This window comes from Dermacentor andersoni, chromosome 8 (assembly GCF_023375885.2).
Source record: "Dermacentor andersoni chromosome 8, qqDerAnde1_hic_scaffold, whole genome shotgun sequence".
NCBI lineage: Eukaryota > Metazoa > Arthropoda > Arachnida > Ixodida > Ixodidae > Dermacentor > Dermacentor andersoni.
The window spans coordinates 74365173-74437261 of NC_092821.1; the positions used below are offsets into that span (position 1 = coordinate 74365173).

At 47.0% G+C, this 72089-nt stretch overlaps 1 protein-coding gene across 1 annotated transcript; it reads left to right on the forward strand.

Moving 5' to 3' along the window:
• Positions 1-23271: 23271 nt before the first annotated feature.
• LOC129386781 (probable pseudouridine-5'-phosphatase) lies at positions 23272-40082 on the forward strand. The gene is made up of 6 exons (XM_072284088.1): positions 23272-23277; positions 26388-26461; positions 30408-30601; positions 37934-38152; positions 39248-39402; positions 39888-40082. The coding sequence occupies exons 1-6, from the start codon at positions 23272-23274 to the stop codon at positions 40080-40082; spliced, it is 843 nt and encodes a 280-aa protein (XP_072140189.1).
• The last annotated feature ends 32007 nt before the right edge of the window (positions 40083-72089 follow it).

Sequence of the window (72089 nt, forward strand, 5' to 3'; positions counted from 1 at the left end):
TTACAAGGTTCACAAATGATGCCAAAACGTTCACAGTATTTTATACGAATGCATGTTGTGATAAGTGGAAACACTTATGTAACGAGGACACCGTAAGGTATTTTTTTATCTTTAACAAGCGACTAATGACATGAAGAGGTGCAGGCCGACGTAAGTATTACGCGAAAGGCAGTGGGGAGTTTCAATGTTAGTCTACTGGATTGCGCAAGCGTCTGTAGCCAAAAAGTTGAAGTTTCGCCTCACCGGCGAAGTAGCGATTGCGATGCCAAAAATCGAAGACGGTATACGAAGTCAGGATGGTAGTTTTATAAGCCGTATAAACTTGGAAACATTCTCTTCCTAACTAAATTAACAAGCATGCTGCCAGTTCGCACAGCGAATCATGAACATATCCCAATGGGTGACCGCAAACATTCGCTGTGAAAACGCTCGCGTGAGCAAGCGCTGCAGGAGCAGCGATTGGAGTGACCTTCTTGCTGTCTATCGCTTTAACATGGACTGAGCATGGCGAACACAGAACGCACAAAGGTTGTGAGCTGCCTGCAGCTCGTTTTCAAGATACTGCACGCGTGACCGGCCGCCTCTGCTCGATGTAGGGAGTAGCTGGCGGCGTAGAAGCCCCCTTCTCTACTTCAACTGCTACCTACCCACTGTCCACACGGGAGACTGAGCCTCGATCTTCTGTTCTCTTTGCGCCTGGTCGTGAAATACGCAGTTACTGCCGCAACCGAACGCAGCCCCCCTCTCTCCCTCCCATCCCCAAACGCCCTTTGACACGACGGAAGATGGCGCGTTTGCTCTCCACCTTCCCTCGCGCGTTCCAGAGTGTGCCGCTAGTACAGGACTATATAATACAGGACCATACTACAGGAAGTTGCTTGGATGCTAGAAGAGTTGTTTTATTTAAATACGTGCATTTTCTTGCAGCAGTTTCAGTGCTTCTTTTTTCATGCTAGTCTAGGATGGCTGGACATATTCATTAGCTGCGAGCACTTCGCTAAGTTCCTCATTCGATAACCTATCTACAAAATCTGTGCCCTTACACTAATTCTGGGACGTATGTGCGTTCTGTTTCCGATATTGTACATTTATGCTATCTTCCATAATTTTCATAATAAGTGAAACTTTAATAAATGAGAAATAAAAAAACTGAGAGACCAAACTACTGTTGGTCACAACTGCATGAAGTTCATGCAAGCTGACGCGTTATGCTTCTTTCACACTTCAAAAGCTGTAGGGGCGAACACTAACGATCTGCTTTTCTATTTCCTGTTGCACTTTGTCTTTACGTTTTAATGTCACAGCTTGGTATACAAGTTCTCATTCTTTCTTAACCTACAGTGAATCAATCCTGCGCAATTTTTTGTATTGTAAGTGAATGATTCTCCTTTGCAAAATATGTTCTCTGTCAAAGACTGTATAAACGTGTCTGCATGATTATACAGTATGCTTTCAGGTTGCGTGCACAGATGAAGTGAATTTTCCCCTAAGGGATATTTCAGGTGGCAATGATTTCAATGCCTGTGTATACGGGCGCCGCCGATACAACGAAGGTAGACGCACTGAACTGATGTACACGATATTCGAATCCGAATTCAGTCTGTCGATCGAGATACTTAGATATGCGAGCGTGCAATCCGTGTCATCGGCTTCCAAGCACTGCCTGGCACACTTTAATATGCCTGACGCTCCCCAATAGCGTCGTGCCTCTTGATAAAGCGCATCCGGTTTATAGAGACGGCACTTTTATTTTATGTTGACCTAATTAAAGCAATCTGTGCATCAATACGGCTCGTCTTTCGCACGGATAATTGCTTGGATTCCAGATAGCAGAAAGGGTTAACTGCAGTGGTGCTGATCATACGAATGTAGCACAAGATACAATGGGCAAACCGCGTTTATTCTAGGTTCACTTAGCTTGAGAGCCATCGACTTGCAAGGCTAGGAATAGAACCTTTGTCAGCTTCAGTGCGCTAGAAAAATCGCGCCTGGTTAGACATCATCAAACAGCTGAATCGTTATTTTGACGACAGTCGCCATGGTAGCGCGGTGGCCTGTCGCATTCCGGCAGAATCGTAAGAATGCTTGTGTTATCTTTTGGGTGAAGGTTAAATAACTCCAAGTGGTCAGATAATTCATGAACTCTCCGTTACTGCGTCGCTCGTAATCCACGGCAGATCCATTGCTACTTCGCTTCCGTAGCTCATGGAGACTTCGAATTATCCGAGTTATCTGTGATTCCGCCAAGCGTCTCTCACGGATGCCGTTTCGTGTAGAATTGCAGCTTTTAAAACGCACAGACGTTTAGGATTGGCCGCCGGTGGTGGAACGCCTAGCAACCCTCAAGGAGTGGTAAATTGACTGGGTGCCTTCATTTACTACTTTTGAACGCGTAAGCATTCATATGCTTACCCAACGACACAACCATCCGTAAAGTAAGAGGAAAAGGTTCCGCCGATCCCCGAAATAGCGCAATACCGGCGCTTTCCGTGGCAGAGATGAAGCAGGCTTTAAGAACTCAGCAAATGGAAGCGAAAAGTGCATACATTCTTCAGAATCCCGTATACGATGCAGATAGAGCCCGCAGCACCAAGCGTATTTACCTTTGTGTTGCCTGTCGCTTCCGCGCGAACGAAGCGGCGAGAACAAAGCCCTCAGAAATCTCTCAGCACACGCAGCACCCAGCCCTTTTCGCGGATCGCTTTCAAGATATGGGCCGGTGCGTCTCTACTCAACGCGAAGCCACGAGAACACAGCGCGCGAATGGATGGATGGATGGAAAAACTTTATTTTCGTCAGAACGCATGTGCGGACGATTCCGTGCTAAATGGCCATCAGCTCATGGCTGACGGCGACCTGGGTGGCCCACTCCACGGCCCTGGTCTGGACGACCGGGACTGAGCTGGCCAACACGGCCTCCCACTGCTCGAGAGAAGGACCACGCATAATATCTGCCGGTGGCGGCGCTATGCTACAGCTCCATAATATGTGGTCATAGGTGGCCAGTTCCTGGCACCAATTGCATTCCGCCTGAACATCCGGGTAGATTTTGTTTAACACGTATGGGTTATAGAAGGATCTCGTCTGCAATCTTCGCCAGACGCTTTCCTGCGCCTTCACCAATTGCTTGTCCGGTGGAGGGTAAATTCTCCGCGCAAGTTTGTAATGCTTAGTAATGTCGTGAAAGGACACCTGCCCATTTCTCGTGGACCTCCCTGGAACGTCCGGCTCACCTGCTCGGCTGACGAAACCTCGAGCATTCATGTGAGTGGGCCGGTACCCAGACAATTTCCACCTCCGTAGTCCCTCGCCCCGTGGCCCGATTTAGTAATCGTGCCGCTGTGGCAGAGATTCTGCCCCTCGCCAAATTTCGGATGGCTGTTTTAGAGACGCTAAAAATCAGGTCAGCTTCAGTATTACCTATAGCTAGCGCTATCGCCGCCTCCTCTGCAGTTTCTGAGGAGCGGGTTTTGACTGATCCAGAGGTGACTAAGCGTCCCCGCCCGTCCACCACCGCAACTGCAAATGCGTCCTTGTTCTTAAACTCAGCGACATCTACGTAGACTGCCCCGTTGTACTTCCCGTACTTAGCATGTAAAGCTCTGGCTCTTGCCTTCCTACGGTTCTCGTGATGTATCGGATGCATATTTTTGGGTAAAGGTTTTATGTACAAGCCCTTGTGCATTTCTCGCTTCACCTGAATTTTCATGTCCCCAGCTGGAGGATCAACTCCAATGCCGATCCCTTCCAATATATCCCTCCCTACTTTCGTTTTGGAAAGTCTACTGAGTTGCATCGCCAAGTGTTCCAAGGTTCCAAGTTCTTCCAAGGTGTTGTGCACCCCTAATCCCAGCAGCCTTTCGGTAGAAGTATTGTTAGGCAACCCAAGGGCCGCCTTATACGCCTGTCTAATCATAGCCTCCACCTTGCCTTTCTCCGTCGCGTCCATCTTCATATAAGGCGTCGCATACACTATTCTACTGAGCACAAACGCCTGTACCAGCTTACACAAGTCCTTTTCCAATGACGCCTTGTTTACGATTGCCGATTCTCCTAAGTCTCACGGTAGCATTGACAGTATTTTTGAGCCTTTCCAAGGCCTCCCTATTCTTCCTGTTAGCCTGCAGATACAGCCCCAGGATCCTGATCGTTTGGACCTCAGCGACCGGTGCAACCCCCACTTTCACCTTCAGCGGTGATGGCGGCACATAGTGCCTCGCATGTATCCCTCTTTGTTTATGCCTAAGCACAAAAACCTCGGACTTGGAGTGAGAGCACGAGAGTCCTGCCTCCCCCGCTAGCTCCTCCACAATATCCACTGCCTGTTGTAAAGCTTCCTCCAATTGTGCGTCGCTTCCCCTTGTTACCCATAGAGTAATGTCATCCGCATAAAATGTATGTTTAAGTCCCGATATCATTGCCAGCCTGGGCGGTATCTTGATCAAGGCGAGATTAAACAAGAACGGCGATAAAACCGACCCTTGTGATGTCCCCCTGCCCCCCAACGGGAAAGGATCGGATTTAAATTCTCCGACTACAATCTCCGCAGTCCTATCCTCCAGAAATGATCTGATGTATCGGAAGGTTCTACTCCCCGGTCCTATGTCCGATAGGTTCCTTAATATTGCCTCATGGGTGACATTGTCAAAGGCCTTTGTGAGGTCGAGCCCCAAGATAGCCTTGGTGCCGGTGCCGTACCCAGGATCAACCACGTCCTTTTTGAGCTGTATCATGACGTCCTGCGTTGATACATTAGCCCTAAAGCCAATCATCGTTTTAGGTATCAACTCCTTGTCCTCCACATAACCCTGAAGCCTGTTGAGGACCACATGCTCCATCAATTTGGCCAAGCAGGACGTCAGCGAGATGGGTCGAAGATTCTCAATACAGATCTTCTTCCCTGGTTTAGGAATAAATGTAATCCTAGCATGCTTCCACTCTGCCGGGATCTCCCCGGCCGCCCAATATTTGTTCATCAAGTCCGTGAGCGCACTGACTTGAAATCCAGGTTCCTCAGCATTTTATTAGTAACCCCGTCCGGACCCGCTGCCGACGTAGTACGAAGCTGCCCCATTGCAAACTCCACCTCCGCCACCGTAAAGTCCGCATCTAATTCGAGGTTTTCCTCTCCCGAGTAATCCGGCAAGAAACCGCCCGCCTCGCCGTTTATGTAACGACTTCGGAGTTCTTGAATGAACTCCCCAGTCCTGCCTTGATACTGATGAACTAACCTAGCCATTCGACCCTTCTGCGCCGATTTGGTTACCGCCGGATCTAAAAGGTGCCTCAACAACTGCCATGTTTTTTTGCATCCGAATTGCCCATTCATCCTGTCACAAATCTGCCCCCATTGTTTGAACTGCTAGTCCAACGTGTAGGTTTCGATTTCTCGTTCTAGCTTGGCCACCTTCCTACGGAGGACCCCATTATGCTTTTGTTTCTTCCACCTCCGAAGGAGACTCGCATGCGCTTCCCACATGTGTAACAGTCTAGAGTCCGCCGTAAAACCTTCCTCCACCGTCGGAACCTCTTCTGTGGTACCCTTCACGTCCTGCTTGAGCGCCTCAACCCAGGCTCCCAAGCCCTCGATTTCCCCGCTCACTGTGTCTTTCCTGACTTGCCGAAATCTGTCCCAATCCGTCACTCTAGTTCCTATTACCCTGTCTTTGTGCTTAGCAGCACTAAATACCGTGGAAAGGATATAATGATCACTGCCCAGTGGCTGTCCCGTGTTTACCCACTTTGCATCCCTAATACCTTTAACAAATGTGAGGTCCGGAGAGGTGTCTGTGCTAACGCTGTTGCCTATCCTCGTATGATCTAGCTGGTTGTTCAAGGTTGACCATTGTAGGTCCTGAGCTACCCGCCAAAGCCTATTTCCCTTTGGAGTGGCTCGGATGTAGCCCCACTCTGGATGAGGCGCGTTGAAATCTCCAACCACGATAAGTTGAGCCCTAGCCGCTAGCCGTGCGTCTTTATCAAGAGGTCTGGCAAGCCCAGCCTCTTGATATCATTTATCATTATCATTATCATTATTTATTTGATATCTTGATATCTTTATAACTTTATCTTTAGGAGAAGAATATACATTAAGTACAAAGAGACTCTTATCGTCCTTTCTTTTGGGCAGAACCTCAAGCCGGACGTAGTCCTCTCTGCTGCTATCTATGGTATGCTGAATCGCCGTGGCGTTGCGATGGACTAGCACGGCCGTGAAGACGCTCGATACACCCCCCCGATCAATCTCTGGCGGTGTAAATGCCTTAAATCCCGGTAATTTCACCCAGCCACTAGCCTCTTGCAAAGCTATAATGTCAGGCTTACTGTCCAGATTTTGTATGTGCAATTGCAGGTTCCCCCGCTTGCGACGGAAGCCCCTGCAGTTCCACTGCCAAACCTCAATTTGCTGGCGAGGGGCCATGATTAAGCACTAGGTTCACTAACATCGGCGCTTGGCCGACTACGGGAGGCAATCTAGCCTGTAGCGTAGCATTGAGCTGTTGAAACATGCCCATAACCTGTGTTTGGAAAGCCCGCATGTCATTGGTGAAGGCGTCAAGATGCTCCTCAATCTTGTCTAGTCTGGCTTCGATCCTGTCGACCCGAGCTTCCAACCTATCTTGTCTTTCCTCCAGTTTTCCTATTCTGTCCGCAAGGGCAGACATTTTCCCCCTAAAGGCGCCAATACACTTCGACGTGACCCGGCGCGCGCGCGCGCCGTGGTTGCGCTATGTCACGCCAGGCCGGCTACGCCGCGTCAGGCGTAAATCCGTCCCCCTACAGTACAACGCCGCGCCGCTGCCGCAGCTGGAGTAGCGCATGCGCACAACACTGCGCCGCTCCGTGGCGCCTCTCGTGGAACATCGAAACAAATCTTTCGCGCGCTTTCTCTGTCGGTAGCGATTGCGACCGCGGACCGGACTGTAGCTCGGCGATGGCACGGATGCAGACACATTCCGCAAGACGAAATTAAGCAGGAGACACACGGTACGATTCGGCGTACGATCCGACGTGCGGCGCCACATGCTCCGGCATGCGGCATACGACGATTCGGGGTACACGGTGCGTGCATCCGAAAGATTGAGCAGCGCGTAAGCTCCGCCCAGATACAGCCCCCCAGCTTCACTTCATATCCACATCGAGAAACACAATACAAACAACTCTGCACAACACTGCTTCGCTTTACGCGAATATTGTCAATAAAATTATGCCCCTGCGAGTGACGGAACACTTCACAACGGCGCGTTGTCTACTGACGGCTCCGCCAACAACCAGTGATAGGGTCGGTAGGCCTAGCTAGGCGAACGCTGCGGCCGACGGCGCTGGTGATCCAACGCGAGCTCGTCAAAGAGCGCTTATTTTTGCCAAAACAATTAACACTTTACATTTAGGTCGCCCGTAATTAAATACAATTGGTTTACTCGACGCAGTCGTTGCGAAGGGCAAACGTGCAAGCGAAGCGAACAGCCTCGCTCAGACGGTCGGTGTGTGCTGTCTGCCCGCGAAATGCCCTCGCATCACGGCTCCCGATCTCGCCAGTAGCTTGGTGCTACTGTATTAGGCGCTGCTTTGCATAACAGGCACACGTTCGAGATGATTTTACTGAACTGGTAACTATTTCGTGTCCGAAACAAACTGCAGCAGGCAAGGAAAAAAAAAAAAAGACTGCGAGAAACCGGCCAGCCAGCGCCGCCTCCGTGGAGGGAACGTCAGAGAACGTCACATGCCAGCCGCGCTGTCATTGGCTGCGGCCAGACGACGGTGCGGTTGTCGGACGCGTCGGACGATGAAAATCTGCCCGGTTTGTCGCACGCCGGACGTCCGATCCGGCGCTTCGGCACGGCAAAACACCTCGATTCCGGCTGCCGTTCCGGTGCGTCGGACGCCGGATCGGACACCGAATCGGACCATGTGTCGCGTGGTCTGCGTCGAAGGAGGAACAGGTCTCTCTACATAACACAGACACGTAGCCGCTGCCACTCCTTTTCGTCGCTTCAACAGCTTTCAGTTCACGAGCATAGCGGTCCCTCAGCCGCTTCCATAGTTTCAGGCACTCTTCGACTGAAACAGGGAAAACAAGACAAACAAACAGGCGCTGAATGAATAGCATATCCAGAGACGTATACACACACGTGCGTAGCATTGACGCTCCTGTTGAGAGGCCAGAGTAGTACATGCGTATCTGCTCCCGCGCGTTGTTTTCCCGCTCCGCATCCCAGTAGTCCATTCTTTTGGTGTCGTAGACACACGGGTGTTGCTGGACGACGTCCAGAAACCTTTCGATTCTGGAGCCGCACAGGTCGGGCACGCTTTCTTGCGAAGAGGCCATATCGTTCTGGCTCAGCCTGCCGAGTAGTGAGTCTCTACCTCGACGAGAGAGGGCGCTAGGCGCTAACTTGGTCGGCGCGATATGCAGTCGGTTGCATTCGGCGCCGGACGACGTCCGAGCGCGCCGAATGCCGCCGGTCGCGTCGGCGACAGATGCCGCCGGACTGTAGAGGGTCGTGTTTTCGCCAACGTAACGTCGCCATGACGAGGGCGCGCGCGCGCGCGCGTTACGTCGGAGTGTATTGGCGCGTTAAGACTAGTGACTTTAACGACTGGCTGCGGCGTGTTCGCCGTTGAAGTTTCTGCCACTCTTTTGGCATTAGCTCCCTCATCCGCCGATGGCGGCCTCTTAAGCTTCCCCCGATTCTCCACCTCCATAGCTGTGCTCTCGCTCTCGCGAGAAGCAGTCGCCTGTGCAGCTTTCAGTGGGGCCTGGACCACCGGCGTCTGTACCCTTCGTCCTTTGTCGCTTTTAAGCGCGCGTTCCATCTCTGCCATCCTGACTTCCATCTTTTTATTCGTCTCAGCCTGCTGCTGCATCTGCCTTTGTAGCTCCTTCTCTCGAGCAGTCTCACTCTGGGAGGCCACGTAGGGCCAGCTCACCTTTTTTCTCGTGGCACTGGGACTTCTTCCATGACTGGAACCCTGTTCTCCTTTGCCACGCTCGGGTCCGGGCAGTGGTGGGAAGGAAGTGGACCGGTCCCTCCTCTTGTTATCGTCTCTCGCACCGCTGGATGACCGCTTCCTGGGCCTCCAGCGCCGCTCCTCCTTGTCAGTTTGGCCGTTGTCCTCACTGCCCTGCTGCAGGCCCGTCGGCTGCTTACGGGCTAGACGAAACTTGCAGTTCCGGCTCCCCGTGCTGTGCGCACCATAGCACACGATGCAGTCCGGAGTGCAGGTCAGCGGCTCTCCTCCCGGTGGCGCAGCAAGATCCTTTCCGCAACGGCGACACAGATTAGTCTTCGGACGATAACAGACGTCCGCCCGATGTCCCACTCGTCTGCAGTTATAGCACGTCTCGACTAACTCTCTGTACGGAATCACCGCGTACAAACAGTTCCAGTAAATAACCTGCCAGGGAACATGCTTCCCCCCGAACGTTATCTGAATCGCCTTCGACTTTCCCAAAGATCTGGCATCCAAAATTTCTATGCCGTCATTCCTCTTCAAGAATCCCGCCCGAACTTCTGCCAGTGGGCATCCGTTGTACGCGTTGTAAATGACTCCGCGCACAGAGTTCTCCGGCGCCGCCACGTACGCCGAAATCTCAAGGTCATGACCGCTCAGCGTGAGCGTCTTTACATTCGCATATGCCCCACAGCGATGCATACACGGCGTGCTCACCGTCGTCGTGTTATTTGTCTCGTTGACCCGCACCAGGTCTTCCTCCGTCCCAGTCGCATTCGTCAGCTCCGCTGCCGCTCTCAAGGCATATCAGAGTTCCCTCGACGTCACCACCACCAGCATCCGCAGTAACAGACAATGAACGCAAGCCTACAAAACCCTCGTCAGTGTGAGCATCTTGTGCGAAGGTTTAGGTTTTCACAACCCGAGTGTTATCTTCCTTCCCTACATTGATAAGTTAGGTGATGCTGTGCGCATCATACGTCACCCACTTTGTAATTCAATGTGACCGCGCTGCGCTAACACTCCTTTTATGCACCGAAACCAAAAATTTTGCCACACAGAAAAATAAAACATACGCAACGGCGAAACAAGATAGCATTTCACTGAAGAAAGGCTTATCGAGCGAGTGCCTCCACCGCAGCCGTGGCCTAGTGCATTGGGCGTCCGTAACGGCTGCGGCAGGTGGGTGGTTCGAAACCCACTGCCGGACACCCACCGGTAACTAATAGGGTACAGGCGCTCCCCCTACCCGTATCCGGGTAGTGTGCGGGATGTATCGGCGCCTGGGAGAGGCTAACCAATGCTGCGGACCACCGTGTGAAGCACACAATTTCGAGCGGTAGCCCGAAAAGGGTGGCATGTCTCGACGAGTCGGGGTGCGCATGGCTGCTAGGGTGGCATCTGCCCTGTGCGGCGCGCGACTTGTTCTATTCCAGAGTAAGACCCGCAGCCCGGTTACGCATGCAACCAAATAACGCCAAGTGATACAAAGCCCGGTGATCAAGTTCAACCGAGTGAACACAAAGCCCGGTGGCATATATACCCCCGGTGGCATATATGGCCCGGTGGCACATAAGGCCCGGTGGCACTTGGCGGTTGGTGTTAGCCCCTTTTTTTTTCAAATTATTTAACAGTAACTTATACGTGATGCTGACAATTCTACATTACATAACTCGAAAGAAAACAATATCCTTGCCGATACGACGCATATTTCGAATCTATGTGAAGCAAGGTTACCGTGAAAATGGAAATTAAGTGTTCTATCATCTGTCCGTCTCTTAAAGTTGTTTTGCAACGTGACGGTTATGGCATTGCCTGGCAAATAAGCAAGTGTCGTTCGCTGTATGACTGGTGTCGGATATGTGTGAGCTATCTGGAACGATAATATGGCGGCCACGTATATAGTTGCGAAGTTTAGAAAAGGTTCGCTTATATGGCTTCGGTTTAAGTCAAAACTAAGCCACAATGTAGCACCGAGAAATCTTCATGTATGCGACAACATACCTAGATTTTGATCATAGGAGCATCTCGAGAGCTGCGAGCACGTACAGGAGCCGCAAACCTTCCACAGTCTCAATTATCAAAGAGCCGTTCCTGTACAACGTAACCCTTAGAGACGTGTTATTGCATGCACACTGTGACGCGAGCGCGTACACTCCACATATCTCGAGTGTTCAGTGTTATAACGAGAAACAATGGGTGAAGTCAGCGTGCACTGCTGTAAATAAATTGGTGACACTCAGCCGTAGTACGACTTATTTTTGCAACTTCGTTTTTCTTATCCGAATCAGAAACGTAAACTTTTGTCACATTAGCTTCTGTAATAAACTGCGTCTGTCAATGTGCACAGTAAAGGTAGGAAAAAGCACACTGATCCAAGCACCCTTCTTCATTGATGTCAGCTGTTGACCAGCAGAACATACGCGCATCTGCAATTAGACGGATAATGGCAGCCCTGAAAAGAGAGAGGAAAAGGCTTCCGTGTAAAGTAGATCGCCTGAGTTAAAGGTGAATTCGTGCTCCACTTGCGAGCTCCGCGGGTCGCGCTCGGGTGCAAAATTTGGCTCAGGCGTTCATATCAGCGCATGGTTTCATACCATTACCCGCAGAATGTGCGTTTCTATGAGCTTTAGGGGTGGTTCAACAGCACTTTAACCACCCCCTTTACCACATATTTCATGTCATTAAATTTTTTATATGTTATTGCACGCATTACAAGGTTCACAAGTGATGCCAAAACGTTCACAGTATGTTATAGGAATGCATGTTGTGATAAGTGGAAACACTTATGTAACGAGGAAACCGCAAGTTATTTTTTTTATCTTTCACAAGCGACTAATGACATGAAGAGGTGCAGGCCGACATAAGTATGACGCGAAAGGCAGTGGGGAGTTTCGATATTAGTCCACTGCATTACGCAAGCGTCTGTAGCCAAAAAGTTGCAGTGTCGCCTGACAGGCGAAGTATCGATTGCGATGCCAAAAATAGAAGACGCTATACGAAGTCAGGATGGTAGTTTTATAAGCCGTATCAACTTGGAAACATTCTCTCGCCCAACTAAATTAACAAGCACGCTGTCAGTTCGCACAGTCAATCATGAACATATCCCAATGGGTGACCGCAAAGATTCGCTGCCAAAAAGCTCTCGTGAGCAAGCGCTACAGGAGCAGCGATTGAAGTGACCTTCTTGCTGTCTATCGCTTTAACATGGACTGAGCATAGAGAACACAGAACGTGCAAAGGTTGTGCGCTGCCTGCAGCTCGTTTTCAAGATACGGCATGCGTGACCGGCCGCTTCTGCTCAATGTGGGGAGTTGCTGGCGGCGTAGAAGCCCCCTCCTCTACTTCCACTGCTACGTACCCACTGTCCACACGGGAGACTGAGCCTCGATCTTCAGTTCTCTTTGCGCCTGGTCGTGAAGTACGCAGTTATTGCCGCAACCGAACGCAGCCCCCCTCTCTCCCTCCCATCCCCAAACGCCCTTTGACACGACGGAAGATGGCACGTTTGCTCTCCACCTTCCCTCGTGCGTTCCACAGAGTGCCGATAGTACAGGAATATATAATACAGGACCATAGTACAGGATGTCGCTTGGACGCTAGAACAGTCCTTTTATTTAGATACGTGCATTTTCTTGCAGCAGTTTCAGTGTTTCGTTTTTCATGCTAGTCGAGGATAGCTGGACATATTCATTAGCGGCGAGCACTTCGCTAAGCTCCTCATTCGATAACCTATCTACAAAATCTGTGCCCTTACACTAATTCTGGGACGTATGTGCGTTCTGTTTCCGATATTGTACTTTTATGCTATCTTACATAATTTTGATAATAAGTGAAACTTTAATAAATGAGAAATCAAAAAACTGAGAGACCAAACTACTGTTGGTCACAACTGCATGAAGTTGATGCAAGCTGACGCGTTATGCTTCTTTCACACTTCAAAAGCTGTAGGCGCGAACACTAACGATCTGCTTTTCTATTTCCTGTTGCACATTGTCTTTTACGTTTTAATGTCAGAGCTTGGTATACAAGTACTCACTCTTTGTTTACCTACAGTGAAACAATCCTGCTCAATTTTTTGTATTGTAAGTGTATGATTCTCCTTTGAAAAATATGTTCTCTGTCAAAGACTGTATAAACGTGTCTGCATGAACATACAATATCCTTTCAGGTTGCGTGCACAGAGGAAGTGAATTTTCCCCTAAGGCATATTTCAGGTGGCAATGATTTCAATGCCTGTGTATATGGGCGCAACCGATACAACGAAGGTAGACGCACTGAACTAACGTACACGATACTCGAATCCGAATTCAGTCTGTCCATTGAGATACTTAGGTATGTGAGCGTGCAATCCGTGTCATCTGGTTCTAAGCACTGCCTGGCACACTTTATTATGCCTGACACCCCACAATAGCGTCGTGCCTCTTGATACAGCGCATCCGGTTTATAGAGACGGCACTGTTATTTTATGTTGACATAATTAAAGATATGTGCATCAATACGGCTCGTCTTTCGCACGGAGAATTCCTTGGATTCCAGATAGCAGAAAGGTTTAATTGCAGTGGTGCTGATCATACGAATGTAGCACAAGTTACAATGGGCAAACTGCGTTTATACTAGGTTCACTTAGCTTGAGAGCCATCGACTGGCAAGGCTAGGAATAGAAGCTTTGTCAGCTTCAGTGCGCTAGAAAAATCGCGCCTGGTTAGACATCTTCAAACAGCTGAATCGTTATTTTGACGACTGTCGCCATGGTAGCGCGGTGGTCTGTCGCATTCCGCCAGAATTGCAAGAATGCTTGTGTCATCTGTTGGGTGCACGGTAAATAACTCCAAGTGTTCTGATAATTCATGAACTCTCCATTACTGCGTCCCTCGTAATCCACGGCAGACCCATTGCTACTTCACTTCCACCGCGCATGGAGACTTCGAATTGCCGGAGTTATCTGCGATTCCGCCAAGCGTCTCTCACGGCTGCCGTTTCGTGTAGAATTGCCGCTTTTAAAGCGCAAACGCGTTTAGGATGTGCCGCCGGTGGTGGAACCCCTAGCAACCCTCAAGGAGTGTTAAATTGAGTGGGTGCCTGCATTTACTTCTTTTAAATCCGTAGGCATTAATATGGTTACCCAATGAGAAAACCGTGTGTAACATAAGAGGAAAAATATCGGCCGATCCCCGAAATAGCGCAATACGGTCCCTGCACGCGGCGGAGATGAAGCAGGCTTCAAGCACTCAGCAACGTGAAGCGATAAGTGCATACATTCTTCAGAATCCCCCATATGAGGCTGATAGAGCCCGCAGCATAGACTGTCTTTACCTTTGTGCTGCCTGTCGCTTCCGCGCGAACGAAGCAGCGAGAACACAGCCCTCACAAATCTCTCAGCACACACCGCACCCAGCCCTTTTCGCGGATCGCTTTCAAGATATGGGCCCGTGCGTCTCTCCTCAAATCGAAGCCACGAGAACACAGCGCGCGAAGCTATCAGCAGTCGGCACACACTGTCTGCATCGCAGATCGCATTCAAAATATGGCCCGTGGGGCTCATAACGGTTCCACGCTCATGGATAAGGCAGTAAAGACGCATACCAGCATATAATGATCAGAACGTCATCAGCGAATCCAGCGCCTCCACTTGCAGTAGTTTTCTTGCCTTATCAATGGACCTTGCGGCGCCATCTGCAGCAGTTCGTGTCGCCGCAGAGCTGTCGATTATACCGATAGTATCAAGTTTCATAACATTGATAATGTCACCGCCCTGCATGCAGATGAACAAATCGTACAATACTTACACATACTTATACAATTTCCAGAGGAGTTTCTGCGTGGCTTTTTTCTAGCGCTTTCTCTCTTCGTGATTGATTTACTCCCATGAGCGAATAAAAATTACCCAGTGTCGCTATAGTTATTGCATCGCGCAAGGAATGGCATTAGTCGCAGCGCCATGAGTGAGAGCCACCGCTCTGGGAGTTTTTTTTTTTTTTTTTCGCGTGCCCAAATTTTCTTTTGCGAGATTTCTTACTCTATTATTCGCTTCGTAACATTGATTTCCACACACAAGATTCAATCAGCGCATTGCCAAAAGTGTAGGTTGGTCTTTCAGATTCGTAGTTAGTCAAAACTACATATGTTTTTAGAGCATGTTTGCTTTCACTGAAAACCAGCCTAATTAAAATGTCGCACAGATACCAATAACAGTGCAACAAACCGAGATTACACTAACGCTTACTGAGAGGAACATTTCCTGCTTTCTTTTTTATCTGTGAACACACCTTTGAGTTTACAACGCATATCAAAGTGAAGCTGGTCCAACGTAGCCACGCTTATTCGTACTGTCCGTGGCGAGTGCTTCGGTATAGATCAAAACCAGCATCGGCAGTAACAGATAATGAACACAGGCGCGATGAAACCGTCACCAGTGCGAGCATCGTGTACGACACTTTAATTTTAACAACTACCAAACTGTTGTCTCCCTTCTCTACATCGACAAGTTAGGCGATGCTGTGCGCACCATACGTCACCAAGTTTGTAAGTCAATGTGACCGCGCTACGCTACCACTCATTTTATGCATCGAAACTAAAAATTCTGCTACGCAGAAAAATAAAACGGACGCAGCGGCGAAACGAGATAGCATTTCACTGAAGAAGGCTTGTCGAGCGAGTGCCTCCACTGCAGCAGTGGCATAGTGCATTGGGCGTCCGTCACGGCTACGGCGGGTGCGTGGTTCGAAACCCACTGCCGGACACCCACCGTTAACTAAAAGGGTACAGGCGCTCCCCCTACCCGTGGCCCGGTAGCGTGCGGGATGTATCGACGCCTGGGAGAGGCTAACCAATGCTGCGGACCACTCTGTGAAGCACAGAATTTCGAACGGTAGCCCGAAAAGGGTGGCATGTCTCGAAGAGTCGGGCTGCGCATGGCTGCTAGGGTACCCTGTACCGCGCGTGACTCGTTCTATTCCAGAGTAAGACCCAGAGCCCGGTTACGCATGGAACCGAATAACGCTCAGTGAAATACATAGCTAGGTGATCTAGTTACGCGTACAACCGAATGACACACAAAGCCCGGTGGCATATATATAAATATATATATACGCCGGTGGCATATACGGCCCGGTGGCACGTACAGCCCGGTGACACTTGGCGGTTGATGCTAGCCCTTTATTTTCATTTCTTTTAAGAGTAATTTAAACGCGATACTAACAATTCTAAAGCATTACATAACTAAATCAAACAATAACCTTGCCGATACGATGCATACTTCGAATCTATGTGAAGCAAAGTTACCGTGCAACTGGAAATTAAGTGTTCTATCATCTGTCCATCTTTTACAAGTTGTTTTCCGACATGACGGTTACGGCCTTGCCTGGGATATCAGCAAGTATCGGTCGCCGTATGACTGGTGTCGGATATGTGTGAGCTATCTTGAACCATAATATGGTGGACACATATATAGTTGCCAATTTTAAAAGAGGTTTACTCATATGGATTCGGTTTCAGTCAAAACTAAGCCACAATGCAGCACCGCGAAATCTTCATGTGTGCGACAACATACCTAGATTTTGATCATTGGAGCAGCACGAGAGCTGCGAACCTGCACACGAGCAGCAAAGCTTGCACATACTCAATTATCAGAGAGCCGTTCGTGTACAACATAACCCTTAGAGGCGTGTGATTGCGTGCACACTGTGACGCGAGCGCGTACACTCCGCATATCTCGAGTGTTCAGTGTTATAACTCGAAACAATGGGTGAAGTCAACGTTAAAAACAGCGACGTAGCAGACCATGGCCCAGTCATCCTGAAAGAATTAAGAGTAACAGACACTAAAGAGAAACAACAAAGTTAAAGCATGGACCATGCAATTGCGCACGGCGGCCACCTTGACTTGTGCAAACTGGTAGCCGTGCCCCATCGCACCTTTCTTCCTTCCTGAAAGCTTTCGAACAAAGATGAGCAGAGCTTATGAGAGCGAGTGGGTGATGAAGAGCCTACACCATAATATTTGCTCAATGAGTTGCCGTAGTCTAAAATTTCACAAGCTGTATGTGCCTATATAAGTAAAACGTATGGCGGTTTCAGCGTATTTTCTATATTTACCCCCATCTTTTCTGGCTAGGAAGTCGATGCTCAAAGAGACACGGTGCGATGCATGGTGCGTGCACATGAGGATAATGCAAAAATACATCGCACATATGTTGTGCGCTGCGAAGATGTAAAGCCAGCTTGTATGTTGGGTTTCACTGCCGAAGTAAGCTAGTTTAATGGTGCTTTCTTTTTTCAAGGCAAATATTTCCTTATCGAGTTACCACCGCTTTTGTGTGTCCGGTATAAATGTGTAGGAGGCGGAGCCAGGAGGTAACGGCCGTGGCCACGGTTCATTAAGGCTGGCCTGCCATGGTGCCATGGGATCTCGGGAGAGGCTGATACTGCAGCGCCGCTATCCTGGTCTATTTCTCGCGCTCTACGCATGTGTGCCGTCCTCTTGTTCACCGGCTCTGGAGACGATAGCCGTGCCGCTGCAAATGTTTCTAATCTGATACTTCTAACCTGTTCTTTGCCTCTGCCGAGGGCCGAAAGAGGCTAGGAACAGCTTTTGCTGCAGTCTAAGTGCCACTTGGACCCCTGGGCTTGTTACGTACCAGCGCGTAAATGTCCAACGGCAACCAGTGAGCTTGTGGCGTCACTGGGTATGTGCAGCTGGCATATGGGCCTGGTGGTTTAATGGGACACTAAAGGTTAATATGAAGTCAAATTAAGGTGATAAAGCTATGCTCTAGAACGTCTAAGGCGTCAATATAATCTCGAACAGAGCTTTAGTGACCGAGAAATTGAGGTAAATGCATCACACGATTTGGGACCCCCCCCAGCGATATTCCGGTACTAGCCCGATAAAAGCACTCGTCATCATAATTTATGTCTCTAGTACTCAACTACTCGTATGAAAAAGATAATTTCATTAGGTTATAAGGTGGAAGAAAATGCTACTCGTCTACTTCTGTTCGATTCTAAGAAAAAAATACCACTTTGACTTTACCTTTCAGTAGTGTGGTACGCTTTCAGTAGTATGTAGAAATGTTTCTTTTTCACTCGACTTTGCGTGCTCGACTCTGCGCCACGCGCGTTTTGGAGTTTCAGTTGTTTCGTTATCGCGTCATGCTGCGCTGGGTTTGCTGGCTGGCGAAACTTGCATTTGGAACAAGCAGCGAGAATGCCATGTCCCTATGATGTCGTGGGATGCGCGTATGGTCCGCGGAACTTGGCCAAGGGCAGTTGCAGCGGCGAATCCAACGTTACTGATCCCTGTGTGCCAACGAGTGAACATCTCCATTCGAAGCGGTTAAGTGTCATACCTCTGCCACAGTGCGTTGGCAAAGAGACGCAAAGTCGCATAGTGTGGTCACTGCACTTTCGTCCAGAGGATTACGAGTTCAACGCCGAGTTACAGAAGTCGTGTGGAGTGCCTTTCAAAGCAATTTCAAAGCAACTAAGTACTCTGAGGATGTTGATGACTGAGATTATAGTAGTGATGAGGATTATAAAGTTGATAATAATGGCAATGATGATGATTGTGAGTCATGATGATAATTACGACAATTACGATCATGAGTGTAATGTTAACCGATAAAAAATTGGGGAGGCGATTGAACCTCTAGTTTACGTCGATCATAAATCATACGCTTCATAGAGGCTCTTCTCACCCCCGAATCGCCAGGGACGATATAGCTTTTCATCAACCACAGCTAGCCATTAAATAGGCTTTCAAACTTTCTCGGTCAGTGGCTTAACCGTATTCCTTCCTTGCGTGTGAACTGAATTTCCAGTTTTTTGTGACACGTGGGCAAACTCGTGAACAGCGTCCCAGATTTACAGGCTCCATGACTGCTGTATATGTCCTTAAATTTGACCCCAGATAAATTCAAACAAATTACACCATAGCCGAATGCAAATAGAACGATGCCGTGTAAGCGATTTCGAGTGAAATTTCGCAGATGCATTTCCATGCTAGCTATGCGATATCATACATAATTTATTAACACAAGCGCTAAGCTTACGTGAGCATGACTTAATTTTCCCATTGGTATTATCACACAGTAATCTTTTCGTATTTCTTAGCTCATTCCATTTAGCCTGCAAAATGCTCAGATTTGTTGAATGTTATTGATATTTCATTTCAACCAAACCGGTCGTAACACGTAATACCGGGAAGAGGATTATATGCTGGCTGCATGCCCTGGATTTACGCCTAAGCATGACATACCAATTATTCTAAAAGTAAAACAAATAGAAAAAAGTGTAAATAATTATATGCCCTACTCATATTTAAGATACGAACGTTAAATCTTCTTGACACTTATTCATGCGTGGTCCACATTTCTTCCGAATGTGAACTCGCTGTAAAACCGACTTCCCGTGAAACAGTAGATAATCGTGTGCAAGAAGGCTATGTAATTCTCTCGAACACTTCCGGAAGGAACTATGCTTTATGCCTATTATTTCTTTGCGCTCCAAATGAATTCTCCACTCATAATCTATAAAATTCTGATCATTTACTCGAAAGTTGAAAGGTAAACTTTTGTCACATTGACGTCTTTCGGAAAAATGGCAATAATGCCTCCCCGCACTGAAAATTCGCCCTTAACGTCCATTAAATTGTTGTACACATAATTTTATGGAAATGCCGTAATTACCTACATAGTATAAACTTTCATCGTGCAGCATTCACACAATCTTGCCCATTTGACCTAAATATAACAATGTTGTCTTGTTTCACTTATCGAGGAGTCTGAAAACGCAAAAAACCCATCACATATAACGTCAAAACACAAAGAAAAAGCCGGCATATGCCGTAATTGTTGCTATAGCTTTAATTATTCTCAACTCTGCCGACCATAACATATAATGGATTTCCAATATTAATGGGAAATCATTCTAAGATATCCATCTAACGCCTCTAGAAAAGAAAAAAAAAAGAATATTAGAAATGCGCTTATCCTACCAAAAACAAATACATTTCTGAATTTGCCTGCAAATTTCTTGTAAGTTCTTGTAATTTCTTGTAAATTCTTAAAATAATTTCCCAATTTCTTGTAACTAATATTGTGAGCAACCGACGCACTATGAAAAATTATGCCGTGCGAAGTATTTTGCAAGTGGCTGGCTATAACAGGGTACTTGCATTTCCACAAAGTACTTGAACGAACATGTTGTTCGAAGCCGAGCAGTTGTGTGTGTAACTTGAGCATGGGTGACAACACGACCACGACAGCGTTGACAACAATTGTCTGACGGACGGCAACGCCAGCGTGTGTACTCCGATCGTTGTACTCGACTCTACGATATGCCGATTGTTAGGTTCGACATCTGTATAGGACATGCTCGCAATATACACATATAGTGGTGTCATACACGCCTAACCGTGTCATGTGCTCTGTGGTAAAACGACGATGGCCCTATTACTACGACGAAGGAACATTAATAACCTGCTGGGCCTATACCAATTGGGAAGCCGGTACAAATTCGCATGGCTTCTGCGTAGTGTTAGCTGCTCCTAAAAAGGGACAGTGAAATTTGGTCCTACCCCTATGCGCAGTATATCGCTGTCTCTGACAGTGTCAGCTAGCACGAGGGAAGAACACGGGAAACTGGCATGGTGTGCGCGGGAAACACTTCTCAAACAGCTGGCTGATTTTAACAAGCGAGAAATACGCTTGAAATCGTGGCCGAACCTGCAGGCCCCTATGGCAGTTACGGCCGCTTAATACACGCAATCGTCCACGCAATGACATCAGTGCTTGAATCCAATTATGCTTTGCAGTCTCGTTTTGAAATTCTCCAACTCGACTTCGAGCAAGCTTGTAACTTTGTTTTTTATCAGTTTATTTGCAATCTTAGAGTGCATGATTACTGGTTCCATACTCACTGAAAGCCTGGCCTGGTTATAATGAAGCTGCATTCATAGGTTAGTTAATTAGCAACTCGTCATGACCCTCGAATAACATTCAGCGTACCATGACCATGGTCTACGCTGCCAGGCCACTTTTGTTCACTTATTTCGCCGAAGCTCTGCATTTCTAAATCAACCGAAAACGTAATCGCGCGTTTTGAGTTGCAATTGTCGGAGGTTCAAACCTCAGCATACGACGACAATGTCGCGGTGCCTTGTGCCGAGAAGGAAAGCGTCTTGGAATTTGTCCACAAGGTTAAAACATTTGTAGACATTGCGGATTGTGGAGGCAACGGGCACATTAGTGGCATCTGACACGGTGAGTATCCACTGACTCCTGCCACTTTCGATAATGGGAAATTCATTCACCTCTACCGCAAACCTTGACGACAAGCGCGAAAACACGTGGACAAAGCAAGGCACAAGTACGCAGCACGGGCTCTAACCAAAACTTTATTGCAGCGTGAAGGTGCTGTTCGACGCGTGTACATAAAGTAACCGCTACTTCCGAAAGCAAATAAAATCCGTGAGAGAAAGCAGACGGAAGAAAAATGAGTCCCTTGTCAATATTTAGAAGGGTCACCCTGTCTAACTTATTTTTCGTTTGCGAAACTATGTAATATAATTAAAATATTCACTCCAATAGAATAAATGCACTGAAATGCACAAGATTTTCGCAGATTTCTTTCCGTGGGTTAGGTTTAAAGAGGTGCAATAGCAACAACTTGTTTGGCGAATAAAAGACGGCAGATTAGGACGCGCAGTAGTATGCTAGATAATGACAAAATACGTCCTCTTTGCCGACAAAAATAATGAACCTTTGTCGCAGAAAGTTTGTCAAGTAAGAGTTTGACCACTGTTTATTTATCTATTCATTTATTTATTTATCACAATACCCACAGCGCCAGGTTGGCATTACAGTCGGGGGGGGGGGGGGGGGCGGGGGGAGACGTACATATATCATGGACAAAAAAAGCTGTTGTTAAAGAATACATCAAGAGAAAAAAATTATGGTTCTGGGCCAATCGCCAACGCAACAAAAATAGAAAAAAAGAGAAGCATAGCATAACCGTACATGCGCAAAGCGAGACAAAGCGGTTCTGGTGACGCAAGCACAAAGTACAGAACAAAAAAACTGCAAGTCACACGGCTGAAGCAAAGGCATCACTTAAAATCTCCGTTCTTCAAATATACTCTTTAACCTTAAGTGGGTGATCGCGCCTGGAGAGGTATACTGCGGTGGTTTTATGTAGCTTTTAAATGTACATTTTAATATGAATGTTTTTCTACGATATTGAAGTGTATTCCAGCCTAATGTTTCTTTTGTTTGGGCTGCGCTAAAATACCGCGTATAATTTTGAACCACGGAATGGGCTGCTAACCTTTGTAGTCTTTTTAGTTTCCTTATGTTTGTCACCGTCCACGGGTCCCCGATCGTACAAGCATATTCTAGTATTCGTCGTATATTAGCCTTTTGAAGTAAGTTACTGGTTTCTAAAGGAAAGCATTTCGCATATCTACCTCGCATAGCAAGAATTCTACACGCCTTAGCAATTATTATGACGGTGCCAGCATAGTGGAGGGGTCAACCCCATTATATTTATATTCACACACGGATGCAAGATTTTTCCCGCTAATGCTATACGTATAACACATGTGGCGACCTTCGTCTCGTATAGCACATCTGCACACTTTAATCAAGACTTATACTCATGCCCCATTTATCACACCACTCTGCAACCTTGTCTAAATCCTTCTGTACTTCATTGTAATCATCGGGACCTTTCATAACACAGTACAAGACGCAGTCATCCGCAAACGATCGGATGAAAAATGATATGCTAACAAAAACAATAGCGGACCCAAGACTGAACCTTGAGGCACCCCCGATGACACATCAACACCACGCGACCGCTTACCGCCAACGACTACGCGTTGTGTCCTACAATTTAAGTATTCTTTTATCCATTCAACAACCCTTTTATTTATGTTGTACCACAACAATTTCTCAAGCAGCAAAAAGTGGGGCACCAGGTTAAAAACCTTCCTGAAATCTAAAGAAATGCAATTTACACAGCCCCCTTTGTGAACAGTGGATGCTAGGTCGTGCGTTAATTCTGTAAGCTGAGTAATACAAGAAAGACGGCTTCAAGATACATGTTGCTGAGGGATCAATAATGAAAACAAATTAAAGTGAGTCATCATGTTGCTAAAAAGCACATGCTCAAAGACCCCTCAAGGTACACTAGTCAAGGACATCGGTCGATAATTAAACACAGATTTTCGAGGTCCTGACTTCAAAATAGGAACAACATTGGCAATTTTCTAGTCTGAATGCAACATTCCGCATGTCAAGGACTTAGCAAAGAGCACATGAAGGTATTTAGACGACGGGCCTGAACAATCGGGAAGCAGAAAGTTCGGCAAGTCATCGGGACTGCTGGCACTAGTGCTGCTTAAACGCTCAAGTTGTAGTTGAATGCCCCTCCTGTAGAAATTGATGTCATTCATAGGTTCCCCTCCGCTACACCCGTAGTGAAACATTGAATCAGTATTAATTGCGCGCGCAGCAAAAAACAGACCTGAACTAGGAGCTGAAACATTCTGCCTTATCTAGGCTATCATGAACAAGAGACCCATTTTGTTCGAGCACAGGAATTGGTCCTTTTCATGAACAAGAGACCCATTGTGTTCGTGCACAGGAATTGACACTATTCTTTTTTCAAATTATGGGGTTTTGACGTGCCAAAACCACTTTCTGATTATGAGGCACACCGTAGTGGAGGCCTCCGGAAATGTCGACTACCTCGTGTTCTTTAACGTGCAACTAAATCTAGTACAAGGGTGTTTTCGCATTTCGCCCTCATCGAAATACGGCCGTCGTGGCCGGGATTTGATCCCGCGACCTCGGGCTCAGCAGCCCAACACCATAGCCACTGAGCAACCACGGCGGGTGAAACTATTCTTTTTAATAACCTACCAGAATTCTCCAGTGCTACATATTAACCTAGAATGAAAAGAGGCACAAAAAATACCGTTCGCGTGTGATATTGCGGAATTCGCGTCATTTGACGCATGTTGCAATTGTTGCTTTTTCTGCGGTGTCGGTTTCTTCTGTAAACATTGTATACTCGATTTTTTGCCAGTGCCCTACGAACTTCCCTTGTGAACCACGGCTTAACTCTTCCCCGCCTTTCCGTCATTATCCATGAATGGACGAATTTGTCACGCAACTCGAAAATCTTATTTTTAAGTATACGCCACGATTTGTCTACGTTCAGCGATTCTTATAATGTTTCAAATACGTCGAAATACGAGTCGAGTGCCAACGAAATTTCATCGACTTGTGCCTTTAGGTAGCTGTATATCCGTCTACCTGCGCCATTAAAGACGTTAATGGACTCCGTTTTAAGTTTGCACGAAATCAGCGTTATGGTCACTTATGACTGGTAAGATGAGCACAGGTCGCGTATCCACATGCAAATTAGTAAAAAGTAAGTCTAAGACATTACTTCCATGCGTAGGTTGGCACACCAACTGCGATAGCGCAAATGAGTTGTATGATTTCATCAATTCATTTGTCGACGCAATAGATACATTAGGTATTGTAGCATTTTTCAACCAATTAATTTCAGGTAAATTAATATCACCACCGATCACTAAGGAGTCATAATTTGTCTTTTCTACATCTTCCACTAGCTTAGCTAAAACATGTACCTTCCTGCCAGGAAGCCTGTAAAAGGAACTGACCGCCAGCGATTTTTCATTTTTCAAGCGAAGTTGCACCGAGACAACCTCAGTAGAATCATTTGACTTGCCTGACATCTGCGACTCTATTTTTTGATCAACGAGAATAAGCGCACCACCCCCTTGACAGTCTCTATATTTTTTATAGCTAACGTACTTGCCAGGAAAGACATCACAATCCCTGTCGTTACCATCTGACGACGGTTCAGTGCCAAAAATTACAGATGGTTAACTCATGTCAATCAAGTATAAAATTCCACTGTTTTGTTTCGGAGGCTTTTGCAGGTAACGATAAGGCACGATAACAACGCGTCTTTCTCTCGGCTTTTTCAAACAACTCGCGCAACTTTCCCCATGGATTCATCATAAACACACTTCATCTTATGCAAGTAGAGTACGTCCCCTTAAACGCACCCTTTATCTGCCTGAGTCTGGTGTTCCTTGCCAGAACTTATTCTCTAGACACGGGAACGAGATAAAGGTTCCTTAACGGAAGTGCATGTTTCATGGCTATGATTCTTGCCTGAGCACGCGCTTGTAGTTAAGAACGAAAAGCTCTACAATTAAATATTGGACGGTGTATTCGGCATCACGCTTTAGTTCTATGTGCAGCAGAGGCCAGGCTTAGAAAGTGAAAAACCTTTCGAGAGAATGCAAGTCTCATAAAGAATGAATTCTTTCGTTTTTAAATGACACTCTGAAACACTGTCGGTCGCAACGTTTTTCGAATAGTGTTTTTATATGCCATGAGGAGGGGGGGGGGGATCACACTGCTTCACATGTAAGCAAACTAAAACTATAGATAACGTTTTTTTTATTGGTGGGACAGGCCTCATACCTGTGACATTTTCCATCACGCAATAGAGAAATAGTTTCGTTTTTATCTGCAGGGGCATTAAGGAGTTAGCAATAAATAATGAAGCCAGACCACCTAAGCGCTCTATAGCGTTAACTGGCGTCTAGGGTACATGGCGCGCCCATATGTCCCTGTTCTGTTGCGATACCGTTAAAAGACTAGCCCGTGTATTTCTTGTGGGAAAATTGATAGTTTTCTGACGGTACACAGTCACCCTTGTTGTTCGCGATAGCTGACCAAGGTGACGCCGCTGTTAAGTTTAAGTCAATGTGAAACGAAAACGCCAGTCTCAATTTGACTAGAGCTTTAGGCACATTGTTTGTGATGTCTAATATGCTGTCTTGATTACACACATTTTTGCTGACATCCATCCGTAAAGAGTAATGAATGTGGCCTACGGCTTAGAAAATCGAGCTCCTGTGCTGGAATACAGAGACTTCGTCTAAAAATTGGTCATGCATTTCCTTTGAATGAAGAATTCCAACACATTGAGCAACCTACGCGAAAGCACCCAGAAATGAATAAAAAGCTTAATAAAAACTTGTCAAAGAGTTTACTTCTTCTAGGACAACCTAAAAACATATGCACATTGTTTTAGAGCGCATCTAGTCGCACTATCACCTTCTCGGCAGTGCAGTGTTAATGCAAATGTTAATATCAATGCACAGTGAATTTAGCATATGCAAAAGTGGATGAATGAAAAAGCTTGCCTGCTCAAGTTAGATTCATTACATTACTTGACATGTTGGTTCTAATGCATTGTTATTTTCTATTTCATGTTTTCACGCACGAAATATCCCGGCTTCTACTCCCAATAAAGGTCATGGTTTGAAGACCCTCGATGAAATATACTGTGGGCATTCCTTATGCACTTCATTGTGTGCAGGTGATTATCATCACATCGGTTTCTTCGGCTTCATCGCTTGTGGGGGCTCATATCGAGTTTGACCTGTCCCTAGAGTGCGATCGGTCCGCCACGGATTTGGGGCGTATTAAAGGTCCTGTTCTCTACTACATCGCAATATCCTAATTATACATGCCTTCATTAAGTCCGGCTTTATAAAAAACCAAAGGTAGCAGGTTCGACTCTCGATTTTCACAACGTCAATTGGGAACGAAGTTGGACATATGGTCGGTTCGCACATATCTTCAAGTGAGTTCAACTCTCCCCAAACGCGAGGGTTTGACTCTCACTGATGTCGCGGGTATGAGTGTCTTAATTAGGTCTATCCTAATTACCTATATCGAAACACAGGGAAAATCAATAATAGGAACGGGGAATAGAAATGCGATCATAATGAAACACAAAATGCTATGGTGATACAATAGGTACGAGGTATCCCGAGGTATGTTGAAAGGTGTAAAGTTTCCAGGATTTAAATTTGGAAATGAGGTCGCTTGCCTGAAGTCAGGGATACAGTCAGTACTCGGTGGCGACCAACGGTCAGTCGGACTCCTCGTATTGTGCGCACACTGGAAGACTACACATGAACATGTGCAGCGCGATTAGGGCTGTACTATGTTTGGAGGGATGGAATAGCTCACAGTAAAATGGATTTTTAAGAACGTATAAGGAATTTGGAAAAAAATGAATGTGAGCTGCGAGACTGCTCACGTACTTGCAAAAGAAAAGCACCGACTCACAGTGGAGGAAAACATTTTGGAGGCAAGAATGGCAACCAACATGGCAAAAGAAGAACGCCAAATGCACTGTCACAGAGGCCAAGACTATCTCATAGGTGGCTGCAATGGAAAAGAAACCTTCAAGGAGTTACTACCAGGGAGGAAAATAAAAGCCCCACTCCTCATCTCCCGCGTTGCCCGCCAGCCCACCTTCATCTCTTACACGCCCGAGATTAAGCCGCGACGGCCAGTTGCCGTTCGCCGTGGCGAAATACACAGTCGCTGCCAGTGCCCAATGCACCCCTCCCCCCCTTTTCCCCCTTGGCCTTTTGCACGACGGTAAACGGCACGTTTTCTCACTGCCTTCCTCCCTCGCTCGCGACAAATTGAGCCGCGATCGCGGGCTTCCCTGGTGTGCTTCCACTCGCACCCTTGGACTTTATGCGGAACATCACTGTGATGCCGCCGGTGACGGGAACGACAGAATGGCGCCTGGAGCGTCCATATCACTGTGATCGCAATAAAGGTTGGGACTACACGAATAGGTACTCATTAGGTGGAATAAATACCGAGGAAAGAAATGGTGGCGGGTGAGCTTGTGCTTTGATAATTAACTGCGCTAGTGAACGTTAGCTTCATAACATACTCAAAAGAAACAAAGGCACCCAAATAAGATGCTAGGGTCATGTAAGAGCACTCGGAGCTCTAACGAAAGATGGGCAAACGGCTAAAAGGGGTGTTGGCGGTAACATGTTCGAAGGAGGCGACGCGATGCACTACATCAGAGCCGTTATTAAGGGTAACTTCGGCACGAAAGAAAGTGTATTCCAGACTCAAACAGGTCCAGCAACAAGAGAGAAGCATGTGAGAACAAAATTAGACGTATAAAATATATACTGCAAAAAAGAAAATCAGAAGAAAATGTCTCTAATAACACCGCAGCACGACTCGAGAAATTCCAATAGAGCTAATCTAAACCTCGGTCCGAAGAGCAAGGCGTTGCTGGCTAATGCCATAGAGCAAGTGATTAGATCAAAGAAGGTTGAAGTTGTATGGCGTCAAAACAAGGTGAACGTCACATACAAATGTATAGGTGATAACGACAAGACAAGTTTGTGCAGGCCAGTTAGACTAACGTAACGTACAGTGATGTTGCGTACAGTGACGTATGGTAATTTACAGTGAGTAGCAGTCGTGCTTATGAGAAGCGAAAATTCCGTTGGCTACAGGCTAGGATAATATCTTGCCACTTCTTAACAATACTTCATGTTCTTTTATGTTATTGAGTAGACACACCTTTTATTCTATTCGGAATGATTTCTCCAGTACTTTCTTCTCCCCAGGCCACCAGCTTACGCTTAAATAATTAATACGCCGCCCTTCCTTTCTGTTTGCATGAAAAATTCAAAAAGTTTATTCCATCTTCTTGCTTGTCGTATTTGTAAAACTCCGCTGTCTTTTTTCACCTTTCTCGTGGCGCATACCATTTTTATGGTAAACGGCCATAAACTCTCTTTTATGCGTTGCATATTGCAATCACTCAGTTCAGCCCTTGGGCGCGGCCGGGCAGCCACCATTGGGGGTATAAGCCATCATAGTGGCTCATACCTCTACACTAGAGTTTTATGCGTTGCATATTGCAATCACTCAGTTCAGCCTTTGGGCGCGGCCGGGCAGCCACCATTGACCTTTAGCGCAACCACGTGACGTGACGTCACGACAGCCGGAGGAAAAGCTGGGCCCCAACTCGCGCGCAATATTTATTTATTCATTTCCTCAAAGGTCTCTGTTGAGATATTACATGAGGGAGTGGGGAGTTAGTGACAAAGGTAGATACTACAAATTACAAAGGGATATTTTCGATGAGTCGCTTGAATGCAAGTGGGTCGTTGATAGTGGCAACTTCGGCAGGCAGGCCATTCCAGTCTCGTGTTGTGCGCAGAAAAAATGATTGCTGAAAAGTAACGGTATGGGCTTGTGGGGGATATACTGTATTAGAGTGACTGGTGCGGGCAATGCGATGTGCTCTTTTTATGTACGGGTTGTCAAAAGGCAAGGAATGAAAGAATTTATGAAAAAGCTTAAGACGGGCTATTCTACGGCGTGAGGCTAGAGAGGGTAGGTTTATTTGGGCTTTTAGTGCCGAGATACTTGAATTATATGAATAAGTTGACAGGATAAATCGTGTCGCGCGGTTCTGAACCGACTCGAGGGCATTAATAAGGATATTGTGGTGGGGGTCAAAAATAGCTTCGGCATACTCAAGCTTGGGCCGCACAAAGGTTAGAAAAGCAAGTTGTTTAATAGAGGGAGGAGCGAGGTAAAGGTTACGGCGTAGATAACCTAGAGTACGATTAGCAGAGTTTATTATGTGGTTAACATGACATGACATATGCAACGCATTCTTCGCTTAACCAAGCTAAGCCTGGCCATTTTTTTATAACAGCGAGTTTTCTACTCATATTTGCAATTGCCGTGTACTTGGTGGCCCACATTCTTGATATCTCCCTTCATTTCGGGTCAAAATTTTTAACAAATAGGAATTTGTAGACTCCTGCCACACATTCCTTCTATACTGTTTTCTATCAATGTCTATTCTAATAAATAGTTTCATTCCGCGCTTTTCTGGCTTCATAAGAAGCAGAGAGCTTGTTGCCCTGCAGGTCTTAAACGTGGCTTTGCAATGACACCATGCCAATCAGCCCACCGACGTTTGGTTAAGCTTAAAGCCAAGAAACCTCTTTAGATTTAGGCGCAGAATAACTCTTGCTAGCGTTAACGTTAGTACTGTTGCTGCTTTCGAAGTGCATCGCACTATCTTCAGTTTACTGTGACCTAATATTCATCTATGTTTCAATGTAGCTATGTTCCGCTTCCCCTTTATTCTCAACGTTTTATGTGTGTTTACATAGAACGTTGCATCAGATACGCACCTATACAACAATTCTGATGAATCACAGCTAGTTGAGCTAACCGGTACAATTCTACCTAAAGCGGGGATCTAATAGGCTGTACGCGGTCAAGGTGCCCTGTCCTCCTTCATTTGCGTGCTGTAGTCTTTTCCCGTCCTTTAAGTAAGAATACAATTACTGCAGAACAAATATTTTGTTATTTATAAGATACACTTTGTACAATTTGAAAGAGTGAATTTGAAGTGTCTTGGCCACATTTGGGTTATCCAGTTGTCTTCTTCTGAAGCATTCGCACTGCATAAACATGCAGTGTTTTAATAATATTGAAGAACATGGCACGTATCATTTACAAGCACGCATTGGACGAGCAGGTACGTCCTCGTGCTCGAGGACTCCACCACGGGCGCCACAGCTGCCCTCGGTGCCGGCATACGGGTCGTCAAGGTATCTGATCCACGCATAGATGAAGACAGCAAGCGCCAGGCAACCACTTGCATGAATACGTTGATGAACTTCAAGCCCGAGCTCTTAGAACCTCCGCGATTTGAGGACGGCCCCTGCGTAGGTTAGTACGGCATTTTATATGCGAATCACTTCAGCCAATCCATATCAAAGGTCCACAAAGTGTAGGACAAACGCAAGACTATTTCACATTCACACAAGGTAATCATCTATTACCTCTTCCATATATTCACTTTGCATTGACAGCAAAATACGCTTGTTTTAGGTTCTATCGCTGGCCCGTAGTAATTCTGAATGCTATTGATTGAAGTGTTGATCTTCGATGCAGATAGTGTAGCCCATTTTTCACTCTTTTCTCCATCCTAAAATAGGTCAGCACCATCGTGGTCTGTACAGCAGGTATAAAATAGGCTCCGAATAATGAATACCTTTTGACGATGAGCACCACGATAAACATGGGACGTGATGCAAACACTACCCATGAGCAGTGTCGTGTTGCTTTCTGGTCCATTGTTCATCGGTTTTCTTCGATAACACAGAGTACCCACTCAACCAGCATTCAATGCTTCTATTGAACACTTTCCTTCTGAAGGGCAATAATAGGAAATGTACCTTGAGAAGCTTTAACAGGGAAAGAAAAACTGATATATATTCGTCATCATGCGTTTGGTGCCACACGCGGGGGGTGCCGCCGAGATAAAAGATGACATTGGCGAGCATAATCGTTGGGTACCACCTGTTATTACCACTGGTGTGTTCATAGAGCTTGATCCAGTCGTCGACATCCTGTCCCCCCAGGTCAGAGAACACACCTGGGTCACGATGTGGGGCAACCGTGACGATTGGAGCATTCGGACAAGCCGAAGCCGTTGCAGAGGCGGGCTCGTCACCGGCAGGCATGGTGACAATCTCGGTGTGCCGACCACTTCGGAGTTCCGTGGTGAGGACGGGGTTCGCTGACCTCCACCAGAAATATTATGTGTGGAAAGACACAGACGAAAGATGCTATTTACACGCTATTTAAACTCGAGCCAGGCAGAAAGGCTGACAGTCGTTCGTGCCAAGGGCACCGACCAACTTCTTCGTCGTTCTCGCGGCGCCTCGTCTCTTGAGCATCGCTCTATGATATCGTAATAATACTTTGTGTCAAACGAATGCAGATATAGGAATGCAGGAAGTAGAAGTGTTAGGCAAGGGTTAATATTAGTGATCAATGATTAGTTTCGTTTGAGACGGCTCTCGATTTAAAGTGAGAAAGAGCAAGGCTATTCAATAGAATACCACGCAACCTAGCCGTAGTCGAGGTCAGAGCAGATGAATTTAAGCTGTTGCTCCCAAATAAATAGGCAGCTTTATAACTGGAAGATAACGATATAGGATAGAGCTAATGAATGAACGCTTAACCTGGCTGATGTCAGACGCAGCAGTTGAAATGGGAGGTACGGCACCAAGGCAGGAAGTTCGCTTAAGTTAGAATAAAGAAATCACAAATCTTGAAAGTGTCTAACTCAGAATATCAGATAAAACTCGCGGAATTTTCAAAGCTGATAAACAAGAAGAAATTAGTTTCTATTAAAAATGATAAAACGGAAAAAAATTTGGATGCCGTAAGAAAGTGGACGCAGTAAGAAAACATGGCATATCAAATACCAAAAAGAATCCACTGAAAGATTAGCAGGGCAATGTCATCAGCAGTTTCGATGGCATAGGAAAGCTTGCAGATTATTTTCTATCGACCAATACAGCAAACAGAGGAGCCACGCAACCATGATTGGAAGTAGTGACATGCAAGATAGAGAGGCTCCTTGTGTAACAAGAGATTGCTTTCTAGGAATTTGCAAGACATATCTCGCGAAAGGGTTAGGGGAAGATGGAATAACAAGCCATTTCATCAAAGCTGGCGGGGATACTCCTTTATTTATTCGTTTGGTTTGACACGGGCCATAACTTTGAGTGGCTTGCGTCCCTTTATACCAAATGCTTCACGACTTTTCACGGCTTTTATCGCACCGAGAGATATGAGTAACACCAGCACATTTTTCTCCGCTTTAACCCCTTGACAAGAGCACAATTGCTGACAGTAGAACAAGCTTAATCTTAATGTTTGCAGCTGCAAATACGTCGGCACCATGCACATCGGCTAAGCGATTGTCTCCACGCTATGGACGCCGTTTGAATGGATTCATAAAGTAACGAGCTTCGACCATGATGACAACACACTTCATGGGTGTGTGGGTCGATAAGCTTACACAAGCTGTTCGTCAGACGTTGGCGCTCGGTCCTTCAGTAACGTAACCCACAGATTCCCACGGGAGCATGCTGCGCTGAGCGAGCAGGAGTGAGCTCAGCAAACGGGCTCAATGAACCGGGGCGGCCGCGGCATCTATGCTGCAGGCGCGTCGCCATATGCAACGGTAGTGGCTTCTCGGTTAACACCCGTTCTTCTTGTTGATCTCCACAAATGTGGCTAATAAGCTATGTGACGAGCAAAACGAGAACAAGCTGAAAGCAGGAGCCTTTTAAGCAGGAGCCTACGTTTCGGCAAGCGGACTTGTCTTCTTCAAGGCGACATGTTTTCCTCGCCACAGTATATATAGATTGGGTTCTTATGAAGGAGAGAGGGCGTCTGCTATGCTAATAAGCTGTATGTACGAAACCACTTGCAAAAGAAACTCTGGGTGTCACCGCTCTAGGAAAAAAAAATTTGTTGAAAAATGCCCGTTGGGCCGCATATTCTTGAGCAGAATATTTGAGCCGTTTAATAAGCCGGCAGATTTGATCTATAATACCGCATGACGATATGGCGTCATGTGTGCCGTTTTGCAAGCGGGCATTCTCTGCAACGAATTGTGCCGTTTAAATGCGGGCCCGATATACAAGAGCCGAATAAAATGGGCCGCATAAGCAGTAGTCTGCCTGGAGTGAGCCATTTGTAAGCGTTGAAATATTGACCTCCTCTCCACGCTATACACGTTGTTTTATTCGGTATTGACTCAGCGTGTACGAAAGAAGTGGGCGTTCTATTGTACCTTTGGACCCGTTGCTTCGCCTCCGCGGTTCACGGCGACTTCGAATGGCCCGAGTTATCTATGACCCCGTCAAGCGTCCCGCACGTCTGTACTATCGCGTAGAATTGGCTAGTTGAAAACGCAAACGCGCTTATGAATGGCCGCCGGTGCTAGAACCTGTGGTAAAGCTCACAGAATAATGAAGTGACTGGCTGTCTGCATTTACTACTTTTAAATGCGTAGCATTGATATGTTTATCCTACGAGAAAACCATCCGTAACGTAAGACGAAAAGCTTCGGCCGATCCACGAAACAGCGCAATGCCGGTACTGCCCATGGAAGAGATGAAGCAGGCTTCAAGCACTGAGCAAAGTGAAGCCAAAAGTGCATAGATTCCTCAGAATCACGCATACGATACAGAGAGATCCCGCAGCAGCGAGCTGCTATACCTTCGTGCTGCCTGTGGCTTCAAAGCGAACGAAGTGGCGAGACCACAGCCCTCTCAAATCTCTGAGCACATGGCGCACCCAGTGCTTTTCGCGGATCGCTTTCAAGATATGGGCGCATACGTCTCTCCTCAACGCGAAGCCACGAGAACACAACGCGCAAAGCTATCAGAAGTCGGTACACAGTGTCGGCATCGCAGATTGCGTTCACGATATGGTCAGCGCTGTGCATACCGGTTCGACGTTCATGGATAAGGCGCGAAACAGGGATGCCAGCTTATAACAATCAGATCGTCATCAGCGCGTCCAGTGCCTCCACTTGCAGTAGTTTGCTGGCCTTGTCAATTGACCATGCGTCGCCGTCGGCAGCATAGCGTGTCACCGCAGCGCTGTCGTTTATAGGGATCGTATCAAGTTTCATAACATTGATAATGACACCGTCCTGCTTGGAGATGTGCAAGTGGTACAATGCTTACACATACTTTCAGTTTCAGTTCAGTTTGAGTTTATTGTTCATTCAAAAAACAATGAGTAAATAACAAATAGTATGCAGACGAGGGTCTCAAATTCAATGACTGCAACGGGACCCTCGCTTCTAAAAAGGAAGAAGAAAGATGTGTACAAAACGTGGGTTAAAGCAGCAAATATTTTAAAAAAGTACAGGGAAAACAAATAATTGCGCGTAATGCAATAAATTGGTAAGAGACAACACACAAAAAATTACATATATCAAAAGGCATAATTATACAGAGAACATGTTATAGGAATGAAACTATTTTCAAAAAGAAATAAAACGCCTTAACTTATGTTTGAATACATTCAAAGATGACCTTAGTTTAAGTGAATGGGGTAGGTCGTTCCATATGTGTAATGCTGAAAACGACGATGTCATTTTTCCGTAGCTTGTGTTACATTTAGGTAATAAATGTTGTAATAATACGCAAATCTAGTGTGGTTGGTATTAGTGAGTAATTAAATTACAGTGCACAAATTCGTAAGGAACTTGTTTGTTAAGTAATTTAAAAGAAAGAATACTTAGTTGACACTTAACCAAGACAGATACAGATAGTATAAAGTTTGCCTGCAGTAGCGGGAGAGCATTTGAGTAATAAGATATGTTGGTGAGTATGCGAATAGCCTGGTTCTGTGTGTGTTGAACAGACGAGAGGTGGCAGTTATACGTGATTCACCAGGAATCAATACCATAGGTGATAGACTATAAATAAGCGAAAAGTATAGAGATAACAATATGTGCTGTGAAAGAAATCCAAGTGATTTTATGAGATCTCTTACACCAAAAGCTGCTTTCTACTTAACAAAAACGACATGATTAGTAAATTTCAAGTGAGAATCTAATTTCAATCCAAGGAACACACAGTCCGCGTCAGGAATAAGGGGACTGTCGACAGTTACTTGGGAGATAGAGGGCGCGATCCTTTTCTTTGTTTTAAATAACATGAACTCAGCTTTGAAAGGGTTTAAAATTACATTATTTAACTGACACCATTCAACTATTGTCGCTATAGTTCATCGTTCAGTTTCGCGAGTAAGGCTTGTTAAAAGTTATCAGACATGGGAATAGTGGTATCATCAGCATATAAAATAGCTTTAGACGCAACATCGTGTGACTAAACGTGTGGCCCACAACATCGTGTAAGTCGTTCATGTAAATGCGAAACAACAAGGGTCCCAGTATTGAGCCCTGCAGTACCCCTTGATAAATAACTTTCGGCTCGGAATAATTAAGCGCCCCCTACACAGACCTAAAGAACTTCCAGAGGAGTTTTGGCGTGGCTTTCTTCTAGTGCTTTCCTTCTTCCAGATTGTTTTCCTCCCATGAGTGAATAAAAATTACACAGTGGCGCATTGGTTATTGCATCGCGCAGGGAATGGCATTAGTGGCAGTGCCATGAGTGAGAACCGCCGATGTGGGTGGTTCTTTGTTTTTTGGCATGCCGAAATCTTCCTTTCCGTGATTTCGTACTCTATTATTGACATCGCAAATGCGCGTTCTACGCAAGATTCATTCAGCGCATTGGCAGAGGTGTGCGTTGGTCTTTCAGCTTTGCAGTTCGACAAAACTAAATACGTTTTAAGAACATGTTTGCTTTCACCAAAAACGAGTCTAATGAAAATGTCGCACAGATGCCAATAACAGCGTAACTAACAAGTATTACACTAGCGCTTACTGAGAGAGAATTTCTTGCTTTCTTTTTTATCTGTGAACGCACCTGTGAGTTCGTAACGCATATCAAAGTGAAGCAGGCCTAGCGCAGACATGCTCATGCGTACTTTCCTTGGCGAGTGCTTCGATATAGACCATAACCAGCATCCGCAGTAACAGACAATGAACGCAAGCCTACAAAACCCTTGTCAGTGTGAGCATCGTGTGCGACGGTTTAGGTTTTGACAACCCGAGTGTTATCTTCCTTCCCTACATTAATAAGTTAGGTGATGCTGTGCGCATCATACGTCACCGACTTTTTAACCCGATGTGACCGCGCTACGCTAACACTCCATTTATGCACCGAAACCAAAATTTTGCCATGCAAAAAAATAAAAAAGACGCAACGGCGAAACGAGATAGCATTTCACTGAAGAAAGGCTTATCGAGCGAGTGCCTCCACCGCAGCCGTGGCCTAGTGCATTGGGCGTCCGTAACGGCTGCGGCAGGTGGGTGGTTCGAAACCCACTGCCGGACACCCACCGGTAACTAATAGGGTACAGGCGCTCCCCCTACCCGTATCGCGGTTGGGTGCGGAATGTATCGACGCCTGGGAGAGGCTAACCAATGCTGCGGACCACCGTGTGAAGCACACAATTTCGAACGGTAGCCCGAAAAGGGTGGCATGTCTCGAAGAGTCGTAGTGCGCATCGCTGCTAGGGTGGCATCTGGCATGTGCGGCGCGCGATTTGTTCTATTCCAGAATAAGACCGACAGCCCGGTTCCGCATGCAACCAAATAACGCCAAGTGATACAAAGCCCGGTGATCAAGCACAACCGAGTGAAAACAAAGCCCGGTGACATATATACCCCCGGTGGCATATATGGCCCGGTGGCACATAAGGGCCGGTGACGCTTGGCGGTTGGTGTTAGCCCCTTTTTGTTTAATTTTTTAACAGTAACTTATACGTGATGCTGACAACTCTAAAGCATTACATAACTCAAAAGAAAACAATAACCTTGCCGATACGACGTATATTTCGAATCTATGTGAAGCAAAGGTACCATGAAACTGGAAATTAAGTGTTCTATCATCTGTCCGTCTTTTACAAGTTGTTTTGCGACGTGACGGTTATGGCCTTGCCTGGCAAATCAGCAAGTGTCGTTCGCTGTATGTCTGGTGTCGTTTTTTCGCGTTCTTCTATAGTGACAGCTAGCGCTTTGAGGAGCTGCATTAAACTGCGATGACTACATTCTAAGTTCATCTATAATGCTATCGCTTTTAAATATTGTAGTCTGATGGCGCTGGCTTAAGGCCTTTGTTCTGGGTAGTGGAGCGTTCACACCACTATCATGTACGGATTTCTTATATTACGTGAATGAGCTATTTGCCAAGAGAACAAAGGCAGCCACTAGCAGTAGTGCCTTTTGGTGGAATTCGTCAACAAAGCTTCAGTAAATGACAATCCTCAGCTTTTCTTACATATAAAATATTGTCGCCTATGTTTTCTGTTTTTCTTTTGGCAGCTCCTCAAACAACAAGGCGCATTGTCCTTCCCATTATCATAAAGTAGCAGGTGTAAGGATTTTCTGGTAACTTGAAAGAAGAACACGTGTTGTGGTGCCTACGTGGCTTTGCACACGGTACCGGTGCATGACGTCTTGGTATGCACAAGCTGCCCACATTCCGTGTGTTAACAGATATGAAATTACTGCTACATTTAAAGCCTTGTGCAGTTTAGCTGAGCAGTCCCATCGTGCTATGCTTCTGTTACCCTCTGCTATTTGTTTCACGAGCTTTCTTTTCTCCGTCAAAGACACCGAAAAGCGGTACACCGGAGCTGCGTTGAGATTGGCCTCCCAATATGGCAAGCAGTTGACGTCGGAGCTTAAACTGTGGGTGCTGGGCACGCCAAACACCAACACGGGGCGCAGGGTTGTCGAATACCACGGTCTCCCGATCACTCCAGACAGCTTCATGGAAGCGAAGGAACCAGTATGCGAGGAAGTTCTCCCCATCGACGAACTCACGCCCGGTGAGATCGCCCCTCTGGGAACCACTTTACTTCACTGAATCGTAACTACCTCATTCCGTGCCTAATATTCATACTACCGGGAAAACTTCATGTGTACCAACGACATTAGTGCCATATGTTCTCTTGTGTTTGTGGTGGTGCTAGAATGCGAAATTCCAGGTTTCGATGGTTACGAAAAAGAAAAGCCTGTCTCAGCTGACTATATGATAATTAATCACTGGGAACAGTGGTCACTAGCAGCGTGCTCCTGGATTCGCTTAGTTATTTCTACTACAGTGCAATGCTGAGTAGCAACTGACAGTTCTCGCAGCCAGTGATAGTAGCGCATATGAAAAACGTGTAAGTAATCATCAGGGAAGCATAATTTATGACGTAGTTCTCGCCGGATATGACATATTCGTAGCGAGAGTATAGCTTCGTAATTTTCTTTTCCTTGTGTGGTAGTGCTATATTCGGAACAGCATGTGTGTTCCCCTTATTGCGCATCGTCAAAACGTGTTTTTTTTTTTCACAGGTTCACAGCATAGATGCTATTTCTGCACTAAAACGCGCCGAAACATGCCGAAACTTGTGCTTCAAGGCTCACATTTCGCAACATCCTATTATTCCGTAATCCGACCTCTACAAGCACAGATTGGGAGAGACTTGTGGTAGCCACGCATCAATATCTCTGTAAGAAAGCGAATTTCAATATCTTCTCAGCACGTGTGTCAATCTCAAGTAGAGCCTTTCTTGTTTGGCTTTTTGGCTTCCCTACCTCTTGATGTATTAAACCGATAGTCTTTATAGCTTATGTTCGTATGCTGCGGTATGTGCAATCACTTTTATGTTGACAGTTTCAATAAAGATTTAGCTGACGGTACATTTAGCTCGTACTGTCTTCTTCTAGTCTGTGTGTGTGTGTCACTTCGCGCTACAATACAAGAATATACGCTACAAGCACGTCACGTGATGGCAACCTTGTGTTGCCCCCACTGTCTTTGTTCTGTAACTATTGCGGTCGCCTCTTTCGATCAAAACTGGTAGCACTCTTTAAGTATCCTCAAACGCTCGACGGCCTTCAAGCAAAGTTCTCCCTACCATGCGTGTATGCAGGTGCTGACCGCATCGTGCGCCACCTACAGGCTAACGGCATCCCCATGGCCGTCACGACCACCTCGAAACGCGCTTCATTTGACCTCAAGATGACACGGCATCAAGATCTTCTGACACTCTTTCACCACGTGGTCTGCTCGGGCGGAGACCCGGATGTAAATCGCGGCAAGCCACAACCAGACATATTCCTTGTTGCCGCGTCCAGGTTCGATAAGAAGGCACTTCCGAAAAGGTAGCCTGTATATAATTTCATCAAGATAACTTATGTATGTTCTTTTTGTTCGACCGCAGTGCCGTGCTTCGTGTTTTCAACAGGCAATGTTTGTTTGTCCCTTACGCAGGTGCTACCTTTTCAAATATTTCACTCCGAGGCATCTTCTTCGATGCATGTTTTAGAGACATCTCATACCGCACACGCAGTATATAAACCAGTAGTAAGACTTAGTTTACTGACTCAACAGGCTCAGTTGCAACCTGTTCTAACATTTGCTTTTGATAACCTAACATATCCTGATATTCGAGATCGCAAGGACAGGCCTTCGTCTTGAATTGGACATAAAAATAGCCTAGGAATGATTATGATGATGATGATAATGACATAAGAAAAGGAATTGCAATTCCTCGCACCTCTTTACCACAGGTACTGGTGTTTGAAAACTCTCCCATGGGCGTCGAAGCTGCCTTAGCCGCCGGCATGCAAGTTGTCATGGTTTCAGCACCTCGTGTCGAAGAAGAGAACCCGCGCCACGCCACCGTGCACCTCACCTCGCTACTGGAATTCAAGCCAGAGCTCTTTGGTCTCCCTTCTTTTCCCGATTCTCCGAAGAAGAAGTGAAGCACTGGAATAAAGATTCGCAGTCGAAGAAATATCTTGTAGCCTATCTGATGCAATAGTTGTGTCTATTCAGTGCACGTTGCATAAAAACACATCTCCTCTTCATTTTGAGGTTCAGTGATCTATCCTCACCCACACAACTTATTGAACGCCCGGATCTGGTAAATGCGACCTATAAAAAATAAGTTGTCTTGTTCAACCTGCGACATAGCAGGTAATGGCCCCGTCTTCCGGAAAAAATTTAGAGTAAAAGCACTAAAGAGAAAGAACAAAGTTAGTTAAACGTGCGCCATACAATGGGACACGGCGGCCGCCGGGATTTGTGCGAAGTGGTAGCCGTGCCACATTGCACCTTATTTGCTTGCTTGAAGCATAGAAGAGGTAACTAGGGCTTATGAGGGCGAGTGGCCGATCAACAGCCTACATGATGTTTGCTCAGTGAGTAGCATACAGTCAAATTTCACGAACTGTATGTGCCTATATAATTAAAATGTAATCTCGTTTCAGCGTATTTTCTTTAAGTTTGCAACCATCTCTTCCTGGTACGAAGTCGATCCTCATAGAGACACGGTGCGATGGTGGTACTTGCACGTGGGGGCAATGCAAAAAATACGTCGCACATATATTGTGTGCCGCAAAGATACAAAGCGAGCTTATATGTTGGGTTTTACTGGCGAAGTAGGCTCTCAGAATGTAATTTCATGGTGTTAAGGCAATTAGTTCCTTGGCTAGTTACCATCGCTTTCTGTTTCTGGTATGATTGTATGGGATGTGGAGCGAAGAAGTAGCGGCCGTGGCCCCGGTTCGTTTAGGCTGGCCTGCCATGGTGCCGCGGGATATTGAGAGCAGCTCATATCGCTCAGGTCGTCGTCGTTGTTGTTGTCCTGAGTCAAGAGCGCTAGCCTGTTCTATTTCTCGTGTACTACGCATGTGTGCCTTCCTCTTCCTCACCTGATCTCGAGGCGATAGTCGTGTCGATACAAAATGTTTCCAATCTGATACTTCTAACCCGTACTTAGCCTCGTTCGAGGGGCCGAAAGAGGCCAGCAACAGGTTGGGGTGAAGTATAAATGTAGGTACCACTTGTGCCACATGGCTTACTCGTCATATAGTAGCGGGTAAATGCCCAACAGGAGCCAACAAGTATGTGGTGACACTGGGTATGTGCCGCTGGTACGTGCCCGGTGGTTTAACTCGGTATGTGCCGCAGAGTACGTGCAACTGGAGCCACTGTCTAAGTACCGTGATGATGATGCTGATTGTGATTATACTGGTCACGAGGATTATGATGATGATATTGTCACGTGGTAGTGACGGTGAAGAAAGCAGCACTATGGTGGAATACAAAACTAGCTTTTATTGGGCGAACCTGTGCCCACAAAAACAGGCTACACTTATAGCACAACAATAGCGGCGAACACGGTCGGCGATCGTCGGAAAGTCTGATCAGCGGGTCAAGCGCGTCGGCTTTTATAGAGCAGTCATCGAATGTTCCAGACTAATCGTTGGGACTCGCGGGCCTTCCACATAGTTCTACACCATTCGCGTCAGGCGATGAAATCAAATAACACAAGGTTCGGCGACAACAGACCGCGGATAGAAGCATCGATAACTTTCCAGAAACTTCAGATACATGCAGGCGCGTCCCGCGCTGTGTGATAGCATTTGTTAGGCGGCGAAGCGTGGTCGCCCGATAAAGATAAGGACATGTGTCAATACCCCCCTCTTAAAAAAGCATCGACCCGATGCTGCAAACAAACGAAAGTAATACACAAAAGCACTCGTAGCAAAGAAAACAACAAAAATAACGAAGTTCGTCAGCGTCCGTAAAAGGGTTTAAGGCGCACCACGTGGACCACTTCAGATCGTGCGCGGCGCCGCTGTGAATGCGTAATGCTGTCTGGCACGACCTCATAGTCCAGAGCGCCAATACGTCGGATCGCCTTGTAGGGTCCGAAATAGCGTCGCAGTAGCTTCTCACTGAGTCCTCGTCGGCGTATCGGGGTCCATACCCAAACACGGTCGCCGGGCTGGTACTCGACGAAGCGTCGTCGGAGGTTGTAGTGTCGGCTGTCGGTCCTCTGTTGGTTCTTGATCCGGAGGCGGCGAGCTGTCGGGCTTCTTCGGCGCGCTGAAGATAGCTAGCGACGTCAACATTCTCTTCGTCAATGACGTGGGGCAGCATGGCGTCGAGCGTCGTCGTCGGGTTCCTGCCGCAAACCAGCTTAAACGGCGTGATCTGTGTTGTTTCTTGCACCGCCGCGTTGTAAGCGAAGGTTACATACGGCAAAACCGCGTCCCACGTCTTGTGCTCAACGTCGACGTACATCGCTAGCATGTCGGCGAGGGTCTTATTCAGGCGCTCCGTGAGACCATTAGTTTGCGGATGATAGGCAGTTGTCCTCCTGCGGCTTCTCTGGCTATATTGCAGAATGGCTTGGGTGAGCTCTGCTGTAAAAGCCGTTCCTCTGTCGGTGATGAGGACTTCTGGGGCGCCATGTCGCAGCAGGATGTTCTCGAAGAAAAATTTCGCCACCTCGGCTGCGCTGCCTTTCGGTAGAGCATTTGTTTCAGCAAAGCGGGTGAGATAGTCCGTCGCCACGACGACCCACTTATTCCCGGATGTTGACGTCGAAAACGGCCCCAACAAATCCATTCCAATCTGCTCGAATGGTCGACGAAGAGGTTCGATCGGCTGTAGTAACCCTGCTGGCCTTGTCGGTGGTGTCTTGCGTCGTTAACAGTCTCGGCATGTCTTGACGTAACGGGCGACGTCGGCGGTAAGACGCGGCCAGTAATACCTTTCATGTATCCTCGACAGCGTCCGGGAGAATCCGAGGTGCCCAGCAGTTGGATCGTCGTGTAAGGCGTGCAGTACTTCTGGACGCAGCGCCGACGGAACAAGAAGAAGGTAGTTGGCGCGGACTGGTCAAAAGTTTTTCTTCACGAGTAGGCTGTTTTGAAGCGTGAACGAAGATAATCCACGCTTAAATGCCCTAGGGACAACGTCGGTGTGCCCTTCCAAATACTCGACAAGGGCTTTTAGCTCCGGGTCCCCTCGTTGCTGTTCGGCGAAGTCTTCCGCGCTTATTATTCCAAGGAAGGCGTCGTCATCCTCGTTATCTTGCGGCGGCGGGTCAATGGGGGCGCGTGATAGGCAATCGGCATCTGAGTGTTTTCGACCGGACTTGTATGTTACAGTGATGTCGTATTCTTGTAGTCTGAGGCTCCACCGTGCCAGCCGTCCTGAAGGGTCCTTTAAGTTAGCTAGCCAACACAACGCGTGATGGTCGCTGACCACTCTGAATGGCCTGCCATATAGGTAGGGGCGAAATATCGCTGTAGCCCAAACGATGGCGAGGCATTCCTTTTCCGTTGTAGAATAATTGCCTTCCGCTTTTGACAACGACCGGCTAGCGTAAGCTATCACGTGTTCATGTCCATCTTTTCTCTGGACTAGGACGGCACCAAGGCCTAGGCTACTGGCGTCAGTGTGGATTTTGGTATCGGCGAGCTCGTCAAAGTGCGCAAGTACGGGCGGCGACTGCATGCGTCGTTTGAGTTCTTCAAATGCGTCGGCCTGCGGCGTTTCCCACTTGAACTCGATGTCACATTTACTTAGCTGTGTCAGCGGCTCAGCGATGCGTGAAAAGTCCTTGACAAATCGCCTGTAGTAGGCACACATGCCAAGAAATCTACGCACTGCCTTCTTGTCGGCGGGCTGCGGGAACTTTGCGATGGCAGCTGTCTTCTGCGGGTCGGGGCGGACTCCAGACTTGCTGATGACGTGGCCTAGGAACAGAAGCTCATCGTAGGCGAAGCGGCACTTTTCTGGCATCAGAGTGAGCCCTGAGGACTTGATGGCCTCGAGTACTGTTGCAAGCCGCCTAAGGTGATCGTCGAAATTTTCGGCGAAGACAACGACGTCATCCAAGTAAACGAGACAGGTCTGCCACTTCAATCCTGCTAAAACCGTGTCCATCACGCGCTGGAACGTTGCAGGCGCCGAGCACAGTCCAAATGGCATAACCTTGAACTCGTAGAGGCCGTCTGGGGTGATGAAGGCGGTGTTTTCGCGATCTCTTTCGTCGACTTCAATTTACCAATAGCCAGACTTGAGGTCCATCGACGAGAAGTATTTAGCGTTGCAGAGCCGATCTAATGCGTCGTCTATCCGTGGGAGGGGGTATACATCCTTCTTCGTGATCTTGTTCAGTCGACGATAATCGACACGGAAACGTAGGGTTCCGTCCTTTTTCTTTACCAGGACAACAGGGGATGCCCACGGGCTTTTCGACGGCTGGATGATGTCGTCGCGCAGCATTTCGTCGACTTGTTCTCTTATAGCTTCACGTTCCCGCGTCGAAACTCGGTAAAGGCTCTGGCGTAGTGGTCGAGCGCATTCTTCGGTTATTATGCGATGCTTTGCGACTGGTGTTTGTCGAATCCTCGATGACGTCGAAAAGCAGCCTTTGTATCGTCGAAGCAGACTTCTGAGCTGTTGCTGCTTAATCACGGGGAGACTTGGACTTATGTCGAAGTCTGGCTCGGGAACTACGGTCGTCGAGGTAGATGCGACAGAATGCGAGAGGACAAAGGCATCGCTGGTTTCCACAATTTCCTCGATGTATGCGATCGTCGTGCCCTTGTTGATGTGCTTGAACTCCTTGCTGAAGTTTGTCAGCAACACTTTCGTGTTTCCTCCGTGCAGTCGAGCGATCCCTCTTGCGACGCAAATTTCGCGGTCGAGCAGTAGACGTTGGTCGCCTTCGATGACGCCTTCTACGTCAGCGGGTGTTTCGGTGCCGACCAAAATAACAATGCTGGAGCGGGGCGGGATGCTCACTTGATCTTCGAGCACACTCAAGGCGTGGTGACTACGAGGGCTCTCCGGCGGTATCGCTTTATCTTCCGACAGCGTTATTGACTGTGACTTCAGGTCGATGATTGCGCCGTGTTGGTTCAGGAAGTCCATACCGAGAATGACGTCTCGTGAACACTGTTGGAGGATAACGAAAGTGGCAGGGTAAGTCCGGTCATGAATGGTTATTCTTGCCGTGCAGATTCCAGTTGGCGTGATGAGGTGTCCTCCTGCGGTGCGAATTTGAGGGCCTTCCCATGCAGTCTTAACCTTCTTCAACTGGGCGGCGATGTGTCCACTCATGACGGAGTAATCAGCCCCTGTGTCCACTAAGGCGGTAACTGCGTGGCCGTCGAGAAGCACGTCGAGGTCGGTGGTTCTTTGTCTGGCGTTGCAGTTGGGTCTTGGCGTCGGATCACGGCTGCGTCGTGTTGAACTGAAGCTTGAACGTCGCGTCGTCAAGTCGTCTTTCGTCGGTGTAGTCTTGGCTTCCTGACTTCGTCGGGACAGCGGCGTGTCGTCATTAGGTCGTCGAGATGGTTGCTTCGTCGTCTTCGTCGGCGGCGGAGGATCTTCGTCAGTTCGACGAACAGCAACCGCAGCTCCATCGGTTGCTGCTTTTAGTTTTCCGGATATGGGCTGACGGACCGGCCGCGGGCTGGGCCAGTGTATGGTCGGCGCTGCGGCGACAGGTAGCGGCCTGGTGACGGCGAACGGGAAGCTCGTCGAGGGCTCCACTGAGTGGCGGCGAGGTAGTCGGCGATATCGCGAGGTCGTACGCCAATCTGTGGCCGCGGCGCGTTAACGGCGAAATGTCGCAGTCCCATCTCCCGGTATGGGCATCGGCGGTACACATGGCCGGCTTCCCCGCAGTGGTAGCAGAGCGGGTGGTGGTCAGGAGCGCGCCAAACGTCTGTCTTCCTCGGGTAGCTGCGCTGGGCGACGGGTGGTCGTGCTGGCGGCGGCGGCGGACGACGGAATTGCGGCGTGACAGGGCCCTGGCGCGGTCGCGGAGGGGGACCTTGACGGCGTGCGACGGCGGCGTAGGTCATCGCTTGCGCCTCAGGCTGCGGCGATTCAGGGGCTGCTCCAAGTTGTTGTTGGAGTTCCTCACGCACGGCGTCGGCAATCGAAGCCACTTGAGGCTGTGATGATGGGAACAGCTTTTGTAGCTCCTCCCGCACGACAGCTCGGATAGTCTCGCGTAGGTCGTCGGTGGCCAGTGACTGAACTCCGGCGTAGTTTATCGCGTTCGTGCGGTGGTCGAATTGCCGGTTTCGCATCTCGAGTGTCTTCTCGATGCTGGTGGCCTCGCGAAGAAACTCGTCGACGGTCTTCGGTGGGCTTCGTACCATCCCGGCATAAAGTTCCTCCTTCACACCACGCATGAGTAGGCGGACTTTCGTTTCCTCGGACATTTCCGGGTCGGCGTGGCGGAATAGGCGGCTCATTTCTTCTGTAAAAATTGTGGTGGTCTCATTTGGTAGTTGCACCCGGGTTTCTAATAGCGCTTGGGCTCGTTCTCGGCGTACGACGCTTGCGAATGTCTGCAGGAAGCCGCTTCGGAACAGCTCCCAGGTCGTCAAGGTGGCTTCTCGGTTATCGAACCACGTCCTGGCAGCGTCTTCCAATGCGAAGAAGACATGTCGCAGTTTGTCGTCGCTGTTCCAGTTGGTAAAAGCAGCGACCCTCTCGTATGTCTCAAGCCAGCTTTCCGGGTCCTCGAACGTTGAACCGCGGAACGTCGGAGGCTCCCTGGGCTGCTGCAGCACGATGGGAGATGCTGGGGCTGCCATTGGGGTGGACTTGGTGGTGATCTTCCTGGTTTCAGGCAAAAGTCCGTGCTCCGGGGGCAGTTGTTGAAGACGGTGGCTTGCTCGATGATCCGGGACTACGTTGGTGCTGTCTTTGAGGTCTGGGCTTGGATCACGGTTTGTCGGGGGCGTCCGGTACATGAACGCACACGCACCTCCACCAGATGTCACGTGGTAGTGACGGTGAAGAAAGCAGCAATATGGTGGAATACAAAACTAGCTTTTATTGGGCGAACCTGTGCCCACAAAAACAGGCTACAGTTATAGCACAACGATAGCGGCGAACACGGTCGGCGATCGTCGGAAAATCTGATCAGCGGGTCAAGCGCGTCGGCTTTTATAGAGCAGTCATCGAATGTTCCAGACTAATCGTTGGGACCCGCGTGCCTTCCACATAGTTCTACACCATTTGCGTCAGGCGATGAAATCAGATAACACAAGGTTCGGCGACAACAGACCGCGGAAAGAAGCATCGATAACTTTCCAGAAACTTCGGATACATGCAGGCGCGTCCCGCGCTGTGTGATAGCATTTGTTAGGCGGCGAAGCGTGGTCGCCCGATAAAGATAAGGACACGTGTCAATATTATTACTGTCAATGATGATGATTGTGATAGTCATGATGACAATTACGACAATGACAATCATGACTGTGATGTTAACCGACAAAAAATTGGGAAGCAAATTGAACCTCTTGTTTACGTCGACCATAAATCATACGCTTTATAGAGCCACTTCTCACCCACAAATCGCCAGGGCGGAAATTGCTTTTCATCAACCGCAGCTAGCCATTCAATAGGCTTTGAAACTTTCTCGGTCAGTGGCATAACCATTTTCCTTCCTTGCGTGTGAAATGACTTTACCGTTTTTTGTGACACGCGGGCAAACTCGTGAACACCGTCCGAGATTTACAGGCTCCATGACTGGTGCATATGTGCTTAAATTGGACTGAAGATAAATTCAAACAAATTCCACTATAGGCGAATGCAAATAGAACGATGCCATGTTAGCGTTTTCGGGTGAAATTTTGCAGGTGTATTTCCATGGTAGCTATGCGATGTCATACATAATTTATTAACACAAAGAAAAAGCCGGCATATACCGTAATTATTGTTATAGCTTTTAATATTCTCAAGTCTGCCGACCATAACACCTAATGGATTTCCCATGTTAGTGGGCAATCATTCTAAGATTTGCATGTCACGCTTCTAGAAAAGAAAAAGCTAATATTAGAAATGTGCTCATCCTACCAGAAACGCAGACATTACGGAATTTGCCTGCAAAACAACATGGTCCCAATTTCTTCTAAGTAATATTGTGATCAACCCACGGCCTTTGAGAAAGTGCCTGGCTATAACAGGGTATTTGCAGTTCCACAACGCACTTGAACGAACATGATGTTCGAAGGCGAGCAGTTGTGTGTGTAACTTCAGCATGGGTGACAACAGGACCACAACAGCGTTGACAACAATTGTATGACGGACGGCAACGCCAGCATGTGTACTCCGATCGTTGTACTCGAGTCTACGATATGCCGATTGTTAGGTTCTACATCAGTATAGGACATGTTCGCAATATACCCATATAGTGGCGTCATACACGGCTAACCGTGTCATGTGCTCTGTGCTAAAACGACGATGGCCCTATTACTACGACGAAGGAATATTAGTAACCTGTTAGACCTAAAGCAATATAGAAGCCGGTACAAATTCGCATAGCTTCTACGTAGTGTTAGCATCTCCTAAAAAGGGACAGTGAAATTTAGGCATATCCTTTAGTATGTGCAGTCTATCACGGTCTCTGACATTGTCAGCTAGCACGAGGGAAGAACACGGGAAACTGGCATGATACGCACGGGAAGTACTTCTCAAACAGCTGGGTGATTTTCACAAGCGAGAAATAATCTTGAAATCATGGCCTAACCTGCAGGCCTTGATGGCAGTTAAGGCCGCACAGTCCCCGCAATCGTCCACGCAGTGAATTATGTTTTGCATTCTCGTTTTGAAATTCTCCAACTCGATTTCGAGTAACCACTGTGTGGTTTGTCAGTTTATTTGCGATAGTAGAGTGGATGATTAATGGTTCAATAATCACTGAAAGCCTGGCCTGGTCATAACGAAGGAGCATTCACAGGGTAAGTAATTAGCAACTTGTCACGATCTTCGAATAACATTCAGCGTACCATGACCAAGGTCTACGCTGCCAGGCCGCTTTTGTTTACTTATTTCGCGGAAGCTCTGCATTTCTAGATCATAGGAAAACGTAATCGCGAGTTTCCTTTGCAATTGTCGGAGCTTCAAACCTCAGCATACGACGACCATGTCGCGGTGCCGTGGGCCGAAAAGGAAAGAGTTTTGGAATTTGTGCACAAGGTTAAAACATACGTGCAGACGGCGGATTGCGGAGGCAACAGGAATATTAGTGGCATCTGACGCGGTGAATATCCATTGACTCCTGCCACTTTCGTTAATGGGAAATGGCGCACAACACCGGCAATGCATTCACCTCTACAGTAAGCCTTGAGAAGCCGCGCAAAAACACGTGGACAAAGCAAGGCCCAAGTACGCAAGGCACGCTCAAACAAACGCTTTATTGCAGCCTATGGGTGCCGTTCGACGCCTACACATAAAGCGGCCGCTACTTCCGAAAGCAAATAAATGCGTGCGATAATGCAGACGGAAGAAAAGCGAGTCCCTTGTCAATATTTAGAAGGGTCACCCTGAGTAATTTATTTTTCGTTTGCGAAACTATGGAATAGAATCAAAGTATTAACTCCAATAGAATAAATGCACAGAAATGCGCAGGATTTTTCAGTTTTTCTCCGTGGTTTATGCTTGAACAGGTGCAATCGCATCAACTTGTTTGGCAAGTAAAGGACGGCAGATTAGGATGCGCATGTGCATGCGAGATAATGACGAAATACGTCCTCTTCTCCAACAAAAATAATGAACCTTTGTCGCGGAAAGTTCTTCAACTAACCGTTTGACGACTGTTTATTTATTTATTTATTTATTTATTTAGCTCTTTATTTATTTATTTATTTATCCCAGTACCCACAGCGCCAGTTTGGCATTACAGTCGGGCGGGGGGGGGGGTGGGGGGGAGACATATATTTCATTGACAAATCAAAGCAGTTTAAATAATATACACCAAGAGAAAAAAAATGCAGTTCAGGGCAAATTGCCAACGCAACAAAAAAAGAAAGAAAGCAGATAACCAGAGCATAACCGTACATGCGCAAAGTGGTTCTGGTGGCTCAAGCACATAGTACAGAACGAAAGATTGCAATTCACATGACTGAAGCAAAGGCATCATTTTAAGATCACGATACATCACTACGCAACCTGTTGCACTCACTGGCCGTCTCAGGAAAAAAAGACATCTTAAAAAGCTCTGTTCTATATACATACTCTTTAATCTTAAGTGTCTGATCGCGCCTGGCAGAAGTGTACTCCGGTGGCCTTATGTAGCTATGCCGATTGAGGCCAGTTTTAGAATGATATATATTGTGCAAAAATTGTAATCTGAATGTTGTTCTACGATTTTGAAGTGTATTCCAGCCTAATGTTCCTTTTCTTGGGATGCGCTATAATACCGAGTATAATTTTGAACCACGAAACGGGCTGCTAAGCTTTGTATTCTTTCTAGTTTCCTTATGTCTGTCACCGCCCACGGGTCTCAGATCGTACAAGCATATTCCAGTATTGGTCTTATGTTAGTGTTGTAAAGTAGGTTCCTTGTTTCTAAAGGAAAGCATTTCGCATTTCTACGTAGCATAGCAAGAACTCTGCAAGCCTTAGCAATTATATAGTAAACATGACGTTACCAGCATAGTTGATGGGTCAACCCCAATATATTTATATTCACACACGAATGCACGACTTGCCCCGTTAATGTTATACGTATACACATGTGGTGACCTTTGTCTCGTAAAGCACATCTGCACAGTTTTATCAAGATTTATACTCATGCCCCATTTCACACACCACTCTGCAACCCTGTCTAAATCCTTCTGTAGTTCATTGTATTCATCGGGACCTTTCATAACAGGGTACAAGACGCAGTAGTCCGCAAACTATCGTATGAAAGATGATATGCTAACCCGCCGTGGTTTCTCAGTGTCTATGGTGTTAGGCTGCTGAGCAAAAGGACGCGGGATCGAAACCCGGCCACGGCGGCTGCATTTCGATGGGGGCGAAGTGCGAAAACACCCGTGTACTTAGATTTAGGTGCACGTTAAAGACCCAGGTGGTCGGAATTTCTGAAGTACTCCACTACGGCGTACCTCATAATCAGAAAGTGATTTTGGCACGTAAAACCCCATAATTTAATTTAATTTTTTTCGCAGTGCCCTACGAACTTCCCTCGTGAACCACGGCTTACTTCTACCCCACGTTGCCGTCATTATCCATGACTGGGCGAATTTTTTACGCAAGTCGAAAATCTTATTTTAAGAAAACGCCACAATGCGTCTACGTTCAGCGATTCTGACAATGTTTCAAATTCGTCGAAATCCGAGTCGAGTGCCAACGAAATTTCATCGACCTGTGCCTTTCGGTACCTGTGCATCCGTCTAACTGCGATATTAGCGACTTTAATGTACACCAATTTCTGTTTGCACAAAACAGTGTTATGGCCACTTATGCCTGGCAAGATGAGCACAGGTCGCGTATCCCAAGGCGAATTAGTAAAAATTAAGTCTAACACATTATTTCGATGCGTAGGTTGGCACACCAACTGCGATAGCACAAATTGGTTGTATAAGCTCATCATTTCCTTTGCCAACGCACTAGACACATTAGGTATATTATCATTTTGCAACCAATTATATCGGGTAAATTAAAATCATCACCGATCATTAAGGAGTTGTAATTTCTCACTTCTACATCTTCCACTAGCTTAGTTAAAGCCTGTACCTTTCTGCGAGGAGGCCTGTAAAAGGAACAAACCGCTAGCGATTTTCCGTTTTTCAAAGGAAGCCTCAGTAGAATCATCTGACTTTCGTAACATCTGCGACTGTATTTTTGATCAACGGGAATAAGCGCACTGGCCACGCGAAAGTCTCTATCGTTTCTATAGCTGACGTAGTTGCTAGGAAAGACACCACAATCCCTGTCGTTACCATATAACGGCGATTCAGTGCAAAAAATCACAGATGGTTTACTAATGTCAATAAAGGTGAAAATTCATCTGTTTGTTTCGGAGGGTTTGCGGTTAACGATAAGGAACGATAACAACGCGCCTTTCTCTCGGCTTTTTCAAAGGACTCGCGCAACTTTCCCCATGGATTCGTCATAAACACACTTCATTTTATGCAAGTAGAGCAACTCACGCTTAACGTACCCTTTATCTGCTTCAGTCTGGTGTTCCTTGCCAGAACTTATTCTCTACACACCGGAGCGTGATCAAGGTTCCTTAATGGAAGTGCATGTTTCATGGCTATGATTCTCGCCCGAGTACGCGCTTGTAGTTAAGAAGAAAAAGCTCTACAATAAAATATTGGGCAATGCATTCGGCATCATGCTTCAGAGTTCTATGTGCAGCAGAGGCCCGGCTTAGAAAGTTAAAAACTTTCCAAAAGAATGCAAGTGTCATAAAGAATGAATTCTTTCGTTTTTAAATTACACCCTGAAACACTGTCGGTCGCAACGTGTTTAGAATAGTCTTTTTATATGCCATGAGGATCACACTGCTTTACATGTAAGCAAATTAAAACTATAGAACTGTTTTTTTATTCCTGGGAAGGGCGTGATATATGTGCGATGTTCCAACACGCAATAACGAAATAGTTTCGTTTTTATCTGCGGGGGCATTAAGCAGTTAGCAATAAATAATGAAGCCGGACCACCTAAGCGCTCTATAGGGCTAACGGGCGTCTAGGGTACATGGCGCGCCCATATATCCCTGTTCTGTTGCGGTACCAATAACAAACTAGCCCGTGTATTTTTTGTGGGAAAATTATTAGTTTTCTGGCGATACACAGTCAGCATTGTTGTTCGCGATAGCTGACCAGGGTGGCACCACTATTAGGTTTTAGGCAATGTGAAACGCAAAATGTCAGTATCAATGTGACTTGAGCTTTAGGCACTTTGTTTGTGAAGTCTGGTACGCTGTCTTGATTACACACATTAGTAAAAAATTATGTCCGATTGCTTAGAGAATTGAGCTCCTGTGCTTGAATAAAGAGACTTCATCTAAGCATTGGTCATGCATTTCCTTTGAATGAACAAGTGCAACACATTGAGCTACCTACGCGAAAGTGCCCAGAAACGAAAAAAAGAAGCTTAATAAAAACATGTCAAATTGTTTACTTCTTCTAGGACAACCTAAAAAGATATGCACATTGTTACAGAGCGCATCTCGCATCTCGCATCAGCTTTTCGGCAGTGCAATGTTAATGCGAATTTTAATAGCAATGCACAGTCAATTTAGCATACGCTAACGTAGATGAATTAAAATGCCTGCCTGCTAAAGTTACATTCATTACATTATTTGACATTTTCATTCTAATGCATTGTTATTTTCTATTTCATGTTTTAACCCATGAAATTTCCCGGCTTCTACTCCCAATAAAGGTCATAGCTTCAAGTGCCTCAATAAAATATAATGTGGGCATTTCTTATGCACCTCATTGTCTGCAGGTGATTATCGTCACATCGGGTTCTTCAGCTTCATCGGTTCTGGGGACTCATATTGAGTTTGACCTATCCCTTTAGTGGAATCAGTACGCCACGTATCTGGGGCGTAATTAAGGCCCTGTTCTCTGTTACGTCGCAGTATCCTAAATATACATGCCTTAATTAAGTCCGGCTTGGTAAATATCAAAGGTAGCAGGCTCGACTTTCGATTTTCACAACGTCAATTGGTAACTAAGTTGGACATGTGGTCGGTTCGCACATATCTACAAGTGAGTTCGACTTAAACCTAAACTACAAGGCACTTTAACGTGAGAAAGCATGACTAATTTCGTCTAAAGGCGCTGCCATTGGATATGATCAGGGAAGGTACTTGTTTGTGGTTGCATTTGCAACATGCTACTTTGCTGGCTTTATATATTGCACTGGGTAAAGTGAAATGTTGCTGCTTGCACAATATTCAACTAAACGGGGTAGCCATGCTAAAGTGTCCGTGCAGAACACAACTAATCCACTATTATAGACTACAGTGGAATCGCGATAAATCAAAATCGCTTTTAAGCGAAACTGTCGCTTAAACAGGACACCATCCTGATTGTTGGTTGGCTCTCTGCAATGTCTCTCAGTAAATAGAACGCCTGGTAAATGGAACCAATTTCCCTGGCCCCTTGAGGCTCCATTTAAAGAGCGCCCACTGTAAAAATATAGGGGGGATCCTGTTTGGAACTTTCGCAAAGCTAATAAACAAAACCGCATTTCAGTGGGAACGAAATGCAAAAGCACCCGTGTACTTAGACTTAGGTGCATGGTAAAGAACCCCAGGTTGCCCAAATTATTCCGGTGTTACTCGCTATGGCATGTCTCATAATCAGAAGGTGGGTTCTGGTTTGTAAAATACGATGTTTTTTATTAGCTTGCCTGGAAATACAGCCCAATAACTACACTAAATTATGTAGGTTGATTGTGTGATGAGTCCCAATTTCCTAATTTAGTACTTAGACATTTATCATATTTGTGTGCTAGACCATGCAAAATACCACTGATCGGCCTCATTATACAAGCCACTATTAATTTGTAATGGCTTAGTTAAGCAACTTAAACTTACAGCACAAACACCTAAGACGGACTACAAAAGGAAGATACGACACACACGGGTGCTAACAACTTCTTTATTTCTTCGTCGTCGATGCAATATAAACCCTAGGCCACACAACCGCGCAGGCACTCAAATTACAATACAGAGATCTGCCAAATCATCACATACCGAAACGTAGGAAGTCAAATTCAGATGGGTGCAGGGACAAAGATATCTCACTGATGCAATTATTGCTTTGCCTTTTTATGTGGTAGGCCTCTAAGGCAAGCCGCGCATGGTCATTCTTGCTTTTTCCAAGAATCTACGTCCCATCAAGTTGTGCCTCAATATTGTCGCAAGAGTTTATATGCGCACCAAGATGCGCTCCTCTATCTACATTTTTGTTTACTTTCTGCGCGTGTTCCCTGAGTTGCTCATTGACGCAATTCCCTCTCTAGCCAAGCTATGGCTTACCACATGAGAGTGGAATGGCATAAACCACGCCGAGAGCGTGCGACACGTATGATGCACTATGCCGAGTTTGGCATCCTCCTCTGGGAGCATAGCTTTGAAAGCTTGTTCGGCGCAGAAAACGCCAAAGGAACACTATGCCTGCAAGCAACTTTCTTGAGTTGATAGATGACCTTATGTGTTTAGGGACCACGTAGGGAACATGTGCAAAAAGCAAACAAGAATGTAGGTAGAGGAGTGCACCTTGTTGCGCATATAAACCCTTGCAACAATTGTGAGACACGACTCGGTGAGACGTCGATTCTTGGCAAAAGCAAGAATGAGCATGCGCGGCTTGCCTTAGAGGCCTACCACATAAAAAGGCAAGGCAATAATTGCATCAGTGACACATCTTTATCCCTGCACCCATCTGAATTTAACTTCCTATGTTTGCGTATGTGATAATTTGGTAGATCTCTGTAATGTAATCTGTGCGCCTGTGCGGTTGTGTGGCCTAGGGTTTATATATGCATTAACAACGAAGAAATGAAAAAGTTGTCAGTTAGCGCCAGTGTGTGTCGTATCTTCCTTTTGTGGTCCGTCTTAGGTGATTGCGCTGTAAGTTTAAGTTCAGAATTATGTACCAACTAGGCGCAAATGAAGTTTTACTCTTAGTGAAGCAAGCTCAATATATAGTCTGTGCTAAAGTGTGGAGTGTCTGTACAAAGTAACATTTCAAACATATGGCTACGTAGTTACACTTCAGTATGAAACAAGATAAGATTTCTTAGCATTTCTTTCATTTACTAAGTTGATTGTGTTAGGACATGTAGAATACTAGTAGCTGGCATGCTTACAATGTACAGTGTTCTTTTTAAAATCCAGACAGTTGTCTTTCTGGGGCAGAAATGTGCTTTATTTTGGGCCCAGAAGTGAACATCTATTTCTTACATTTGGTGTCCAATAAATTTTCTTCACTGTCAGTGTGTGTCGTGCATTTTTCCTTTCAGCAAGTAACAACTGCTTTCGAAGGCGTTTGCTGGCCTCGGAGGCACTGCCGATAACTAGCATTTTCGGTAGGATGTCTGTATAAAAGCTTTGTAAAGAGGGGCCCTGTGATCAGAGAAAGAAAAAATGAAGACGTGCAGTGACGGGTTCATTCGCCATTGGACCACGTGTGCGCGTGACTTTGTCGATTGAGCGGTGGCCCTGTGCCGTTGATTGGACCACGTGTGGTGAGCCCGCGGCGAAATGCTTCGTGATGGTACGCCGCGCCTATGCAGCAGCAGACAGAATACCGCAGGCCACAGTGTCGGACACCGGCGTTCGCTCCGAGCATGTGCGATGCCTGCTCGGGTGGCAGCTCAAGGACGGCCGAGTTCCCTTGAGCCTTGATCGTCGGCGTTCGACATTATGGCCTGCGGTGTTCTGTCTGGTGCTGCGTATGCGCGTGACCCGCGCCACCAAGCATTTCGCTACGTGCTTGCCGCACCTAAACTAAATGCCTTTAATTCCTTCACAAAACTCCCATTGTACCTCCCATTCAAATGGGGGTGAAGTGGGCGTATTGCGGTACTCCCGTTGTGTGCCCAAATAATGCCCACGTTAATAAGACTTTTATCGTACGCCCATCCAATGGGAGCAAACAGATGTACAAAAGGGAATGCGCTAGAGGACAAGCAAAAAACGCCCATCTGGGTGTTTTTTTTTTTACAGTGTACCATGGGAGCATGCTGCTCTGAGCGACCTGCAGCGAGCTCAGCAAACGGGCTCCATGAACCACGGCGGCCGTGGCATCTATGCTACCCTGCAGAGGCGTCGCCACATGCAACGGTAGTGGCCCCTCGGTTAACCCCCTTTCTACTTGTTGATCTCCTCAAATGTGGCTCATACGCTATGTGATGAGCAAAACGAGAACATGCTGAAAGCAGGAGCCTTTTAAGCAGGAGCCAACGTTTCGACAAGTGGACTTTTCTTCTTCAAGGCGACATGCTTTCCTCGCCACAGTATATATAGGTTGGGTTCTTATACAGGGGAGAGGGGGGGGGTCTGCTATGCTAATAAGCTGTCTGAACGAAACTGCTTGCAAAAGAAAGTCTGGGTGTCACCGCCGTATAAAAAAATTATTTTTTTCATAAAAATGCCCGTTGGGACGCACAATCTTGAGCAGAATAATACTTGAGCCGTTTCGTAATCCGGTCAGCTTTGATGTAAAATACCGCATAAAGATATGGCGTCATGTGTACCGTTTTCCGAGCGGCCCTTCTAGGCAAAAAATGGTGCTGCTTAAATGCGGGCCGCATATGCAAGAGCCGTATAATATGGGCCGCATACGCAGTATGCTTGGAGTGAGCCATTTCCAAGCGTCGAAATGTTGACCTCCTCTCCACGCTACACGTTGTTTTATCGGTATTGAATAAAAGTGTACAAAAGAAGTGTCCGTTCTATTGTACTTTTGGACTCATTGATACATCGTCCCCACCGTTCACGGCGACTTCGAATGGCCCGAGTTATCTGCGACCCCGTCAAGCGTCCCGCACGTCTGTACTGTCGCGTAGAATTATAGTGTTGAAAACGCAAACGCGTTTACGAATGGCCGGCACTGCTGGAACCCTTGGTAAAACTCAAATAATATTAAAGTGACTAGCTCACTGCGTTTACTACTTTTAAATGCGTAGCATTGATATGCTTATCCAACGAGAAAACCATCCGTATCGTAAGACGAAAAGTTTCGGCCGATCCCTGAAATAGCGCAACGCCGGTGCTGCCCGCGGAGTAGATGAAGCAGGCTTCATGCACTCAGCAAAGTGAAGCGAAAAATGCATACATTTTTCAGAATCACGCATAAGATACAGATATATCCCATAGCAGCAACAGGCTTTATCTGCGTGCTGCCAGTCGCTTCCACGCGAACGAAGCGGCGAGAACGCAGCCCTCACAAATCTCTGAGCACATGCCGCAATGACGACGATGTCATTTTCCCGTAGCTTGTGTTACATTCAGGTAATAAAAGTTGTAATTATACGCAAACCTAGTGTGACTGGTATTAGTGAGTAATTTGCAACGCACAAATTCGTTAGAAACTGGTTTGTTAAGTAACTTAAAAGAGAGCATACTTAGAGGACACTTAAACAAGACAGATACAGATGGTATAAAGTTTGCCTGCAGTAGCGGGAGAGCGTTTGAGTAATAGGCAATGTTGGTGATTATGTGAATAGCCAGGTTCTTTGTGTGTTGAATAGACGAGAGGTGGCAGTTATGCGTGTTTCCCCAGGAATCAATGCCATACGTGATATGACTATAATTGACCGCAAAGTATAAAGACAATAATGCGTGTTTTGAAAAGAATGCACGTGAGTTTAGGAGATCTCTTATGCCAAAGTAAGTTTTCTACTTAAGACTCCATATGCCCCAACGTTACTCAGAATATCTTCGTCATCTGCACCCCCAGCGAACGTATACGCCACGGTGCAACAGATTCGCATGAAAGACACTACGCATCGGGTGGCGGTATACCCGGCCCCACCCGATAATACCTGCAAAGGCGTTGTCCGAGGCATTGACCTCGAGCTCAACGACTCCCAACTCCGAGAACTGATCGTCACGAAACGCAACCCGAACGCCTTGGAGGTGAAGAGGATCAAGAACACCACAGCCGTGACAATCCTTTTCCAAGGAATGCAAGTACCAAGTTACATCTACTGTGGAGCAAGCATTGTTCGATGCACGCACTTTCGCAGACACACGGAAATTCGCTACAACTGTGGCAACATCGGTCACCGCGCGGATGTCTGTCCTAACCCCAGCACCACGTGGTGCCGTAAGTGTCGCCTCAAAACACCACAAGAAGATCGCCAGTGTACTCCTCACTACGCCCTGTGTGGTGGACCACACCCCACCGCCGACAAGGACTGCGAACCCAAGTTTCAAGTCCTTTATATCGTGTGACAGAGACGCCGCCGCAGACGCAAACAACGCGGCCGCAACCGCTCCCGAGGACCGAGCGGCGCCAGTCACCGGGATTCGAGCGCTACCTCGGGAATTCCCGTAGCGACAACAAGTTGTTGCTCAGTCACGCCGACACCCGATCGCCGCAGCGCCCTCCGCAGCAGCCGCTCCCGCTCCAGGGGACGACGCAACACCCGCTCCCGCTCTAGGGGGCACCCTACATCCGGCCACACCGAACTGACGTGGGCCGACCGAGTGCGAGGGAAACACCACCAGCAGCAGCAACAGGACGCCTCATCTATCAAACAGGTAACGCGGTCTTCATTGCCCGAGCATGAAAGCGAGATAGTTACTGCCCTACGACAGGAACTAGCGGGACTCCGAGCGACCATACAAGTGCTTACAGCGCAGCTTAATGACGCGAAACTGGAGATTCAAAACCTTAAAGCTCCCAAACAAGCACCACCACAAGAGACAAATGTAAAAGTAAGCACAGCGAAACGCAAACCACCTCCGCTCCCAGAGACGGAAGAAGAGTGTAATGTACCGCAAGACACCCTAGACGAAATTCTGCGCCTCACGCGAGAGAACCTACAAAGTGTTCATACCCTAGCAAATCGTGTCGAGGTTGTCGAAAACAAAGTCGCCATAAAAATTAAAAACAAAGCTAACCAGCCACAACAAATGGACACGAGTACGCACGCTTCGGCGCCAATAAATTCCTCCCAAAACCATCATGGCTAACACGGCACCGGATACTTTAGAAATTTGACAGTGAAATTGCGCTAGCTACGCGAAACGTAAATCCTCGCTGCAACAGTACCTCAATATTCAACCCCAAAGGCCGCACGTAATACTATTACAGGAAACCCTATGCGAAACCCCTACGCTCTCAGGGTACTGCACCTCCTCAAAAAGAGGAGAGGACGCCAGGAGAGGCATCGCCACGCTCGTTAGTAGAAAATTCGCGCACATCGTTCACGACGTCCTACCAAAAAACAGTCGCATCGAGGCGATCCTAATCAAGCTCGTACCTAACCGATTCTTAAAACAAAGTGTTTTTGTAGTAAACGTCTACAGTTCCCCCGCGCACTACAACCAATCCTTCCACGCGATCCTCACTAAAGCCACGTCATTGGCACGAAACTCACCGCTCATTATCGCTGGTGACTTCAACGCCCCCCACATGTCGTGGGGTTACCCCACAATCAAGCCTAGCGGCAACAACCTCTCGCGCGCAATAGACGACCTATCCCTCACCCTGGTGACGGACCACAGGTTCCCCACCAGATTGGGTACATCGACGCAGCGCGATACTATGCCGGACCTCACGTTACTCCGAAATGTTGCAAACTACACATGGACGAACACGCAAGAGAACCTGGGCAGCGATCACTTCATCATATGCACAGAAATACCGAACACGATGGCCCCACCCCGATCTTTCACCCTCACAGACTGGGATACCTTCCGTAAGTTACGGAAGGAAGATACGAATACGTATGACTCCTTCGCGGAGCTCCTCTCTGCGATAAAGGGCGACGTAACCAGAGCCATTAAAACCATACAGACGGAACTGGAAGTCCCAAGGGTTGACCCTCACCTCGCACACTTACTCGAGGCCAAGGCTTCGATACTTGCGCGATGGAGAAAGCAACGTCTCAACAGACGCCTGCGCAAACGCATCGCGATCCTCAACCGAGACATAGACGAATACTGTACGGAGCTCACAAGACTCCAATGGCACGAACTCTGTTCGGCAGTCGACGGCCGCATGCGGACAGGAGGTAAGTGGAACCTCCTGAAACGCATGTTAGACGACAGCCAAACGAAGGATAATCAAAGCCACGCGCTAGACCGACTTCTACACTCACATAAAGGGAAAGGGGGAACGGAAGAGTCCTTCCTGGAAGAAATTGCCAAACGGTACCTTCCGCTAGGCGTCGCTCACCCCAACGATTACCCGATCATAAAGTGCGAAACCACTACCGAACTAGACGCTGCCTTCACGGAAGCAGAAGTCCGAGAGGCGCTACGCAACCTAAACTGCAGGTCTGCTTCAGGACCCGACGGTGTAACCAAGCGACTGTTGCGTAACTTAGACGAGCAAGCCGTTACATTACTCACGGAAGACATCAACCACGTGTGGGAAACAGGAGAGGTACCAACGCAATGGCGCACTGCCACGGTGGTCCTCATCCCAAAACCCGGCAAACCACTTAACCTCGACAATTTACGACCCATCTCTCTTACGTCATTCGTGGGTAAAGTAGCCGAGCACGTAATTGAAAACCGAGTGTCACGCTACATTGAGAAACACGAACTCCTCCCACACAACATGATAGGGTTTCGACCCCACATATCCACCCAAGACGTAATGTTACTCCTAAAGAGACAGATCTTCGACGTTAAAACAAAAGACGTTCGAGGCATCCTCGCCCTCGATCTCACGAAAGCATTCGATACCGTCTCGCACCGCTTCCTACTGGAGTCTGTGGCAAGCCTCGGCCTCGGCCAAAGATTTCAGGAGTACGCACGCTCCTTCCTAAAAGACAGAGAAGCCCGACTGCGAGTCTCGCAACTTAAGTCGGACCCGTACACGCTGGGCTCCGTCGGAACACCACAAGGCTCAGTCCTCTCTCCATTACTATTTAATATAGTGATGAAGGGACTCGCAGACAAACTACAAGACATCCCAAACGTAAACTGCGCTCTATACGCAGATGACATTACCATCTGGAGCCCGGGAGGCTCCTTGGGAGACATGGAGCAGGCATTATAGTCTGCCCTAGATGAACGGAAGAGTACCTATTAAACACAGGAATGAAACTATCCTCAAAGAAACCGGAACTATTACTATTTCGCAAGTCTTGCCAAGGAGTCCGCTACCTAACACCTCTAGACGAACTTCCACTCGCACTACACACAAGAGACGGACAACAGATTCCGCGAGTCAACCACATACGCATTCTTGGGCTCCTAATCGAATCCACCGGATGCCACGGACACACGATCAAACACTTTACCGCCAAAACCGAAAACATGATCAGACTCATACACAGAGTCTCGGGGCACAGGAAGGGTCTCTGCGAAGATAACCTTCTTCGCGTATACCACGCGTTCCTTATGAGTCACATTATTTACGTCGCCTCTGCCCACAACTGGACGAAAATAGAAAAGACGAAGCTAAACACACTCATGCGCAAGAGCATCAAACAGGTCTTGGGAATTCCACACAGAGCAAGTACAGCAAAGGTTGACCAGCTAGGCATGCACAACAATATCGACGAAGTGATCGAGGCTCAGACTATGGCGCAAATACTCCGCCTATCCTCGTCCAACGCCGGTAGGCTAATCCTAAATGAAGCCAATGTCTCCTCCTCTCTCTATCTCGAGCCCGCGGTTACCCTACCGAGCAAAATTAGAGACAAATACAAAGTCTCACCGTTTCCCAGAAACGTCCACCCACAACACAACGTGGTAGGCGCCGGGCCCGCGTCCGCGTGATCCTCGACCGCATCGACGCGGATCGTGAAGCCACCGCATTTGTGGACGCGGCCCAGTACGGCAGCGCAACCACTTTCCTCATAGCGGTCGTGGACGGCAACGGAACGCTACGATCATCCGCATCGGTTAAAACGAGCACCAGCGCTAAAGCAGAACAAATAGCCGTAGCCATCGCCATGGCAGACCCCACATTTACTTATGTCTTCACGTACTCGCGTGCCGCAATTCGGGCCTACGAATGCGGTAACGTATCTACAGAAGCAGCGCGTGTACTACTAGCAAGCTCAAAACAGAGCAAACGGTGCCTCTCCTGGTTCCCCGCTCACACGGGGAAAGACATTCACCGGCAAAAAGCTAACCTCAATGAAACGGCCCACGACCGTGCGCGAGAACTTGCCCGCCGCGACGGTCCCACGGCCTCCAAGGGGCTCGACATTCAGTTTAATGACCCGCTGCTCACTTACCACGAAATCACCTCCCACTATCGGAAAGGCAGAACCAAATTCCCGCTCCCACACGCCAAACTCGAACGCGCGCAGGCGGCCGCGTTCCGAATGCTACAAACGGACTCGTATCCGTCACGAGGCCTACTAAGTCACTATAACTCAGAAATCCCGGCATTGCCCAGACTGCCCAGAACATTATTGCTCACTCTCGCACATGCTATGGCAATGTACCGCGTTGCCAAAGGGCCCTCTCTCCAGTGAGCCCGAATGGGAAGGAGCCCTCAAAAGCCCGGACCTCAAACTCAAACTCAAGTCCGTCCAGAGGGCCCAAGAACTGGCGGAGCGTCACCACGTTGCCGTCCCGACTTGGGCGTCGCCTACGGTTTCTGCCGGAGGAGTTCCCCGCGTGGGATCTCCAACGGATTGAAACTCCTCAGGACTTCAATAAAGTTCTTGACTGACTGACTGACTTAACAAACACAATATGATTAGCAAATTGCAAGTCAGAATCTAATTTTATTCCGAGGAACAACACACAGTCCGCTGCAGGAATATTGTGACTGTAGAGAGTAACTTCGGGGATAGAAGGCACGATCCTTTGATTTGTTTTAAGTAACATGAACTGAGCTTTGAAAGGGTTTAAATTGAGATTATTTAACTGGCACCATTCAACTACTGTCACTCTAGTTCATTGTTCAGTTTCATGAGTAAGGTTGTTAAAACGTTATTAGAGGTGGGAATAGTGGTGTCATCAGTATACAAAATAGCATTACAAAGGACAACAACATTGTGCAAGTCGTTCACGTAAATGCGAAACAACAAGGGTCGTAGTATTGAGCCCTGCGGTACCCCTTGATAAATAACTTTCGGCTCGGAATAAGCGCACCCTACACAGACTCAAAGAACTTCCAGAGGAGTTTTTGTGTAGCCTTTTTCTAGTGTTTTCCTTCGTCCAGATTTCTTTACTCCCATGAGTGAATAAAAATTACACAGTGGCGCATTGGTTATTGCATCGCGCAAGCAATGGCATTAGTCGCAGCGCCATGAGTAAGAACCGCCGCTGTGAGCGTTTCTTTTTTTTTTTTGGCATGTCGAAATCTTCCATTCCGTCATTCCTTACTCTATTATTGACATCGTAACTGAGCGTTCCACGCAAGATTCATTCAGCGCATTGGCAGAGGTGTGCGTTGGTCCTTCATGTTCGCAGTTAGCAAAACAAAACATGTTTTTAGAACATGTTTGCTTTCACTGAAAACGAGCCTAATGAAAATGTCGCACAGGTGCCAATAACAGCGCAACTAAGAAGTATTCCACTAACGCCTACTGAGAGAAACATTTCCTGCTTTCTTTTTTATCTGTGAACGCACCTGTCAGTTCACAATGCATATCAGAGTGAAGCTGGCCTAGCGTAGACACGCTATTGCGTACTGTCTGCGGCGAGTGCTTCGATATAGACCAAAACCAGCAGCCGCAATAACAGACAATGAACGCAAGCGCACAAAACCATCACCAGTGTGAGGATCGTGTGCGACGCCTTAGGTTTTGACAACTACCCGAGTGTTATCACCCTTTGCTACATTGACAAGTTAGGTGATGCTGTGCGCAGCATTCATCACCGACTTTGTATCTCAACGCGCCTGCGCTACGCTACCACTCATTTCATACATCGAAACCAAACAATTTTCTACGCAGAAAAATAAAACAAACGCAACGGTGAAACGAGATAACATTCACTGAAGAAAGGCTTTACTAGCGAGCGCCTACACCGCAGCCGTGGCCTAGTGCATAAGGCGTCCGCTACGGCTGCGGCAGGTGGGTGGTTCGAAACCCACTGCCGGAAACCCACCGGTAACTAAATGGGCACAGGCGCTACCCCTACCCGGCGCCTGGTAGAGTGCGGGATGTATCGACGCCTGGGGGAGGCTAACCAAAGCTGCGGACCACCCTGCGAGGCACACAATTTCGAACGATAGCCCGAAAAGCGTGGTGTGTTTAAAAAAAAAAAAAATGTCGTAGTGTGCATGCCTGCTAGTGTGTCGTCTGTGAAGTGCTGCGCGCGATTTGTTCTATGCCCAGTGATAGCCCGGCGACGCGTGCAACCTTAATAACACACACAGACCGTTTGCGAATACAACCCCGTCACACATAAGGCCTGGTGGCCCAGTTACGAGTAATACCCAGTGACACATACATCTCCGTGACACATACATCCCGGTGTAACCTCGCGGGTGGTGTTAGCGCCCTTTTTTCAATTTTTTTTTCTGCAGTAATTCATGCGAGATGCTGACAATTCTAAATCGATACATAACTAAAAAGAAAACAATAACCGTGCAGATACGACACATATTTCGTATCTATGCGATGGAAAGCTATTGTGAAACCGGAAGTAAATGTTCAATCTTCGTCCGTCTTTTACAAATTGTTTTGCGGCATAACGGTTACGTCCCTGCCCGGGAAATCAGCAAGTGTCATTGGCCGTATGAGTGTTGTCCTATATATGTGAGCTATCAGGAACGACAGTCTGGCAGCCGCATATAGAGTTGGCAATTTTCGGGAGGGTTCAGTCACATGGCTTCGCTTTAAAACAAAACTAAGCTGCAATTGAGCACCGCGAACTCTTCATGTATGCGATAGCATACCCGGATTGTGATAATTGCGGCAGCTTGAAACCTGCAAATACGTGTGTGAGAAGCAACCTTGCACAGCCTCGGCCATCAAAGTGACGTTCTTATGCATCGCAACCCATAAAACGTGCGATAACGTACTTACTGTGACACGATGGGGTACACTCCACATATCGTGAGTTTTCAGCGTCATACTTCGAATAAATGGGTCAACTCTGCCTCTAATGCTGTAAACAATTTGGTGACCGGTAGCTCGGTAGAATCTCCATCTTCCATCAGAGCAGCCCAGTGCTGCAACCATTTTGAGCTACCTAGGCACGGATGATTTTATCATGCCAAACGTACTCTTTCAAATGACTGGCGCCTCCGTAAAATGCCAGTTCTTTCGCGTTCTTCTATAGTGACAGCTAGCGCTTAGAGGAGCTGCATTAGACTGCAATGCCTGCATTTGAATTTCGTCTATATTGCTATCGCCTTTAAATATTGTAGTCTGACGGTGGTGGCTTAAGGCCTTTGTTCTGGGTAGTGGAGCGTTCACACCGCCATCATGTACGGACTTCTTATATTACATGAATGAGCCGTTTGCCAAAAGGCCAAAGGCAGCCACTAGCAGTCGTGCCTTTTGGGGGGATTCCTCAACAAAGCTTCAGTAAATTACAGCCCTCACCTTTTCTTATCGATAAAATATTGTCGCCTATGTTTTCTCCGGCTTCACTTTTGGCAGCTCCTCAAACATCAAGCCCGATTGTCCTTCCCATTCTCATGAAGAAGCAGGCGTAAGGATTTTCTCGTAACTTGAACGAAGAACACGTGTTGTGGTGCCTACATGGCTGTGCACACGGGCACACGTTCATTAAGTCTTGGTCTGCAGAAGCTGCCCACATGCCATGTGTTACCAGATATGAAATTATTGCTACATTTTGAGCCTTGTGCAGTTTAGCTGAGCACTGCCATAGTGCTCTGCTTCTGTTACCCGCTGCTATTTGTTTCACGAGCTCTCTTTTCTCCGTCAAAGACACCGAAAGGCTGTACACCGGAGCTGCGGAGAGAGTGGCCTCCCAATATGGCAAGCAGTTGACGTCGGAGCTTAAACAGTGGGTGCTGGGCACGCCTAACACTGACACGGCGCGCAGGACCGTCGAGTACCTCGGTCTCCCGATCACTCCAGACGGCTTAATGGAAGCGATGGAACCAATATGCGAGGAAACTCTCCCCACCGCCAAACTCATGCCCGGTGAGATCGCACCTCTGGGAACCACTTTACTTCACTGAAGTCGTAACAACATCATTCCATGCCTAATATTCTGACTACCGGGAAAAGGGAGGTGTTCTTGATTTTCCTTGCAACCAATTGTTTTTTTTTTTTCGTACATGAAGTACTTCATGTGTATCAACGACATTAGTGCCATATCTGCTCTTGTGTTTGTGCTGATGCGAGAATGCGAAATTCCAGGCTTCAAAGGTTAAGAGAAAGAAAAGCCTGTTTCAGCTTACTATATGATAACTCAATCACTGGGAACCGAGGTCACTAGCAGTTTGCTCCTGGATTCGCTTAGCTACTCTCACAACAGCCCAATGTGGAGTACCAACTGACATTTCTCGCAACCAGCGATAGTAACGCATATGAAGAACTTGTGAATAATCATTTGGGAAGTATAATTTATGACGTAGTGCTCACCGGATATGATACACTCGTAGCGAGAGAATAGCTTCGTGATTTTCCTTTCCTTTTGTGGTATTATTATATTCGGAACAACATGTGTGTTCCCCTTATTGCGCATCGTCAAAACATGGTTTTCTCACAGGTTCACAGCATACATGCTATTTGTGCAATAAGACGAGCTGAAACATGGCGAAACTTGTGCATCTATGCTCAGATATCGCAATATTTTATTTTTCGGTTATCCACCCTCCACAAGCACCGATTAGGAGAGACTTTTCCCCAGGGCACCAGCTTACGCTTAAATAATTAATGCGCCGCCCTTCCTTTCTGTTTGCATGAAAAATTCAAAAAGTTTATTCCATCTTCTTGCTTGTCGTATTTGTAAAACTCTGCTGGCTTTTTTCTCCTTTCTCGTGGCACATACCATTTTTATGGTAAACGGCCATCAACTTTCTTTTTTATAACAGCGAGTTTTCTACTCATATTTGCAATTACCGTGTACTTGGTGGACCACATTTTTGATATCTCCCTTCATTTCGTGTCAAAAGTTTTAACGAATAGGAATTTGTAGACTCCTGCCACACATTCCTTCTATACTGTTTTCTATCAATGTCTATTCTAATAAATAGTTTCATTCCGCGCTTTTCTGGCTTCATAAGAAGCAGAGAGCTTGTTGCCTTGCATGTCTTAAACGTGGCTTTGCAATGACACCATGCCAATCAGCCCACCGACGTTTGGTTAACCTTAAAGCCAAGCAACCTCTTTAGATTTAGGCGCAGAATAACTCTTGCGAACGTTAACGTTAGTACTGTTGCTGCTTTCGAAGTGCATCGCACTATCTTCCGTTTACTGTGACCTAATACTCATCTGTTTCAATGTAGCTATGTTCCGCTTCCCCTTTATTCTCAACGTTTTATGTGTGTTTACAAGAACGTTGCATCAGATATGCACCTATACAACAATTCTGATGAATCACAGCTAGTTGAGCTAGCCAGTACAATTCTACCTAAAGCGGGGATCTAATAGGCTGCACGCGGTCAAGGTGCCCTGTCCTCCTTCATTTGCGTGCTGTAGTCTTTTCCCGTCCTTTAAGTAAGAATACAATTACTGCAGAACAAATATTTTGTTATTTATAAAATACACTTTGTACAATTTGAAAGAGTGAATTTAAAGTGTTTTGGCCACATTTGGGTTATCCAGTTGTCTTCTTCTGAAGCATTCGCACTGCATAAACATGCAGTGTTTTAATAATATTGAAGAACATGACACGTATCATTTACAAGCACGCATTGGACGAGCAGGTACGTCCTCGTGCTCGAGCACTCCACCACAGGCGCCACAGCTGCCCTCGGTGCCGGCATACGGGTCGTCAAGGTATCTGATCCACGCATAGATGAAGACAGCAAGCGCCAGGCAACCACTTGCATGAATACGTTGATGAACTTCAAGCCCGAGCTCTTAGAACTTCCGCGATTTGAGGACGGCCCCTGCGCAGGCTAATACGGCATTTTATATGCGAATCACATGAGCCAATCCACATCAAAGGTCCACAAAGTGTAGGACACACGTAAGACTATTTCACATTCAAACTAGGGAATCATCTATTACCTCTTCCATATATTTACTTTGCATTGACAGCAAAATACGCTTGTTGTAGGTTCTATCGCTGGCCCGTAGTAATTCTGAATGCTACTGATGGAAGTGTTGATCTTCGATGCAGATAGTGTAGCCCATTTTTCACTCTTTTCTCCATCCTAAAATAGGTCAGCACCATCGTTGTCTGTACAGCAGGTATAAAATCGGCTCCGAACAATGAATACCTTTTGACGATGAGCGCAACGATAAACATGGGACGTGATGCAAACACTACCCATGAGCAGTGTCGTGTTGCTTTCTGGTCCATTGTTCATCGGTTTTCTTCGATAACACAGAGTACCCACTCAACCAGCATTCAATGCTTCTATTGAACACTTTCCTTCTGAAGCGCAATAATAGGAAATGTACCTTGAGAAGCTTTAACAGGGAAAGAAAAACTGATATATATTCGTCATCATGCGTTTGGTGCTACACGCTGGGGGTGCCGCCGAGATAAAAGATGACATTGGCGAGCATAATCGTTGGGTACCACCTGTTATTAGCACTGGTGTGTTCATAGAGCTTGATCCAGTCGTCGACATCCTGTCCCCCCAGGTCAGAGAACACACCTGGGTCACGATGTGGGGCAATCGTGACGATTGGAGCATTCCGACAAGCCGAAGCCGTTGCAGAGGCGGGCTCGTCACCGGGAGGCATGGTGACAAGCTCGGTGTGCCGACCACTTCGGAGTTCCGTGGTGAGGACGGGGATCGCTGACCTCCACCAGAAATGTTACGTGTGGAAAGACACAGACGAAAGATGCTATTTACACGCTATTTAAACTCGAGCCAGGCAGAAAGGCTGACAGTCGTTCGTGCCAAGGGCACCGACCAACTTCTTCGTCGTTCTCGCGGCGCCTCGTCTCTTGAGCATCGCTCTATGATATCGTAATAATACTTTGTACCAAACGAATGCAGATATAGGAATGCAGGAAGTAGAAGTGTTAGGCAAGGGTTAATATTAGTGATCAATGATTAGTTTCGTTTGAGACGGCTCTCGATTTAAAGTGAGAAAGAGCAAGGCTATTCAATAGAATACCACGCAACCTAGCCGTAGTCGAGGTCAGAGCAGATGAATTTAGGCTGTTGCTCGCAAATAAATAGGCAGCTTTATAACTGGAAGATAACGATATAGGATAGAGCTAATGAATGAACGCTTAACCTGGCTGATGTCAGACGCAGCAGTGGAAGTGGGAGGTACGGCACCAAGGCAGGAAGTTCGCTTAAGTTACAATAAAGAAATCACAAATCTTGAAAGTGTCTAACTCAAAATATCAGATAAAACTCGGGGAATTTTCAAAGCTGATAAACAAGAAGAAATTAGTTTCTATTAAAAATGATAAAAAGGAAAAAATTTTGGATGCCGTAAGAAAGTGGACGCAGCAAGAAAACATGGCATATCAAATACCAAAAAGAATCCACTGAAAGATTAGCAGGACAATGTCATCAGCAGTTTCGATGGCATAGGAAAGCTTGCAGATTATTTTCTATCGACCTGTACAGCAAACAGAGGAGCCACGCAACCATGATTGGAAGTAGTGACATGCAAGATAGAAAGACCCCTTGTGTAACAAGAGATTGCTTTCTAGGAATTTGCAAGACATGTCTCGAGAAAGGGTTAGGGGAAGATGGAATAACAAGCGATTTCATCAAAGCTGGTGGGGATACTCCTTTATTTATTCGTTTGGTTTGACACGGGCCATAACTTTGAGTGGCTTGCGTCCCTTTATACCAAATGCTTCACGACTTTTCACGGCTTTTATCGCACCGAGAGATATGAGTAACACCAGCACATTTTTCTTCGCTTTAACCCTTTGACAACAGCACAATTGCTGAGAGTAGAACAAGCTTAATCTTAATGTTTGCAGCTGCAAATACGTCGGCAGCATGCACATCGGCCAAGCGATTGTCTCCACGCTATGCACGCCGTTTGAATGGATTCATAAAGTAACGAGCTTCGACCATGATGACAACACACTTCATGGGTGTGTGGGTCGATAAGCTTACACGAGCTGTTCGTCAGAGGTTGGCGCTCGGTCCTTCAGTAAGGTCACTCACAGATTCCCACGGGAGCATGCTGCGCTGAGCGAGCAGGAGTGAGCTCAGCAAACGGGCTCAATGAACCGGGGCGGCCGCGGCATCTATACTACCCTGCAGACGCGTCGCCACATGCAACGGTAGTGGCTTCTCGGTTAACACCCGTTCTTCTTGTTGATCTCCACAAATGTGGCTAATAAGCTATGTGACGAGCAAAACGAGAACAAGCTGAAAGCAGGAGCCTTTTAAGCAGGAGCCTACGTTTTGGCAAGCGGACTTGTCTTCTTCAAGGCGACATGTTTTCCTCGCCACAGTATATATAGATTGGGTTCTTATGAAGGAGAGAGGGCGTCTGCTATGCTAATAAGCTGTATGTACGAACCCACTAGCAAAAGAAACTCTTGGTGTCACCGCTCTAGGAAAGAAAAAATTTGTTGAAAAATGCACGTTGGGCCGTATATTATTGAGCAGAATATTTGAGCCGTTTAGTAAGCCGGCAGATTTGATCTATAATACCGCATGAAGATATGGCGTCATGTGTGCCGTTTTGCAAGCGGGCATTCTCTGCAACGAATGGTGCCGTTTAAATGCGGGCCCGATATGCAAGAGCCGAATAAAATGGGCCGCGTAAGCAGTAGTCTGCCTGGAGTGAGCCATTTGTAAGCCTTGAAATATTGACCTCCTCTCCACGCTATACACGTTGTTTTATTCGGTATTGACTCAGCGTGTACGAAAGAAGTGTGCGTTCTATTGTACCTTTGGAACCGTTGCTTCCCCTCCGCAGTTCACGGCGACTTAGAATGACCCGAGTTATCTATGACCCCGTCAAGCGTCCCGCACGTCTGTACTGTCGCGTGGCATTGCCGAGTTGAAAACGCAAACGCGTTTATGAATGGCCGCCGGTACTAGAACCTGTGGTAAAACTCACAGAATAATGAAGTGACTGGCTGTCTGCGTTTACTACTTTTAAATGCGTAGCATTGATATGTTTATCCAACGAGAAAACCATCCGTAACGTAAGAAAAAAAGCTTCGGCCGATCCACGAAACAGCGCAATACCGGTACTGTCCATGGAAGAGATGAAGCAGGCTTCAAGCACTGAGCAAAGTGAAGCCAAAAGTGCATACATTCTTCAGAATCACGCATACGATACAGAGAGATCCCGCAGCAGCGAGCTGCTTCACCTTCGTGCTGCCTGTGGCTTCAAAGAGAACGAAGTGGCGAGAACACAGCCCTCCCAAATCTCTGTGCACACGACGCACCCAGTGCTCTTCGCGGATCGCTTTCAAGATATGGGCGTATACGTCTCTCCTC

Excerpts from the sequence above, each read along its gene's own strand:
- LOC129386781 (XM_072284088.1), top strand. Across the intron at positions 26,462-30,407 it reads GAGTTTGACCTGTCCCTAGA|GTACGTCCTCGTGCTCGAGG; the intron begins GTGCGATCGGTC and ends TTGGACGAGCAG. Across the intron at positions 39,403-39,887 it reads GCTCGGGCGGAGACCCGGAT|GTACTGGTGTTTGAAAACTC; the intron begins GTAAATCGCGGC and ends TCTTTACCACAG.